We start from the raw sequence: 72089 nt of genomic DNA, 5'->3' as shown, positions 1-72089 counted from the left end.
TGATGACGAGTAAAGTATCATGGTGGTACGAAAAGTAATGTTTACGTGCAAAAGAAATAATAGCATGTCAGACCCAACATTAGTTATGAATAGGAGAGCATCATCTTACCTCACTAGAAAAATATATGTATAACAATCGGTTGGAAAGTAAAAACCTTCCTTCTGAGAGGAATAGAATCATACTGACAGGAAGCAGTCATGTGTGAACAAATTGTTGATGTGAAATCCAGGAAACAGCCTGGCTCTTTGTATCAAGGTGTTCATATCAACATTGGTGCCATTACCATTGATTGCGTCATTCACAATGTGTCATTCATTGCCTACAAACTGAGCTCATTGTTTGGAAATGTTTGTCTCTTTTTTTTCAGTTTTGATAAAATGAAAAATCATCATTTGTGTCTCAAATTCAGACTACACTAAATCTTTTGTGGGACCCGAGATTTAAAAAACCTGGATTTTTCTTAAAATATGAAGAGAAAAAAAACTTGATTTCAAACACTTGAGTATCAAATATTAATGTCCATTTTTAGGCATTTCTATCCAAGATTCTATAGAATCCATGTGTAAAGAAGGTTTTTTAGCACTGGACTTTGACTTGAGCTCCTTTGTGAATATCAGGTTTTCAGCAAATACTGTGTTTAGATACAAGTTGGAACACAAAGGAAACAAAGGTTAGATCAGGAAGTAGGAGGTTAAAATTCTTTAAATAACTCCCCATTTCTTTCACTGAAAGGAAGTTCTGGATACACCCTGAATGGGACACCAGCCAGAAAATTAAAGAGACAATAACACCAACATGTCTGTCTCAAACCTGTATGTTTGGAATTCAGGGAAGAAAAAAAATATAAAAGTCAGTGAGGATGCAGGTGCTGGCCCTCACTGCATTAGATTAGCATGAACCTAGCAATAACATTAGCCTAGCATTAACCGAACAATAACATTAAGGAAGCATTAACACTAACCTAACATTAGCATTAGCCTAGCATTAACACTAACCTAGCATTAGCTTAACAATAACATTAGCACTAACCTAACATTAGCATTAATCTCGCAATAACATTTGCCTAGCATTAACCGAACAATAACATTAAGGTAGCATTAACACTAACCTGACATTAGCATTAGCCTAGCATTAGCACTAACCTAGTATTAGCAATAACATGAGCCTAATATTAGTATTAACCTAGCATTAGCACTAGCCTAGCATTAGCATTAAGCTCGCAATAGAAATAACTTAGCATTAGCATTAACCTAGCATTAAAATTTACCTAGCAAAAGCATTAGCTGAGCATTAATTAATCTAGCAATAGCATTAACCTAGCATTAAAATTTGCCTCACAATATCATTAGCTTAGCAATAATTAATCTAGCATTAGCATTAACCAAGCATTATAATTAGCCAAGCAATAGCATTATCCTAGCAATAGAATTAGCTTAGCATTGGCACGAATCTAGCATTACCATTAACATAGCATTAGAATTAGCTTAGCATTAGCATTATCCTCCTGCATCCTCACTTTTGAAAAGAGATGCTTTAACACAGCAGGAATCAATTATAACTGATCATGGAAGACTTTATCAATCCAGCTTTTGAGCAGATGTTTTTTTCTTCTTCTTGACCTATCATCATCATCATCATCATCATCATCATCATCACACAGTGAAGAGCTTTTCATAGCTGTATATTGTTGAGAGGGCAGTGACACATTCTCACACAGGCAGTGTATACTAAATGGGGAGGAGGAACAATAACAAGAGCATGACCTATATATGCCAGGGACACCCGAACAATGCACAGCTTATCAAACCTCCCAACACACACTAACACATAGCATATAGCATACAGGAGCTGGAAGAAGTGTTTACATCCAACACAAGGTCATGAAGCATGAGATACTCAAAGTATCAATTTGTTTATATTGCATTACTCGTAACTTTGAATGGTTAAATATAATGTAAATGTTAAAGTCATGTGCATTAAAAACAAAATTTTAAATTCATTGTTGAAATCTCAGTTGAAGGAAAATAGCCTATTTTTCCTTTTCTATGTCAGAATAAACTGACATGATGTGTTTTAGTGACATTAGACATTGGTGAATCCTGCAGGAGATGAAGAGAACAGAAAGCAATGCTGTTGTTTAGGTTGACAGAGTTCACAGCGTAAGCTTATTATCTTTTTCATTTTTGCAGTGACTGAAGCAGCTCAAAGACTCACAGCTCTGTAATCAGCAGTTTGTTTTGCACCAGCCAACAACTCTGCTCCTGCTTTAAGTAGATAATTAGAGTGTTGGAGGAAACACCAACAAAGACCAGGAGGAGGAAGAGCAGCACAGAAGGTGGTGGTGGGAGGTTCAGAAATGCAAACAGACACTTTTAGACACTTTGTTAGACATCAGAGACTAGACAACAATGTCCTGTTTTTGACTTTTTTAACAGAGGAAAATTTATTTTTATGTTTTTTTTTTTCTTCCTTTTTTAATGCTGTGTGTTTGTTAAGGCTTGTTTGAAGTTCATCAAAAAGGAAAGTTCTGTCAGTTCAATCAATACAAATGTTTCTCGTTTTTAGCACCTTTCCTTTAAAGAGTTAAAAACCCTGAGGTTAATTGGCTGACGTGCATCTAGGCTGGAAATTCAAAAAATGCCTTGATTCTGGGCGGGGCTTCTGGAGCAGTTAAGACACACCCAGTCTTTACTATAAAATCCTCATATAACACTCTATGCCAGTGATTCTCAAACTTTTTTACCTCAAGTACTCAATTTCTCTCATATCTGAATAACCTCTTTGCCCGACTACAACATTTTCCTTACAATACTATGAAAAACCAACTATAGAGCATAAAGATGGAATGAATGAGTGGTAACACACATTTTAAAGAACCTCATTTTGTTAACTAGTGGAATGAAACAGTATTTGGTGCTGCCAGAATAGATTTATTTCTATAGTTTGTATCGTTTCTGGTCGTCTCCCGCCTGGTGTGGGACCAAGACTTTGTATTTTCAGTTCATGTTCCAATCAAAATCATTTTCATCATCATTATTATGATTATCATTTACCACTATAAAAATAAACATTATAAAACCCCACATTTGAAATTATTTCATTTGTTAATTTTCCACTCTCTCTCTCTCAAATACCCCCTGTAGTGCCATCACGTACCCCTATTTGGGAAATGCTGATCTATGCAATGCTAACTACTTGTCAGTACTCACTATACCTCTCTATTCACAGATTGCAGAGTCCACAGGTGCTAGTTTTCATAGGAGGGGCGGAGCCAACAGCGATGGTTCGGGAAGTAAGAAGCCACCAAAACGTCACAAACCACCATTCTCAGCCAATAGCAAAAATTCAATTGTAATAACCACGTTTCAACCCATAAATACCACTAAAATGTCAAGAGTTGGACAAGAATCAATCAACGTCTGGGTACTTCATACCAAATACATTTGTTTTCATCAGAAATAAGTGATTAGTTACTCTTAAAGAAGTCTCTGGAAAGTCTAATACACCTTTGACAAATAGCAGTTTTTGTGATTTTAGCCTAGAATGCATTAAAGAACTACCACAAAACCAAATAAGATCCTTATGAATTCAGTTAAATTATTTTATTTGTCACGTGTAAACCTATAGTATAATGTGAAAATTGGGACAATACAAGCACCAGGGCACGCAGTTTATCTAATAAGTGTGTTTAAAGCTAGGGTAGGCGATTTTCTCCAGATACACTTTTTAAGTTTTTGGTTGAAATTGTCTTTATGTCCTGACAGAAATTAAGATCTTATGTGCTCTGAAAAAGGAACAAAGAAAACCTGTCATCTGTAGCAGCTGTAAACCTGTAATAACTTCAACCAATGGAAACCAATCACGTCTCACAAAATCATGCTGGCTTTTGAAAATAGCCTACCCTACCTTAAAGGAGCTGCCAGCCTTCAAGACTACATCTGCTTTTTCACATGCTGAAGAATTTGATCCAAAATGTGTGGTTTTGGGAACACTATAGTACTTTTTGCTTTCCCTGGTTTATATTCTTGCTTTGATGTATAGCTTGTAATAAAATAAAAAAAAAAAGTGTTTGGTGACTTTCTTTGATTCTTCTTAAAAGCAGAGATCTATAAAGAACAGCCAGACGTTTTGGATAAAAAAAAAAGAAAAAAGGGAAAATCTGCATTGGGTTATTGAATTCATGAAGAGAATGGAAAGAAGAAGTATGAGAGGTTTGGTTTCAAACCTCTAAGATGTGTGTGTCAAGTTGAAATATTAGTTTTACACACATTAAAAATCATGGCCAGTTTGTAGATTTCCCCCCTAAGAAGAGCAGATAAATGAGATGTGACGTGCAGCACATAGCAGCAGCTGTGTGTCACTGAGAACTCTGACCTACAGAGCAAACAGTGAATACACTGCACAGGGATGTGATGTTCTTTAACTCATAGGCCTTCTGAGAACTGAACATCAGTGAAAATCTACAGGGGAAAAAAATAAACACAGACGTAAGATAAATACAGCCTGATCTGCAATGTTTACCCCAATCCTTACATGAACGTCTCCCCCAATACGAGTTAATAGCTAACCAAGTCAAACGTTGCTACACTGAACGTCACAAACATCAAAGAAAGAGTTGGAAATGCTTCCACATCTTTGCCCTAAATGTGAACTCTCGGAATTAATATTTCAAAGCGAAAATTCTTGAAACGTAGCTGCGTGAACAAAGACGTCGACTGCGGGAGAGAAAATCTGTTTGCTCTTCAATTGCTGAGGACACATCAGGCTAAGGGATGTTGTTGCCATGGTGACTGTTTTTGAGAGGGAAACCTCGCTCCGTTTACCCAGTGTTTCCCAATGATGTGCTGAAACAGGATGAAGGCGCGTTGGGACTTTGTCGATTCAAGACTGGAACACACTGGCACAGTGGTGCAGACGGTCAGGTGGCTTCTCAATAATGAATCTGTGACATCACAGCAAGAAGATCAGGGTTTGATTCCTGAGTCTTTTTTTAAATAAAGTTTTTACTTGATCAGCTTTGCTGAGCTACTTGCTCCTGTCGTTTTCTGTAATCTTTAATGTTAACTAATAAAATGATGCTAATGCTCTTTGAAGCTTATTTTTTGATATCCAACCATTGTAATATTTTAAGGCTGGGATTTCTCTTTCATTGGTATGCCTTGAATATTAAAGGCAGACTGTGAACTTCACACTTCTACTTTCTGATTGAATATTCGTCACATTTCAGCCTCTCACACAATGTGGAGTCATGAGACGTTCCATTGGATTCACATGATTAAGCTGAGCCTTCGCACACGGGTGAGGTGACCACATGAGAGAAAGGCTGTTTCTTTGCTCACACATGCTCAATATATAGCTACATAAAAATAATAATGATGATGATTCGGTACATTTTGCTTTTGTTTTGTGAAATGGTTAAATACGTAGTATTACAACAGCTTCATCCTCTAAACCTGTGGTTTCAGGTCCAACTAACACCAGTTATAAACAGGCTGTGACCCAATTGAAGCCAACTTTGAAGTTCTTAAATCAATTAAAATGAAAGATTTTTCAGCCTGAACCTCAGATAATAAAAAAAATATCACATTTGTGGCACATTAGAAAATGATAATTATTAGCTACAGAGCTCATTTAGCTGCATTTTATACAAAACTGTGTTTCACGAATTATGTTGATTTTATATTAAATGTCTTGAGGCCGATTTTATTACCAAACTTAAAATAAAATGACATAAAATGCGTTTTGCTTGAGATCACTTTAAGAGCAGGTAAATTTAAAAATATATATTTTGCTTTAAAAAATGTTTTGGGGTGTCCCAAAGTGTGAATAATCAAATTTAAGTTTCTTTCAAAACATAAATTCATCGGTAATTTATTTTCTGGCCAGTTTTGGGTCCCAACCCTATACTTGAGAACCTCTGCTACAAAACAGGGTAAAAGAACAACAGCTATTATCCTTGAATACATTGAAATTAACACTGAAGAATATATTTAAGGGTTGAACAGTAAACATAAATTACATGAGCTGTTACATTTGGTTCGTCCACTTCCCAGCAGCTGTTGACTGAACATTCTCCCACAAGCTCAGAAGAAGCTACACATCTGCTGCATCTGGAGAGGATAACTAAACAATGGGTGGTAACCTTTATTAAAAACAAAGCAGAATAACAAAGTGAGGAATCCTTCAGTGAGTGCAGGGTGGGATCCAGCTATAGCGGCTGTAAATACCAGTGCACTGCAATGCAGGTCCATAAATTTCACCACTGAGCTCTGCTCCAAACCCTGGGGCTGTGGAGCACTTTGTACCTCAGGCTACCGTGAACTTTCTACGGGATTATCCGTGACCTCCGACCTTTCTTTGACTCACACCTGTGTGCATGTGAAGAAATCTGTAAAGGTCAACAAAGCCGCCACAGCTCATTATCCTACTACGCCCTGCTTACTTGATTATTAGCCATTAACATGCGTTAAACAAAGCAAATCACCAAGATTCATGAATTTATATTTTTTTAATATTCAAAAATACTTCAGTTTGGTTTATTGGTACATAAATCACCTGGATCAGCACATTCTATTATTACAGTGTAGTTTTTCCGACTGTTAGCAAATGAAAAGTGCAAAGTGATGGACTGTTCTCTGTCCACCATGCAGAGTAAAGGCTACTTTAATGCTTCGATGACACCCCTATATTCACAATGGGTGTTTCAACATATAACAGTGTCCCAAAGGAAAACAGCAGGGGCGGCGGTGACCCACGTGCAAAAAAAAAAATCAACCTTGTGTTGCCACAAAGACGTCCTCGTCCATGTGGATGGATAATCAATAAAGCGGCAGATAACAGGCCAGCCCGTTTCTCCTCATCGCTACGAGTCACTCTAAACGTTTGTCCTCCTATAACTGATGGTTTTGGTTAAGCTCGTGTGGTGTTAATGCCCCTCAGCTACTCATCTTCAGTGTGCACAAACATCCATCAGCAGGGTCAGCTTTAATCCAAACAGAGGATTGTAAAATTAAAAATCACTGCAAAAATAAACCAGTCCTAATGTCTCTGAGTCAGCAGACGTTATCGCTTCTTCTTCTGTTTCAGGGATTTCCTCCTCTTCACTATCATCTCATACAACTTATCCATGCCCTCGTGGAGTCCTTCCCCAATGATGGCACAGGCAGGTTGGATGTGGTAGGTGGTGGAGGGGGTGAGCTCCTGCAGGGCCAGCTGCTTCTCTATATCAGCCACCGGCAGAGATCTGGGCAGGTCCTGTTTGTTGGCGATGACCAGTAGCGGCGTTCCCTGGTTCTCTGCAAACTTTGTGACTTTATGCAGTTCAGTCTTGGCCTCCTCCAGCCTGTCCACGTCCACACTGTCCACCACGTAGATGATCCCATCAGTGCACCGGCTGTACGACTTCCACAGGGGCCTCAGCTTCTCCTGGCCCCCAACGTCCCAGAAATGGCAGCTGATGCCCTTCGCCGTGCCGTTACTCAGCTTGATCTTCTCTGTGTTGAAGCCAATGGTTGGAACCGTGTTGACGAATTCATTAAATTTAAGTCTGTATAGGACTGTTGTTTTGCCAGCAGAATCCAAACCCAGCATGACAATGTGGAGAGACTGGAAGGCAGAGATGTTGGAGAAGCTGTTGCCCATGTTTGTGTTTCGTGGATCCTGGAGGAGCTTCTTTCTTGATTGTGGAACCGCAGCAGCAGCTTCGTAGGAGCTCAGATGAGACTCATTGATCCATGGATGGAGGAGCAGAATTCCTGAGGATGAGAGAGGAGCGCAGGCCCCTCAGCTGCAGCGTTCATTAGTATTCCCCTCACACGCTGCCACTGCCATCCATTCACTGCTCCACGGGGTTCAACACACTGCTACACACCGTGTGGACGGAGACTCCCTCGGGACGAAGCTGGAGCTCCTCAGGGTTCAAACAGAACCACAGCATCCACCACCACCACCATCACCACCGCTGCTGCTACTGCTGCTGGCCGGGAGTCCACTGCAGATCAAATGTTGTGAAGGCGAACAAACCGAGAGGACACGTCAGGCCCCGCCCCTGCTCACACGTGAACGCAACGTCAAAACATCTGCGCATGTTGCGTGTTTAACTCCAAAACCTCCTTATGTGTAGTTTATTAATGGGAGAACATGAGTGACATATTCACGAGGAAGGTCAACAGGAAAAAAGATAGGAAACGGTTGTTGTTGTTTTGTTTTTTGTTTTTTTGTTTTTTTTTAAAAAAAAAGAAGAAAAAAAGACTAAATTTTAAGCGTGAGACTCTGGAAACATTGCGGACAACTACGCCCCCTTGTGGTGGAGCATTAACACAACACCAAAAGGATGTTGAGGTCACAATTGGCAGAGGTGTAAAAGAGTAGTGATATATCTTATCCAACTCATGTAGAAGTACTGTACTGTTACTTGATTGAAACTGTACTCAAGTAAAAGTAAGTCATACATAAAATACTCAAGTACAAGTAAAAAGAGTACTCAGTAAAAGTCACTATAGTTACTTTCACCCCTCACGTTTGTTTTTGGTAATAAATTTTGATACGCTTCCCTTGCATACAGTAAACATCTCACTTAAAAAGGAAGAGACCAAATCTTGCACAATTGGAACTTATTTTATTTTCCACCAAGGCATCTGTATAAAATAAAAGGTTTGTCAAAAATGTAAAAACATTTTTTTTCAAATAAAATAACACCAATAAATAAATAATCAAATTTTTTGTAGTTTCACAATGTCCGTTGATTATTTGAAAAGGAAAATAATAATTTACTCAGTAACAGTTGGGTGTAGAAATGTAACAAATGACTTTAGTTATTTTAAAACGTACTTAAGTGCAAGTTAAATTACTGATTTAGAAATACTCATAGAAGTACAAGTACACATAGAAGCTACTCAATCACAGTAACGTGAGTACTTGTAATCCATTTCTTTCACCTCTGCTTTTTTGGATCGCGACCCCATTTTTATATCACACATTTCCAGTGACCCTCTTTTCTCGAATTAGTTTTTAATCGTGTTCATTATACTGTGTTAGTGCACAGTGATGAGATGTGCCAACAGATGTTTTCTATACTGTATTTTATTTATTTATTTATTTATTTTTAAATGTCTCATTCTTCTTTTCTTTAAACTCTGTTATTTAAAATTGATTTATATTTGAGAAAGTGAAAGTACAGAATACAATTATTTAAAATTGTGTGTTGTGTTTTCATTTGAAAAACAATTGTATCAATTACTAGACATTTCAGGTGACCCTATTTAAAGTCCAGGCAACCCCACATGTGGTAATGACCCCAAGGTTGAAAACACTGTATTAATCAATCTATTTTATTTGAAACGTCACAACATTTACCTTCGAAAACTGGCGAACAACACATTCATTTTATTTTCAAAACAGTAAAGAACAAATAATGTTTTTTTTAAATTGTGTATATGTACCTGTCATTTTTATATATTTTCGTTAATGTTCTGTATACAACTATGTGATACTCAATGGATTATTTGCTAATTTTGCAATGGCAAATGTTGCATCATGATTCCTCAGATTAATTATTATTCGAAAATTCACCTCAGGGCTTCCAAAGGGGATTTTACTTATTCACAAGCAGAGGTGGGTAGTAACCAGTTACATGTACTTCAGTAACTTGAAAATTTTTTTAAAAATGTACTCACGAGAGTAAATTTATTGAGGCATACTTCTAATTTTACTTGAGTAAATTTAATTTACGTGTTACGGTATTTTTACTTGAGTACCTTTTTTGGCTATTCTACCCACCGCTGTCCATGAGGAAAAACTGTTTCACAGTGCATTTATTCATCTAACACTGATGGAGTACTGGTTGTAACCACTAGATGCCACTGTTGTCCCTGATATCATCAGTCACACAAAATATTCTCCTAATCTTCAACTCATATTTCCATTTCACTCTGCTGTGATGTGCCTTGAATGTTAAGTAAATGGAAAATCCTCTTTAATACTCATTCATTGCCTCATATAACAGTCAGTGGAGGATTACTAAACAAACCCAAGGGTCCGAGAGATTAGGAGGCCCCTAAAAACAGTATAAATTTAGCTCGATTACACGCACGCTCACACTGAGAAAACATCATTCCAGCCTGTGTTTTACATGTACATGCAGGTAACAAACATCTGCCAAGTCTCCTTCATCAGAGGAATGTTTCCTTCCACACTGACACTCATCAGGTTTCATGTGAGGACCAATGCATTCATTTAGTGACATAACAGAATATCAGGCCTGCAGACCAATACAGGCACAACCCTTAGTATATCATGAAGAGCCACTTGGTGGAAGGTTTATAGGTATCATCAGTGAAACAGGGAGCTTGTTGTTTGACCCCCAACTTTAAATACATCTCAAGGGTACACTGACTCAAAAATGAAGGCCTCGAAGCTCTTTGCTATGATGTATTGAAACAGTTAACCTTTGTTCAAAAAAAATATGAACCTTTTAATATCGAGATGTAAAATACTTTGATACACTTCACTCGCTAAAGAGTTTGCATGTTCTCAAATTTCCTCCCACAGTAAAAGAAAACACATACTGGTGTATTAGGTCCTCAATAGACTGATCTGAACAGAATGGCTTGATACGTTGTTCAGCAGTGTTTTCATTGGTACCGAGCTGTTTGTGCAGTAGATAGCTCACGTTTCCTTGATGGATATAGTGCTGAACTAAATTTTCTTGCGTTGTCCTCGAAGCACTGAGATAATAAAGTTGGCTCCAGTCGTAATCCAATCTTAGTAGAAAGAACAGAACGTTAAACACAGAGCAGCAGCCTCTGGTTACTGTTTGCTCCCGCTGGGTCGCATCACGAAGGTCAACAATGTTTGTGTGCCCTCGTCACTAGAGTCCTGTTGGCTTTCAGGATGTGTCCTGTGCTATTGTTCCACGCTGTTCTTAATGTGTGAGCGCTCAGAGATGCTATTAATATATAACACCTACCTCCACATGAAGTGAGGTATAAGAAGTTACAATACAAATATAAATAAATAAAGGAGTACATAAATAAATCACTCAATAACTAAAGAAATGTGCCATAAATAAATACAAAAATCACTTAATACCTACATATATGCCATAACTGTAACCTCACAGCTTGATTGTTGTAAATATCTGCATCATATTAGTATATTTGTATAATTGCTGTTGTAAATATCTGTATCAAATTTGTATTATTATGATTAGTATTATTTATCGTACTTTATTTTTTACTACTGTAATGTGTGTGTATCTAATCCTTATTTTTAACAGTCTTTTACATAATTATACACTTATTTAATGTTTATTCTTTTATTTGTTATATTTTCTTAAGTCGCTGTAACAAAAGCAATGTCCCCCTGGGATTAATAAAGGAATTCTGATTTACCCCGCCACCCTGAAAACAGGAAGAAGTGGGTCAGAAAATGGATGGATGGATAAAAAGCATTTATGGCATATTTATTATTAATGTACTTATTTATGGCATATATTTACACCCGTAGTTACTGAGGTGGTTGGAAGGCTCCTCGAGAGCAGTGCTCCGGGGGTGGATGAGATTCGTTCTGAGTACCATAAGTCTCTGGATTTTGTAGGACTGTCTTGGTTGACACGGCTCTGCAACAATGCGTGGCAGTTGGGGACAGTGCCTCTGGATTGGCAGACGGGGGATCGGAGGGTGTGCTCCAACTACAGAGGGATCACACTCCTCAGCGTCCCCGGTAAGGTCTACTCCAGGGTGCTGGAGAGGAGGATCAGGCCGATAGTCGAAACTCGGATTCAGGAGGAACAATGCGGTTTTCGTCCCGGTCGCGACACACTGGACCAGCTCTATACCCTTCGTCGGGTGCTCGAGGGTTCGTGGGAGTTCGCCCAACCAGTCTACATGTGCTTTGTGGATCTGGAGAAGGCGTTTGACCATGTCCCCCGTGGTGCCCTGTGGGAGGTGCTCCGGGAGTATGGTGTCCGGGGCCCTTTGCTAAGGGCTGTCTGTTCCCTGTATGACCGCAACAGGAGCCTGGTTCGCATTGCCGGCAGTAAGTCAGACCTGTTTCCAGTGCATGTTGGCCTCCGCCAGGGCTGCCCTTTGTCCCCGGTTCTGTTCATTATTTTTATGAACAGAATTTCTAGGTGCAGCCAGGGACTGGAGGGAATCCGATTTGGGAACCTCAGGATCTCATCTCTGCTGTTTGCAGATGATGTTGTTCTGTTGGCTTCCTCAAATGAGGACCTTCAACATGCACTGAGGCGGTTTGCAGCCGAGTGTGAAGCGGCTGGGATGAGGATCAGCACCTCCAAATCTGAGGCCATGGTTCTCTACCGGAAAAAGGTGGTTTCCCCCCTCTGGGTCGGTGGAAAGTCCTTGCCTCAAGTGGAGGAGTTCAAGTATGTCGGGGTCTTGTTCACGAGTGAGGGTCGAATGGAGCGTGAGATGAATAGACGGATCGGTGCGGCGTCAGCAGTGATGCGATCGATGTATCAGACTGTTGTGGTGATGAGGGCGCTGAGTCAGGGGGCAAAGCTCTCAATTTACCGATCGATCTACGTTCCTATCCTCACCTATGGTCATGAGATTTGGGTAATGACCGAAAGGACAAGATCGTGGATACAGGCGGCCGAAATGAGTTTCCCTCGCAGGGTGGCTGGGCGCACCCTTCGAGATAGGGTGAGAAGCTCAGTCACCCGGGAGGAGCTCGGAGTAGAGTCATTGCTCCTTCACGTCGAAAGGAGCCAGCTGAGGTGGCTCGGGCATCTGTTTCGGATGCCTCCTGGCCGCCTCCTGGCCGCCTCCCTCGGGGGGTGTTTCAGGCCCAGGACACGCTGAGGGACTATGTCTCTGAGCTGGCCTGGTGTCGCCTCGGGATTCCCCCAGAACAGCTGGATGAGGTGTGCGTGGATCGGGAGGTCTGGGCGTCTATGCTGAGACTGCTGCCTCCGCAACCCAACCTCGGATAAAGCAGAAGAAAATGGATGAATGGATGGATTGATTTACACTGTAAACCCGTACGATCAAAGTAATTAAATAGATGAAGTAGTTTATACTCTAAGTTATGAAAGAAGTTCTGCTAACCTAACTATGTTAAGTTGGTGTAACATGTTCTTCCTTTTCTTTTTTTGAGTAACTTTAACTAATAATTTTTGAGTAAATGGAACTATATTTGTTTAGAAATAAGCATAACTTAAGTACAGCTTAATTCAATTAAGTAATTACATGCTAAGAATGATCAAGTCCTATTGTCCAAATAGGAATTATTAGAAAAAATAAACTAATTAATGTAGCACTTTAATGTAACTGTTAAAAAGTACAAGTAGCCAGTTATTCAACCTTTTAAGTTCTGGAAAATTTTGACTTTTAAGTGGATCAACTAAACTGAGGCAATCGATTGCCTTTTTTGAGTTCTGGTTACTTATTCAGGTTTACAGTGGAGGTATTGGGTGATTTTTATTTATTTTATGGCATCTATATTTAGGTATTAAGTGATTTATTTATTTATTGATGGCATATATCTGTAGGTATGTATTTATTTCTATTTGTGGTCGGTCGGTCCTCCGTATATACATAGACGAAGACAGACATGTTCAATTCTATTTCATTTTATTAAAAAAAACAATACTGTTTTGTATTTATCTTTGTTAAAAGGCTAACCCTAACCAACAGCAGTGGGCTCTTTAAATGATACAAGTAATTGATCAATAAATGTAACTTTTCTTTGTTAGATTTACAAATAGTTAAATTAGACCCCCGTTCAATACTGAATACATTAGCGATGTCCTTTCTCTCTCTCCTTTGTGATATTTTACAGATGTTGAGATTCGGTCGCAACCCCCGAATGTCGCATCATTAATTTCCAGCAACTTAATGGTCCTTACTTTAAGACCAGGTTCTGCTGGGGTTTCATTCCTTTAAACGTTTTATCATCATCACCTAATCTCAATCATGTGGAAAACAAGCCTTTTCTTTCTTTTTTTTTTTTTTTTTAGTGCCCGCAGCGACATTATTATTTCTGAGACTTCAAACTGTTTATTAAAAGAGGTAAATAAATCCCAACAAAAACTTTGTGTATATAAGCACCATTACTTTTTACACCAAGGGGAAATTTACAAGTAAAATTGTTGATAAATATTAATCTGAGTGGTATTTAAAAGTATTTCATATTTGGTAGTATTTCTTATTTAGAATCATGACACAATCATCACATGACAAGAAATGACAATAGGGGTGTCATTACTGGCTACAGTGATATGTGATTGTGTTAAAGGACAATGGAAGAAATGTTTTCCTCTTTCTCACATTGTCAGGGACAGAGACAGAGAAGAATGAGGCATGACGTTCACTATGAGACCACGTCACATGACACGTGTCCTCTAGTGGAGCAGTACTTCTTTAAGTTAAGTGGAATTCTATAGAATCTTGGATATAAATGCAAAAAAATTGACATTTATATTTGATACTCTAGTTTTTTTTCTTTGTATTCTAACATAAATTTGGTATTATTATCCTGGATTCTACAAAAAACTTAAAGTATCGTAGTCAGAGCCCTGTTTGAGACACAAACGATGGTTTTATACAATAATCACTCTCAAGTCAGTGTTTGATACTAGAGGTTACATTTTATAAAAAAAACATTTTTTGTTGAATTTCATAAAAGACAAACATTTCCAAACAATGAGCTCAGTTTGTTAACAATGAATGACACATTGTAAATGACACAATCAATGGGAATGACACCAATGTTGTGTGTCACACATTGGTTGGGATCGCTGACACAGCTCAGTGTTTACTGGTCGCTCCAAACATTGACTGGTTTTCTCTCCAAGTTGTACCTCGTACGTATCCAGGCATTAGTCGACTCTTATGGCCTCTACAAGACCAGTGGTTTGAAACTAATGGGTCGGGAAATACAAGTGGTTTACTGATGGATTCCCAGTGTACTGTGGGTAATATTCCCAGCAAAAGGAAAAAGTTATATATAATTATAATTTGGGCTCTCCCTTAGAGATAGCGTGAGAGGTTAAGTCATCCGAGAGGGGCTCGGAGTAGAGCTGCTGCTCCTCCGCATTGAGAAGAGCCAGATGAGGTTAGAATGCCTCCCTGTTGAGGTGTTCAGGGCTCGTCCCACTGGTAAACGACCCCTAGGAGGACCAGGACGTAATGGAAAGACTATGTCTCTAGGCTGGCCTGGGAACGCCTCGGGACCCCCCGGGAGGAGTTGGACCAAATGGCCAGAGAGAGAGAGAAGTCTGGGGCTCCCTGCTAAGGATGCTGCCTCTGCTACCTGAGCACGAATAAGCTGCGGAAAATGGATGGAAGGATAATCCGTGTATCATTCGTTCAGTCGTTTTTTTATTATGTAACAAAAACATGAAAAATGAAAAAAACACTCATTATTTGATATTTGTTTCCAAAACCAAAATGAAAAAACCAAAGAATCCTTGTTTTTCAAATTCAAGCTCTTTTGCTTCGGTACAGAAAATAAAAAACGAAAAACGAACACCTTTATTCGTTTTCTCATTACCAATTTGCCAAAGTACGTGACCCGAAAGTGAAGCGTTACACATTCCGCGATATCTTTAGCTCTGCAACACTTAGGAGTCTCTAAATCCTCCGAAATGTCCATGAGGAGGTTCTGTGCCCAACACCAGCTAAAGCGAAAAGGACACATTTCGGATGCACAGTTGGAAGCAGCGATCTTATCATGCCGAACTGCCGTTAGCGTTGCCGTTAGTGTCGGATGAGCGTACACTTCTGGGTCACGTACTTTGACAAATCGGTAATGGAGAAAACGAAAAAAGGTGTTCGTTTTCCTTTTCTTTTTTTTTACAAAGCAAAAGAGCTTGAATTTGAAAAACAAGGTGTTTTCTGTTTTTTCATTTTGGTTTTGGAAACAAATACCAAATAATGAGTGTTTTATTCATTTTTCATGTTTTTGTTACATAATGAAAAACGACTGAACGAATGATACACGGATTAAGGATGGTCAAATACTCTCTACAAGCTCGTTTTGGGGATATCTGGATGTTTGGTTGTTAAATGTCTATTTTTAGCCACTGTTTGTCTGAAGTAAACAGTGGAAGTTTAAAACACAGCGAGACTTCCATCTCTACCTGTGATCCTACCCCAAAAAAAATATTAAAAACTCTGTGCTACTGTTTAAACCACAAAGTGCAAAACACTGACTCCCTCTTTACTCTGTCATTTCTTGACCACAGCAGCATTGCTAACCAGGAATAATTATTTACCTCGATAAGAAAACAACAGCTTGACAATTACTGGTTTTTATTTTTTGACTTTCCAAGAGCAGCTTCTTTTGCCAGGCAGTAATCTGTTAGCTACTACACATGCAAATGAGAAACAGCAATTAAAAACAGCAGAGCTTCCCCGCATTATCAAGACAAGGCCTTATCAGTCCGGTGAGATATGGATTTCATGGTTTCACTCTGCAGTCTTATTTAGCTCCCTCTGAAGTCTAAAGTATGGGAACGGTTTGCAATGACTTGCTCTGGCCAATCACAATAACTGCTCAGGTGATGAGCCTTAGCATCAATACGATACAGAGGAGCGGAACATTTAGAGTCTACAGCAGAGATGGGCATCTGTCGGCCCCGGGGGCCACATGCAGCTCTCGGTCTAATTTGCTGTGGCTCCCAAAAATGACTGAAAAATACACAAACAAAAGCCAGAATACATTAAAGACAAAGAAATTACAGCATTACAGAAAAATGCAGAAAATATGCCAAACACACACAAAGCTAATACCAAATTACTCCAAATAACACAAAAAATACACAAAATGATTTTAAAAATATACAAAGTTACAGAAAATGACAAAAGTACTCAAAAATGACAAGACAAACACAAAAAATCACTCCTCAAACCCACAGTATTAACAAACACAATATGACTCCAAAAAACATACATTACAGGGAAAAAAAGACAAAAGGAGAACAGAAATGCAGAAAATGTAATCATAACAAGTAAGACAACAACAAACACAGAATGACAGAAACACAAAATAACTATAAAAACTCTTTATTCTTTCCTGCGTTAATGCTCAGATTGGTCATTATTGTAAATGCTGACATTAATGTTGATAATGTGGCCCTATTTTTGTGGCCCCTCATCAGTTTTTGTGGAACTCATCAGTTCTCATCTTCTGTTCGTCTCAGTCAGAGGTCAAAGTGTGAACACATGACGTCAACATAAGCAAAACACAATGTCGACGTGTGTTTTTACTCTTTTTGTCTCGCTGCCGTCTCTTTCTTTCCCCCCGTGTTGCACACATGCGCATACACATGCAAACACTCAAAGGTTGCCATGGCGATTTTAATGCTATCCTCTGGAGGTTGCCATGGCGCTGCTGTTTACGTGGATTGGAGTGGTTTTGCTGTGTCGCTTGGCCTCCTCCAGCAGCTGAGATGAGTTTGGTTTGTGTCTGTTAAATGCAGAGTGGAATGATTACATCAGTGAAACGAGTGAAGAAAACAATATGAGCTCGACAGCGCGTTCTGTTTGTTATGATGGTGACATTATCTGCTATAGATCATTAAGGAGAACTGGCAGACGAGCAGGAAACAAATGAGTGATCTAAAGCAAGAAAACCGTAAAAAAAAAGTGAAGCATTGGGGTCTTCACTATTGGCTGATAATGTTAACTGTGAATGAATAAATGTTGGACATTCAATTAAGCATTTCTAATTATGCAGATTTAAGACTTTAGTATTATGATGACACCTTCAAAATCCTAAAAATGTTGATGTTGTTCCAATCGTGTGAATTTGTCATCTCCTGCTTCCTGCTTTAGGCATCAGACAGTGACTCAGCTGTTAATAGTCCCATCACCTGTTTCCTGATCTGCACACCACAACCAAACCTGACCAGTTGACTTTATTTACTGATTCACCTTCTTGTCACAGATATGCTTTAAAAATGCATTTCCCTGATACTTTATATCAGGGGTTCTCAACTAGTCTCAACCTGGGACCCGCATTTTGCCACGGTCATTAAATCGTGTCCCACTTTTTTTTTTTTTTTAAGAATTGAACTAACCAAATTTAGTTTTTCAAAAATAGCTGATGGAAACACACATATAATCTTTTAGAACATAAATCTATATATTTTCCTGTGCAACATGCATTTCACATGCCTGTCAAAAGAAAAGTTTCTTTCAAAATAAAAGACAAGTCCAACAAGAGAGACATTTTGACCAGCTGTCCGTGACCCACCCAGTACAGGTCCGCGACCCACTTTGGGCCCCGACCCACCAGTTGAGAATCGCTGCTTTTTTATTTATATATATATACAGGTAAAAGCCAGTGAATTAGAATATTTAGAAAAACTTGATTTATTTCAGTAATTGCATTCAAAAGGTGTAACTTGTACATTATATTTATTCATTGCACACAGACTGATGCATTCAAATGTTTATTTCATTTAATTTTGATGATTTGAAGTGGCAACAAATGAAAATCCAAAATTCCGTGTGTCACAAAATTAGAATATTACTTAAGGCTGATACAAAAAAGGGATTTTTAGAAATGTTGGCCAACTGAAAAGTATGAAAATGAAAAATATGAGCATGTACAATACTCAATACTTGGTTGGAGCTCCTTTTGCCTCAATTACTGCGTTAATGCGGCGTGGCATGGAGTCCATGAGTTTCTGGCACTGCTCGGGTGTTATGAGAGCCCAGGTTGCCCTGATAGTGGCCTTCAACTCCTCTGCGTTTTTGGGTCTGGCATTCTGCATCTTCCTTTTCACAATACCCCACAGATTTTCTATGGGGCTAAGGTCAGGGGAGTTGGCTGGCCAATTTAGAACAGAAATACCATGGTCCGTAAACCAGGCACGGGTAGATTTTGCGCTGTGTGCAGGCGCCAAGTCCTGTTGGAACTTGAAATCTCCATCTCCATAGAGCAGGTCAGCAGCAGGAAGCATGAAGTGCTCTAAAACTTGCTGGTATACGGCTGCGTTGACCCTGGATCTCAGGAAACAGAGTGGGCCGACACCAGCAGATGACATGGCACCCCAAACCATCACTGATGGTGGAAACTTTACACTAGACTTCAGGCAACGTGGATCCTGTGCCTCTCCTGTCCTCCTCCAGACTCTGGGACCTCGATTTCCAAAGGAAATGCAAAATTTGCTTTCGTCAGAAAACATGACTTTGGACCACTCAGCAGCAGTCCAGCTCTTTTTTTCCTTAGCCCAGGTGAGACGCTTTTCGCGCTGTTTCTTGGTCAACAGTGGCTTGACACGAGGTATGCGGCAGTTGAAACCCATGTCTTTCAAGCGTCTCTTGGTGGTGGATCTTGAAGCACTGACTCCAGCAGCTGTCCACTCCTTGTGAATCTCCCCCACATTCTTGAATGGGTTTTTTTTCACAATCCTGACCAGGGCGCGGTGATCCCTATTGCTTGTACACTTTTTCTGACCACAGTTGTTCCTTCCCTGTGCCTCTCCATTAATGTGTTTGGACACAGAGCTCTGAGAACAGCCAGCCTCTTCAGTAATAACCTTTTGTGTCTTTCCCTCCTTGTGCAATGTGTCGATGGTCGCCTTTTGGACAGCTGAGTATTGTACATGCTCATATTTTTCATTTTCATACTTTTCAGTTGGCCAACATTTCTAAAAATCCCTTTTTTGTATCAGCCTTAAGTAATATTCTAATTTTGTGACACACGGAATTTTGGATTTTCATTTGTTGCCACTTCAAATCATCAAAATTAAATGAAATAAACATTTGAATGCATCAGTCTGTGTGCAATGAATAAATATAATGTACAAGTTACACCTTTTGAATGCAATTACTGAAATAAATCAAGTTTTTCTAAATATTCTAATTCACTGGCTTTTACCTGTATATATATATATATATATATATATATATATATATATATATATATATATATATGTATCTTGATACTAGAAAATGCATGAAATTATTTCTACTGTCATGCTTTTCAGATGTTAGACCAGGGGTCTGCAACCTGCAGCTCTGGAGCCTCATGTGGCTCTTTGACTCTTTTGCAATGGCTCCCTAAAACTTTCAAAAATATTGAAATCAATAATTATTTTCTTACAGAGGGTATTAATGATTAATGATTAATGATTTTGAAACCAAATAAAATCACGATATAACGATTTGTCAACCTGCAACAACTCACTTCACGTCCTGAAACATCTACAGACCATTAACTTTTTCCTGCACCTGTGGTTAACTTTAAGTTTCAAATCCCTGGCAAGATAACTAAATCTACTAAAAGTCTATCCTGGAAGTAAATATACATTTGAATTGTGTGGGGACAGATTCAACATGCTGGCTAAATATGCATGCTTGATATGTGGCAAGAAATTAGTAATCAGCATGTGTTGACTGACATGTGTTGTCAAATTCAAGTTATTTTTTGGAGCCCTTCAAATACATTATCTAAAAAAAAAATTGTTTTAAAACATTATTCGATATAATTTTAACTGTATAGAAATGTATACACTATGTTGTTTTCATTAGAAAGGTTCTTTTTTTTTTTTTTCAGCTCTGGAAGGACTTTTTTCCAGGTGAGATAAGACAAAATGGCTCTTTTGAGAGTAAAGGTTGCAGACCCCTGTGTTAAAATAAATAAAAAAATAAAATAAAATAAAGTAACCTCTGATTAAAAAGTAGCTGAGAAAACAGATTGTGCTGAGTTCTCTGTATTTGACACTTTCTGAGTCACTAATTAGACAAAAATACAAAGAAACTGAATGTATTTTTTAGGGATGTCCTGATAGAACTTTTTCACTTCCGATGTGATACTGATATTGCGGCCTCACGTATTGGCCAATACCAATATTGATCCGATACGATACCAACACAAATCATACATACTTTTATGACTTATTTTGTGGTGTGGAATGTTAGAAAAGGCTTGATCATGTGATGTTACTCAAACAGAGAACAATATTCAGCAACAGGAGCGGGAAATTTTATTGGAGAGCTTACATCGTTGATTTTAGATGCAGTCCGATAAAATCCGATATTCGTTTTCTTAATGTTGGACATTTCTGTTCGAATGCTATTTGTTTTTTATTTGTATTTTCTGGTAACTGTTGGGTTGGAGCTAGTTATTAAAGGCATGGGTTTGGAATTTTCTCCTCCCTCCACATTCTGTGTGTCAGCCTTCCTTATCTCCCTGAGAACCTCTATATCTGAGCGTGATTAGTGAGCCCGCACACACACAAATAAACACACACACACAGGCCTAAAGAATGCACAGAGGAGGTTTTGGATTATGGGTCTGATGGGTGCAGAGTAAACAGAAAGCCTCTCAGCCAGGTTTCGATCTTACTCACCTTTTGCATTAGAGAGCAGCTCAGAGAACAAACAGTCTCCTGTTCTGCTCACACAGCACACTGCAGTAACACACACACTAAAAACATCCCTCAAATAAGAAGAATCACAGGGAAAGAATGGATTCATGGAACTAAGGAGCACCAAAGCACAACACACCTCTACAGAGTTGTGGATATGAGGAATTATAAACAAATAGACCCTGAGGTGGAGACTACATCCTTATGGCAATAGGAGCACTTGGTTCAGTTTATCACATAAAGTGTCTTCTTCAGATGAAGGTAGAACATTGTGTATAGTAAATCTGAGTCAAGGATTACATTTCATACGACTTTTCAATAAAGTCCATATTTTACAACAGGACCCAGATAGTGAACAGTTGATAACGTATTGTGGTACTGTAACATCATTGGGCAATAATTAGGGATGTCACGACGATACAACTGTTTTACTTCCGATATGATACCGATATTGCAGCCCTGCGTATCGGCCAATCCCGATATCGATCTGATATGATATCAGCATGAATCATACCTACTTTTATTACTTATTTTGTAGTGTGGAATGTTAGAAAAGACTTGATCAAGAGCCTCGCCTGGACTCCATCATTCAACCAGAGCAATAAATCATGTCTCCAAATGAGGTCAACCGCAAATTTGCCGTGACAATACATTTTAACCTTCAACATAATATCTACAGTATTCTACAATTGAATAAAATAAATAAATAAAATAAATAATAAGACCAGCAGCAACGTTAAGGCGCATTACCGCCACATACATTGGAGTGTGAACCACAGTCACCTATGGATAGAAGTGCTGGAATGAAACATTTTATCGGAGTGCTTATATCGGTGATTTTAGATGCAGTTTGATAAAATTCCATATTCATTTTCTGGCTGATATCAGATGGATATTCGATATCAATATCTGATCTGATCTGTGAGCACTGTAAAAGTGCTTAAAATGTTTTGTTTTTTTTTTTTAACTTTTCATTTAAAAAAAAACAAAATAAAATTATCTTTAATAATTAGTCATTTTTATTGATTTACCTCTTGCTAACGGGTAGCTTATTTATGAAAAAAGAGGTTTGTTCATTCAGAACAGACATGGGCAACTGGTGGCACGGGGGCCAAATGTGGCCCTCAGTCAAACGATTTGCAGCCCACAAAGCAAATCCCCAAAAATTGTGATTCAAGAAGTTGGAAGGAATATGAAGCCCAACATAAAAAAAAAAAAAAAACATAAAATGACAACAAAGACAGACAAAACAACCACTTAAACAAAATAATGACAAAAACACATGAAACAACAACACGTTACAGAATAGCTCCAAAGACACACATACTGTGAACAAAATGATAGGAAAAAACAGAAAACAACAACAAAAATACAAAAAGTGACCCCAAAAATGCACAAAATTACAACAAGAATACAAAAAAACACACATAATGACCCCTGAAACACACAAAATGATTAAAATCTGAGAAAAGATCAAAATCACAGACAAAAAAACAACCCTTTTCCTTCCCTGTATTAATGCTCTGATTGGTGATTATTCTAAATGCTGACATTAATGTTGATAATGTGGCCCTCAGATCAGATGATGTCACATTTTTGTGGCTCCTGCTGTGATAGAGTTGCCCATCCCTCATTTAGAAGGTTACTTTTATTTCCATGTTGTAAACAATGACTTGTCTATAGGTTTGTTATGTGTGGGTTCCTCATTTACTTCCTATTTTCAGTCAGTACCGGTTTAGTTTAACAGGAGTCAGTTCGAGTTAATCTGAATCAGTGGATCAGCAGGAAGATGAAACCGCCCCAAAGAGCTTGTGGACTTGTTGTTATCCTAACTATGTTTTTTAGGACAACGATTTTTACACAGGACCAATTTGACAGCAAAATTGTTATATAGTAAATTTAGACGTTTTTGAAGCTTTTTGGACTTCACTAAAGTCAACATTTCGAACAGCTGTAATAGCTTTCCACAGTGCTACAAAAAAAAAAAAAACCACGTGGAATAATAAAAGTAGCTCAAGGCCTTTGGGAACTCTTGTTTTCAGCGCAGTCTGCTAACCCCAAAGGACCAAATTTAGAAGCAGTGTGTTGGACATAAGCCGTGTCATTTTTACAGCGTGCCACCTTATGTGTACATACATTTAAATACACTCAAGCTGTCTTATGTGGAATAACAGTCAGCATTATGGAGACATACACAAAGATAAATAGAAATCTTAAACCACAGAAAATAAACATTCTAGAAACAACAATAGAAGGTTAAACTCCTGAGACTCCATCTTTAGGGAAGAAAGGGTTAATCCTGGGTCTGTAAACACTCTCACCCTGCAGTCGTAATTAAAGGTTATTAGCATTAACTACTTCAACTTTAAGGTTTGGTTTGTTGTTCATACAACTCATCCTTTTTATACTCTGAGGCTTTGGTTCATACAACATGTGATGGAGTTCAACCTTTTAAAGGTTTAGAACAAGTGTCAAACTCAAGGCCCGGGGCCAAATTTGGCCCTTTGGACCATCCAATTGGGCCCGCTGGAGAAAGTAAAACACATGAATCATTGTGTAAATTAATCTCAACAATATTTGCAGGGACTCACAGTTTTCCTGACACACTACTGGTCAAAAGTTTCAGAACACCTTCATTTTTCCAGTTATTTATTGTAATTCAAGTCGTGCCGCCTTGAAAGCTGGTGCTAATTATTCCTACAGGTGTTCCAAGTTTTCTTGGTTACCCACAACCCCCTCTGTCTGCATAAAAGCAGTGTTGGAACACTCCACATTTGATGAGTCAAAATTTAAAAATACATTTTGGTCTATAAATAAACTTTTTCAACTCAAATTGCTTATTTGTTCCATGCTTTCATTTCAGATAAAAAATAAACTGAATAATTTTCAGTAGAAAACTGGAAGAAATGTGGTGTTCTAAAACCTTGAACCGGTAGTGTATATCGTAAAATTGCCTCCATTTTTTTTTACGTTAAAATGTTGGAAAAAAACCTCAAAATTCTTATGAAATCTTTCAATTTTCCTCAAATTATTACATATCATTTTTTTTTTATTAAATAGAATCTGGTCACAGATCTAAGAAATTTGTCACTTATTGTTTGGATATGGTTGATTTCTCACATATTTTGTATTTTGTGTATTTGTACAAGTGCAAACTAGGATATATAACGTTGAAATGACTGGTTTTCCAGCATAGAATCTCCTCATGAGATGAACTACTCTGTATTTGGCCCCTGAACTACACTGAGTTTGACACCACTGGTCGAGAAGGTTTTTTTTTAATAATTTAAATTAATAATTTAGTCTGTGGGTGGAGCTTTAAGGCCACCTATTAGTGATAGAAAAAACCCAAATGAGCAAAAATGAAGTGAGACGTACTATATGCTGCACTCTCTCATTGAGTGGATTTAAATACTTGTTTTGATTCAGAATATTATTTTAATTTAGTAACAAACCAAACATACTGTCAAATACTCAATATTACACGTTTTATCCTAATTTCATGTGCTTCTAATATATGTGGGTGGTAGAAAAATGTATTTATTTTATTTTCTCTGTCTTCTGGATGCAGTTAGAGCATTCCATGCACTTTCCTCTGCAAAACCGCTGACTTTTCAGGGTTTTCTTTTTTCCACAAATGCAGCACAGGTAACGCGTGAAGTGACAGCCTGTTTCTCCTGCCACAACCCCTGGCTCTGTTCATTGTGTTCGTGCAGACAGCAGGCAGACTCGCATGTAAAGTGTGCACAAATATTTACAATTTACTACAATTCTTTTTCACACAGTATACATACAGTACGCAGCACTGACACTATAAAGAAGCTTTAACAGACAGACAGACAGACAGTGTCATTACATCAGTGGTTAAAACGGTACAAACTGGTGCAGCTCTCTACAGATTTTTGGCAAAGTTTGGTATAAAAGTACATTTTTACAGGACTAGAAGAACACAGACTGAACACAGAATTAAGTTAACAAATATTAGCTACAACTTTGACTTTTGTTTGACATTTTTAAGAGGGAAAACAAGCCTCAAGCTGTATAGTGTTGGAAATCCATTTTAAAATGTTTGATTAAACAAGAAGATGCAAATTATGTCGCTCACAACTGACAAGTGAAAAGCAAAGGTTATGGAGGTCCATCAAATACCATTTCATCAAAAATCTCAATCAATAATATTCAAACATGAACAAAAATGTTAATCCGTCTTCATTTCTTTTCGCAGCATTTGCAACATGATCGATGGAGATGTTTGTTCTAAACAAGTCAAACTAGATGTGATTTGGGGAACTTAATGTCAGCAATGGATCTACAACAATGGGTCAGCTTGGAAATCAAAAAAGCACAAAAAGTAACTAAATAAAATCCAACAGCTGTATGTAAACATGGATGCAGCATGGAGTAGGGCTGGGCGACATAGAGACTTCTATTTTGGCGATATAGAAAATTACAAGATCGCCTATATCTATATCTATATTAATATAATAGCTTATTTTGTTTTAAAACACTTGTTTTTAGGAGTCGCTGCTTTCACTACTTCTCAGAACGGCGTGAAAAACAGAAGCATTACTGAGTGCGTTCTAACCCAGACCTTCCCATAAACAATCCACACTACAGACCTCACTCACATGTGCTGTCCTTTATAGGAGAAAAAGCCAAAAGTGGCACATATTGTGCAACTGTTTCTTAATAAATGTGCCTATTAAATTAAAATGATCGTATATATCGCCATTTTGAGAAAAAATATCGAGACATGAGTTATGATCCATATTGCCCAGCCCTAGCATAGAGGCAGCAAGCTGTGCAATGTGGTAGACAAAAAAATTCAGCGCAAAGACTTTATATAAGACTTGAGTCTTTTTGGTTTTTTTATTGCTTAAATATATATATATATATATATATATAAAATTTAAATCTGGTTTAAAGTAGAAGAATATTCAAATGAAACTTTCTTTTTGATAGCCAACTAGATAGACTACTATCTACTTCTACTTCTTTGACCAGGTTTTTTTTATTTTAAAACTGATAAATAGTAGAAAAAGATTATTAGATTTAACACTAATGTGAAGAACAAAAATCACATTGCAACACTACAGAATATTTTTTTCAGTCTGAGTCCTTAGCTAATGGACACTGCTGTGTCAATACTGTGTTACATGAAATGACAAGAACCACATTGAGATGACCTGCAAACAGGAGAAGAAAAGATGGCGTTTCTCTTTGATCTACAAAACAATGGCAATAATAAAACACTGGACATGAATTTGTCACATGATCTAAAAAACATCTTTCTAAAAAATGGTTTTCTTTTGGCCTTCGATCCACAGTTTTCAACCACTAGATTTAAATGTTGCTTTTAAAAACACTGTGCTATAACGTGTACAAAAATACAGCTTAAAGTGTGTCTGTAAATACTTGTTTAAGGTGGAAAAATGGGGGCAGTCTACCGATGGTCCCTTGGGCATGAAAGGCTGAAAGGCAACCCACGGGAATAACATCAATGTCTAGCTGCAGCAGAGGCATTGGAGAGGTGTATTTTACACGCTGTACAAAGCTTCAGAAGACCACATGAAGCTCAGATGGCGTAGTCGTCCTGAGCCGCAGGGCTGAAGGCGGAGCTACGCAGGGCGTCCAGGCAGTTGACCAGAATGAGCGTGCCGGTCAAGTGCTTCCAGCGTTTGGTTATGGGGTTCTTCATCTTGTCTAGGCCCATGTGTAGCTCCTGGATCACATCACGGTAGCTGTCGCCAATCTGAGCTGCCCACGTGACCAGGAAGTCGTACGCCGGCTTCCACATGGCCTGAAGAAAAACAAACAAACAAGCTCTGATCTGTTTCTGCTGGAAAACATTGTTAGAAGTTTATACCTGAAATTGCTACTCATTATAAAATGATAAACTCACTATCACCCCCTCATCTTTCTCACATTGTTAACTTTCTCTACTTTGCATAACTTTATTTAAAACAAGAGACAACATGGATCTACAGTCATTTTCAACTCCTTTTTGAAAAATACAACAATCTCCTATCATAACTGGTAGCATGTTTTGTTTATGTTAAACTTGAATGTATTGCATTGGATGCAGTAATAATGATTCTGCTGTAGGGAGAGAATCTGGTCCTCACAGTGACAGCTAGGATTTCAGTGTCTGTGGGATTTAAATTACAGCTTGAAATGACAATCATGAGTTTGGAAAATGCAATTAATCCAAAACGTAATTTCCGCTTCTCTTTTGCTGTGAATTCTCTTTCAACTGGTTCAACTTTTTTTTTTTTTTTACTTTTTGCACTCATTAAAAATAAAGTTTATGTGCAGGAAAGGCGGATGTTGCAAAAAGTAGGAAGCACATGGTGTGTACGGGCCTGACGTCTGCAGTGCAGCAACAATAAAAACACTAAAGGACTGAACAGCCGAGCAGCAGAAATGAGGTGAACCTTTATGGGGAAAAGTATTTACTGTGAGCAACTCTGGGTATTGAATGATTCGGTATTAATCTTCTGGCTTTGGGGTAAATATTAAGTCTGATTTCTGTTAGTTTAGCTGCACCCATGTGTTCTCTTTAATCATAACCTATATTTTAACATTGTTTTCAAGGCTTCTCCTTTTATTGCCTCTGTAGAGCTTTACTACTTATGTGAGTTGTGCACTTAAGCAAAGAGAACCATCTTAGTAAGCAGTGGTTGTAGGTAGCTGATGGTTGTTAATACCTCGTTGTCTACAACTCCATGCTTGTCACGGTGCGGAGCTTCATACGCATCCATCTGTTGGCGAGAAACTTTGGCGAGTCTTTCAGCCAGCTCTCTCCATCGTCCGGCAACTTCCACGGCGGTGGTCAAGAGTACAAAGTCCATGACAAGTCTGGCCACGAGACCCTGGCAGTCCATCTTTAAAAGGGCCTAGAGGTAGAAGATAAGTGTTATACTATACAAAATGCAAAATGTAAAGAGTGATTTTTTATTCTGCAAACTGCAACACAACCTGAACAGAATTGGTATAAAAAAAAGAAGTGGTATGAACCTAGAAAGTAACTCAATAAGTAACCAAAACCTGAGGTTTTGGCTCTATGTGCATTGAGGCTTGAACTTCAAATTTAAAAAAAAGGCTTTGATTGTGGGCGGGGCTCCTGGAGCAGTTAAGACATGCCCAGTCTATACTATAAAATCTCCAAAGAACAATCAATGCTATGCTAACTCAATGCTCACTATACCACTCTATTTACAATTCTCTCAGTCTAATCTACTCGCCATAGATTGCATAGTTGACAAGTGGTAGTTTTTAAAAATGGGCGTGGCTAACAATGTGGTTTGAGCCATAAGAGGCCATCAAAACACCAAAAAACAAACAATCTCAGCCAATAGCAAAATTTGATTGTAATAGCTGGGTTCTTAAATTATTACAACAAAATATGCAAAGTTGAAATACTTTTACTACAATGTCAAGAATTAAAGAAAAATCAAACACTGCTTCATACTAAAATACATTTGTTTTCAGCAGAAAAAAGGGTTTCTGGGTTTAGTTTCTCTGTAACTCTAACGTAACATCTACTTGGATTATTCCAATAACTTGCATCAGTATTGTTCCCTGCCTGCCTCCCAAAGCCCCTCAAAACCTCAGATTTGTGCATTTCTCACATGCTTTCACCTAAGAACAGAAAAGAGCCTTGTGTTCCTTTTTGGTCACATGTGAGAGAAGGAAGATGATTTAGTCACATCTACCACGAGCCTAAGAAGGAATGTCTGGGTCAGTAATTATCAACACTGGTAACACTTAATGTTGTTGTAGGACCATTTGACCAGCTACACATCACCATCCTTAGCTTCGCTGCTCTTTTTATGGGCTTAACTGTTTTATACAGGCAGGCGAGTTCTCATGAGCTACAGCGACTTCCCTGTCACCATCAATTTTACCCAGACGGCTGGGGATTGTGCTAATTGCAAGAACCGATTTAAAACATACAAAGATTAGCTGCGGTGCATCAGAGGTGATTTATTTATTTTTTTAAACTATCATCTGCAGTTATGTGACACCTCATTAATGCAGACAGACACATCTGTATGTTTTACTTAGGAAAACATTATAGAGGAGGCTTATGTTTGTTTTGTTAGATAAGTGTATTTTTGTTTAGGAAAAACAGAAGAACTTTTAACGCAAGCGACTCAGGTCTTCAAACAGTCTTTTCAGTTTTCCCAGTAATCAGGTTTCTACTGAAAAGCATGAAAACAGTCCACAAGTGTCCACAAAGTTTTTATGCAGAGCCCCGACACATTACAAATGCCAGGAATTTATATTTGTGACAAAGTACCTAACATTTCTATGTCACGTTAAATCCCAGTACTAAAAATGGCGGTAACATTTTACTTGAAGTTTTATACATAAAGGCTGACATTACGCTGTCATTATTATGACATGACACCTGCCATTAGCATGAATAAGGAGTCATGAAGGCTGTCATTAAGTGTTGTTCGTACCCTGATCCTTTGTCACCCTAACCCCACCTAACACTAACCCCTAACCTTAACCTTACCTAAGCCTAACCCCTAACCTTAACCCCACCTAACACTTACCCCTAACCCTACCTAAGCCTAACCCCCAACCTTAAAGGTATTGTAGACGATGTTTAGCTTCCGGGTGGATCATCAAGACGACTGGTCCTCCTAATTGTCAATCATGTTTACGGAAGGCCGTCGTACGTGCTTGTGCCCGGTGCGCACTGAGTCCTTTGAAAATGGATTTTCACTTACCGGTGGCGAGTCTGACATAGTGGGAAAAGTGCAAATCTTCTTTTGTAAGGTAAGCTTGTATGACCGATGTCCACGCCAACTTGTAAACAGAGCTGTGCACGAGGAAAACGGGGCTCGTGCACGTTCTCCCACACACGTAGGTGTGTTGTGCATGCGCGTTTTTTTTCAAAATGTGGAGAGGGTGTTTCTTTTTTAAACATCGTCCACAATACCTTTAACCTTAACCCCACCTAACACTAACCCCTAACCTTAACTAACCTTAACCCCTAACCTTAACTAACCTTAACCCCTAACCTTAACCTTACCTAAGCCTAACCCCTAACCTTAACCCTACCCAACACTAACCCCTAACCTTAACCCTACCTAACCTCTAACCCTACCTAATCCTTAGCCCTAACCCTGACTAACCCTAATCCTACTTAACCCCACTAGATCCCTCCACCTAACCCAAAAAATGTCAACATAGCTCCAAAGGTGTCATCATTTAGCAAAAGGTGTCATAATTTACCGAACAACACTTAATTACAGCCTTCATGAAACCTTGTTTATGATCATGAGAGATAATGTCAGCCTTGAGTCTGTGGCTAATTGTTGCGTTCTGTGATGAACGTGGGTGCGGATTGTTACGATATGGTGCGCGGTGTCACGAGTGTGGCGAATGTTGTCAAATGAGTATATACTGTATTTGGTTCCACACACAACGAAATTCATTCCATCGCCACATCTTGAACAGTTCACATCGCTCCACAGTGCTCCATATTCCGCCATCAGGTCATCAGGCTGCGGTTATGGGACTGTTCCCCCCCCCCCCCCCCCCCCAGTGTTTGCATGTAAATGGTCCAGCCCAACGTGTAAACAGGAAGTGTTAGGATGAGTTAAATACAGCACATGTAGCACACTTGTCTTTTATAAATGCACTAATATAAACAGTCACTCTCCATCTGAGGAGCATCAGGAGCTACAAGTGTAGAGGGCTATGATGTTTTCTTTAGCTGTGGCATTTTGAAATCGTGAGGAATGAAGTGACGAGTCGTCTGCAGCGTGGCGTATATAACATTCATGAACGCAGACGTGAGAGAAGCGACTCATAACGCAGCACAACAGAAGACCACAAAGCGAGTCGATCCGTGTAAATCCATAGTAGCCCATGCCAGTACTTGACAGCTTTCGTACTGAGCAACACCGCGCGAAGATGTCACCCTACGAATGAACACAAATACACACCAAATACTTTCACGCTTTGTTGCACGTCAAAACCAATCAGCACAAGGTGACATGAATATTCACATGCTGCTACAAACTCCACGAATAAGGTCAAATTCGTAGCATTTGCGGAAGATTTTTTTGACAGTGAACAACAAATGCTACGTGAGGTTACAAACCTTCTCCAGGAAGGTTGCAGTTTGTGACAACTGTGTCACAAATCACGTAGAATAGACATTCGTAACATGTCGGGGCTTTGTGTAAACCCAGCCGTAGTGACCTGCTGAAGTCAAGCTGTTTACACTTTTACTTTGGTGATGTAAAAATAAAGCTCATTCCTAATTATTCTAGATCATTTCTACCAGCATATCTTTTAACAAAAACTGGGGTCACTGCTGCTTCTTAGTGCAGAGATCATGGGTTCAAGTCCTGTTGGTGGCTACATAACTCAAACGGGTTTACACACATACACAGAGTTGAGATGTTTTCCATTTAATTGTCTCGTTATTTATATGTATTGGGTCGTCTGTGTCACTCAGTGTGTTTTTCAGTTTTTGACTAGGCTTCTAAGTTCTAAAAATAAATTGTTATTTTATCTTCAAAGCGCTAATTAGGGTTGTGATTCTGCTGCAGACTTACAACCTAGATCTCAAAGGGGGAAAAACCCAGACAGAACATAATCTACCACAATGCAAACACACAGATATTCACATTTACACACATCAACGCAAATGTTCTATCTCAGTTTGCTTTAACGATTCTCATAGCTGTCCAAATGTAATAAAGCCTGTGTTAGCAGCAGCACCAGTCGAGTCGCCACCTTAATTTGCCATCTTTTTGTTTTGTTTATTGTCCAATGACAAAAAAAATTGTCTTTATTTTCATTACTTCATTGTCATTAATAAATAGAAATAAGGCACAAAACAAACAAAAAGCCAGTAACCACCCAGCCTGGCTGGTTTCATGATACTAATACCAACACACAATAACATGGACTGATTCAAGCTAAGGATTGAGAAGCATATGGTCTCCTCAATCAATTCCTCTTGCAAACCCAGTTTCTAAAAATAATTTGAAAATAATAATCCTCCAAACCAACTCTCAGTACATCCAGATTGAAATAGTCCCAGTATTGGGCCAAGGTGTCTCTTACTTGCAGACCTAATAGGGTGAAGGTGACTTTAAAGCTCATAGTTGGGCCCCAGTTGCATGTGCAGGAATGTATGGAATGACAGGATATGAGAGAGGCGAGCAAGGATGCAGGAGGTTGGGGGAACGGGTCAGGAATGCGGATGCTATGCTCCAGCAGCGTCTCCAAACCCTGAGGATAAGATAGGAACGAGGCTGCTGACCAATCAAACAGTTCTGCAGCACCTCTGAAGTGCGCCCACTTACTTCTCTGTTGTGGTGAACACAGAAATCTTTAACTTGATCCTACCAAAAACAATGACAACTGAGAAATCCCCAAAATACAGGGTTTTTATTATTTATTTTTATGTTAAAAATGTTAAACAAAACATTTCTTCATGTATTGGTCAAAGGTGAGGCTAAAAGAAGGGAAATAAAACAATTAATTCATCTGTCCCTAACCTAATTTATATCTGCTTATCCTGTTCCATTTTTTAAACTTCTTCATTAATTTTATTGTACACTAAAGAAGTGTATCGTACATTCAATAGATGTGTTCAGACATCTAAGTTCTTTTAACTTTTTGTTGGAGGTTATGAAGTCAACTTTAGCATCACTGACTTCAAAAAGACTGCAAAGCTGTAAAGTCTGTCTTTGGTGTGTTTTAGCCACACTCCCGACGGTCGGAAATATTCAAGTTGCTGTAAATATTTGACGGTTGTGTTGTAAAGAATTTAATGTCACACGTGATCCCTTTGGAAGCTTTGAGTTTAACGTTAAACTAATAAATGTGTTGCAGCAGACACACTCGGCTGCACTGTCATTATTGCAATCTAAACAGCTAGTGTACTCCACAAAAACAATCAGATGAACTCCTCTGCTGTGCTCCACCAAAATGTCAGCTGGCCTGTGTGTTATGGGACCGTTGAGTGCATTTGAGTGTGCAAGCAAGTGTGTTAGCTAAATGCCATCGAGTTTGTTTCACCAGCTCAGCAATCAGCTCTCTGAAGCCCTGCAGCTTTCCTCATCTGCATAAATCAGCTGCTTGTCAAGACCAAGGAAGAAAATTCCTAAAGACACTTTTGTTATAACAAAAATTAAAACTTCTATCGAATCTAAATATACACAGGGGCAGGAACTTTAAGTGCTCTCTCACTCACATTAGTAGAAAAACGGAGAAATCGCAACAACTACTTCAAACCTTTGCCTTCACCCCAAATAAAGGTTATGACAGATTACTTGTTTTGTCTTGTCATCTTATTTCTGTTTTTCCTTCGGCTACAAACTGACACTCAATCTGTCCACTCCAATCTCCTTTTATTATCTTTCTATCCCCTCTTCATTTTCCATCTGACATATTTCACCTCTACCATTTTCAGCCTCAACACTTCATCTTGGCCACGCTAGGGCTTTCCCATTCCATTCCTTTCCCTCATTGCATTAAGTGACTCCTGGCCTGTGTAGTGTGAGCTGCACCCCCAACCTTAAAGATAAAAAGTAAGGAGATCTAAGATTGTGGATACTTGGTTCTGACCCTGAATGTGAACTTGCCTCGTTCCTTAAAAACATAAAAGGGGAATCTCCTGAGGGAAGGCAATCTCTTCTTGCTCAGTCAATTATTCTAAAAGCAGCAACCAACCACACCCTTCTGCCAAAAGAAGCAAAAAAAGAGGTCAAGGAAGTAAAAAGAGGAAAGAGTGTACGTAAATAATAAGGCAAACATCACTGTACAAAAATGGCAAAGCTGAGAGCTGATCCCATCTCCCTTGCAAAAATAGCATTATTATTCCCACCCTCTATCTCTACCAGACTGATCTGACAGAAAATAATTCAGGGGGTCAGACACTTTGCTGCAGAGCGGAGGGAGAGCTTTGAAATGAAAATCCCCTTTTAAGCACTGCGAGAGACAACAAAGGTTCTCGCTATGTGGTCTCCTGCCTTTCAAGGCTTCATGGACTATGCAGCAGTCGCTACACCTGCAGCCGCTTAAAAGCAGATGAGGAAGAAAAGGACAAAAGGAGAAAGAAAAGGACAAAAAGAGAAAGAAAAGGATGATGAAGGCTGCAGTAAAGAAGCTCTTGATTTTTTAGCGCAGTTACAAAACCAAGCAGAAACCAAAAAAACATAAGAATATTTCCCCGAGTGAAAGAGTATGGGTTGATTTTGAGGTTAGAGTGCAGTGGGAAGATTTTATAAACCGTCACAGCTGAGCGTCACGTGAGAGAAACTTCACAGCAAATCAGGAGCGAGAAAGAAAGATAGAGTGAATTATATTTACATTATAATCTAAACCCCCATAGGAACTCGTAGCTGCTCACATATAAGAATGAGATTGCTGATAACGACTTCGCCAAAATTCCCATATTCACAAACAGTCAGAGCAGGGAATGGATCAAATTTCTGGCTCACAGCAAGAAGGACCTGCATGACTTTAACTCCTGGGAAGCCTTCTTTTTGAGACTGTATGTTTCTGTGGGTGTTCTACGGACATCTCTCAGTCCAAAAATTTCAAAAGCGTGGATGTTAGATTAATTGGAGTCATTGAATTGGCTGTAGGTATAAATGTGATTGTCCCTGTGCATTAACCTGATGTGCTCTGCTTTGATGTTAGCTGAAATACTAGGCAATGGTATATTCTCTCAAATCTGTACAAAGTAAAGCAAGCACACAAGAGGAATTAAGGGAAATAGATCTAAATTAACTTGTTCTAAAATGTATTGCTTCAGCTGATGAACACCAAACATTCATAAAATTACAACTCATTGTTATGAATAAATGGTTCATTTCAAACTTAAACATGAAAAAACTAACTTTTGTCTTGCTTGAGTAATTACAAATCACAAAAGTGCAGAAAATAGATTCTACAACACCTTTCACAGAAAAAGAGAGCGTCTGTGATTGGTTCTCTGGGAAGGACAATGAGACGGTATGGATTGCAGGCGCCTGCAGGTCCAAAACTGAAGCTTCTGTTTAGTTTCTGAACAATGCAGCAGGAAACATCTGCTGTCCCAAAACCCAAACACACACAACCTGGATTTTCCCATCATTATTTGACAACAACAACAGAGTCTCCTTAGAAACTAGCTCAAGGAGGTGCGCTACAGGCACATGCAGTTAAATATACATAGAACTGTAATGTTTTACTTAGCAAGAAACATCCTACTGCTGTCCTCTGAGCTACTGAAATACAGAAACTTTAGAGCAGTTTCAGAACAAGCATTCTTTAGACTCAGAATCAGAAATGTTTTATTTGTCAAGTACAGTTTTTAAGACAGCACAAGGAATTTGACTTGGTAGTTAAAATGATCTAGTAAGATTTTGGCCATTGGTGACAGCGTCTGCCTTAATACAGATATGATCGTTTACTGTTGGAACATAAACTGCTTCAGAAAGCAAAAAGCACTTTGCAACAGTTGACAGCTCTGTCACTGGATCTGGTGTTGGTTGTTTCAAAACAAAGACAAACAAAATATTTTCAGTTTGAGTGCAACTGGTTTAAGTAAAACAACCCTGCAGGTTTACTAAAATGACACCACATTTGTACATAGTAAGAATAAACAACTAATTCCCCAATCTTTGATCAATTATTTAACAATCCTAAATTAGTGTGTAGCTCAATCAGCCACAATATAATGATCCCCAATAGAAGAAGAAAACAAAAAAACTTCTTTGATAAGGGTACGATTTGTTCAGAAAGTTGGTTCTTAAAATATATGAAAAACTCTATTATCCAGAAGTAAACATGATGTTATAGCTGATAGAAATGTATATCTAAAATTCAAATTTCAGCTTAATTCATCATGCTTTGGTTATTCTAACATGTTTTTCACCAAGGCACAAAAAGCTCATGACTAAGACCCAAGAGCAGCACACAAAGTTAGACAGTACCTATCCTGACTGCACGTCAGTGCCTAACCAAGGGTGAATTGATATTTTTCAATTTCCGATAGCCTACAGTACCTGTAAGTTTGAAAGTGATTCATTTGGGCTATGAAAAGCACAAAATGCTGACATCACCGCTATTTCCTGGTATGGCACAAGTCTCACTCCGCTGTAAGGCAGGAGGAGGCCACACCCACTCCCGAAGGCACATTGCTGCTCTGCCTCTGGCCCTCTTAGCCTGTGTTTGCACATTTGCAGTAAGTTCCCCAATATGAAAACCATTTATGTAAAACGGCAGATCGCTACACTGCCTTTGGACGTAACCGTGCTATGCTAAATGCAATACGTACATTCACAGTGCATCAGTATATTGATACAGCGTGGTCGCTGTCACTTTTTCTAGCTGGTGGGCGGGATAACACTACAGGCAAGATGACAGTGAGACAATAAACAAAATATCTTTAGAGGAAAAACGACAGCTTTTAAAAGATGGGAGACCAACACCTGAGCTACCAGACCTTCAGCAAAGGAAAGGTTCATACTTTCCACAGTGAATGGTACAAAAGGAAGGATTGGCTTTGTGGATGCTCCTCACTGAGGCTGTTCTGACTGTGGTTGTTGTCATGAGATATATCTTGTTGGGAAAGTATGGAGGCTGCTATTGAATAAGTGTTTTTAGTTTCTTTAATTGTGTTTTACAATCTTAATTTTTTTGTTCGATTAACACTTGCCAGCCGAAACATATGAAGTTGTCATTGATGTCGACATTGGTGCTTTCGATTTGCAACGCCCTGCCTACCCAACCCTAATGCTCATGGCACGTCACTGGTCTTAGATTGATGAACTCAATAAACTCAAGGCTCAAGGACCACATGCCTGATCTTTGGGTTAGGCGCATAAACACAAGGTGATTTACAGCTTATTACATAGGTGGTAGTGACATCAGGGATGCTAGATGCTAGATTTAACGTTAAGATGGACATAATATTGTAAATTATATTGCGGAAGAACTATTTAGTATCATTTTCCCAAAATGGGAAAAGTAAATAGTATAATGCAGATTCAACCAAAAAACCAAAATTTGCTGCTTGTTGTGTTTGTTACGCTATAAATAGTAGTTTCACTATTGTCCAGAAGGAAACAACATAACAAGTCAGCCAGCGTACTGCATAATTTCAGCTAATTTCAGCTTTTCAGCTTCATCTTTTCTATACCACAGTTTTTCTGGGATTTAACTAGTATTTACACTCTTGTCTAAATTACAGGGTTTCTTTCTCTTCATGTTATTTCAGCTGTAGGACAATGGTGACCTCTGAGAGGAACACTGTGATGATAGTAATACAGTAACAACAATGATAATAGTTAAAGTCAAAAGATGCCACTTTAGGTTGTAAAATTGGATCTGTACTAAACAGAACTCAACAGAAAAATGTTGGCAATTGATAGTGATTTTGACTACTTGGTGGCACAACATTTTTGTTGGTAGTAGATTCTAAGGTGTAGAGTGACAATGTAAATGCCAGTGACATCGGCTTTGCATATTTGCACAGTGAGTACAAATCAGCATTTTGGCTCCTTTGAAGAGAAGCTAAATCTACTGAGGCATGAACAGGGCTGCTCGTCTGCAGCAGATAGATCTACTCACTCAAAAGTAAATCTAAGGTAATGTTTAATTTATCTGTTAGTGATGTCACCAAGAATCCTGCTTCAACCAGAGATTCAGAGGGAAAAGAGACAAGCTTTGGTGGGGTTAGAATCTAATAATCATTAACTTATTTAATTCTTCCTTGATGGACTTCAAAATTATTTAAGTCTTGTTTGTTTTCTTTTCCTTCATTTTCAAAGAAAAACAAGTTTAGAAACTAGTAAAGCTGTGAAATCAATCAAGTGGATATACAAGATCAACACATTTTAATTAAACTGCAAACTTTGGGGACAAATGCCAAAAGCTTAAACCCGAAAAAATAACAACTAGGATTCCTACTTAGATTATTAGACCCAAATGCCTGCTTTGCAGCTATCGACTTTGCTGAGCAGACTTAGTAGACAGGAACACACTGTCCTCTTGGATGCAGGGAGCAAACAGACAAGATTTTCTAATTGGCTGAATATGTAAAACAATAAACAAAAAAACAAAACTAAAAAATGGTGTGATATTTAACTTTTATAAATCAATGACTTGGAGAAACGCTGAATCACTACATCACACTGTAATGCCAAGGTCATAACTTACTGTGAGGAGCTCTTTCTGGAAGGATTTCCTCTCTTTGCTGTCTGCATTGTTGCAGTCCTCCTTCAGTTTTTCCAGCACTGACGCAACCCTCTCGGGCTCGCTGTCCAGGTCTGCACGGCAGAAGTGTGTCAAAGGGAGGTTGTTGTATCCAAGGGCATCAGCAAATGCTCGCCAGCTGCCGATATTTTCCATCAGTACAGTCCTCACAGAGGCGTAGATGTACGTTAGGAACTTGCAGGGCTTCAGTATCTGCTCCAGTAAAGATGATGTTGTAAGCTCAGGCCCGCTAAAGTAAATAGGCTTCACTTTCCCAACCACAAGTACATTTTTAGCATGAACAAGACCCATTTTGCCTTGATAATATCCAATGTACCATTCTTTTGTCCACAACTGCCCCTTCAACTTGATCTTCTCCTCACTTAAGAGAGCTATGAAATCTCCCTTTTTGTACTCCAAAAGGTACTGATTTTTTGTTTGTCGAATAACAGTTTTTATTAATTTACCAAATTTCAGATTGTTTATTTTCCTGTCCTGGAAATCAGGGTACTTTGTAGCAATGGCGAGCGGAGACAAGACGATCTTTCCAACTTCCTTTTTCTTTAGGAACCGTCGTTGCACCGATGTCTTTGGGCCTGCTTTGGGTGGTGGAGTTGGAGTCTGAACACAAAACTGAGCCAGGATACAGTCTTGATCATCTTTAACCTGGACTCTTAACGTGAAATCAGAAACATCCTCTGTGTTGCGTGTGGAAATGATGAAAACAAGTCTGCTAACTTTTCCAAGTTTGACCTGAAAGCCTCGCACCATTCTGGCCTGTTCACTTGCCTTTACTTCATAGTTTGCCATATTGGAGAAAACTCCAACTCTAAGGTCTTGAGGTCTGGACAAAACAAACTGGTGTTTGCCCCAAAGCTGCAGGGCAACTGGGGGTGCTGCCTGTGCCTGCTTGCCAACCTCACTTACCAACAATGATTTTGGGGCACAATCATGACCAAACATTGCCACAACTGTCTTGAAGCACGGATGAATGTGTTTGGGACCATACACTCCTAAGGTAATCTTTTTAACCACTTGCTCCCAAACTGTGGAATTAGGACTAATAGACCTGGCTTGTGCTACAACACACACATACATACAAGGTTCAAGATTATCTAGGCACACCTGGATTGTATCTCCGTACATGTATGCCTGGGGAACAGGAGTGTAAGGACCTTCTTTACAATCACTCCTAACACACAAGACTTCAGTCATCTGCCGGCTATCCATTTTCACAACAACAGACACTTTCATCTCCAGGGTAAGGGTACTTTTTGTTTCCATGTTGCTGAGTTTGATCTCTACAACAGGGCTGACGGTGGTACAGCGATCGTTGTTGAGTTCCAGTGGTGGATCAAGTAGAGCTTTAATTGAAATCTGCTGGGTGTCATCGGCCACATGACCCTCAGGTACATGAATGCTGATGTTGGTGTCTGGAAGCTGCACTGCGCCTCCTGAGCTGTCCAACCGACAGACAATATTAGTTTCCACAGGCTGAGTCTGTCCCCAACCTGGGTTCTGACCCAGTGAATCCAAATCGTGGCAAGACCTGGCCAACTTGCGATGGGTGAGCCATGCAGTCCGGAAATCCTCCCGACTTTGAAACTGCTCTGGGGCTGGAGCTTTAAGGCTTCCAAAGAAACCAGTGGAGGTCTGAGGGGTGTCGGACTGTGCCTGAAGGATGGAAAGCTCAGACAAGCTATAAGAACGTTTACTCCTAAAGAATGGGTTGTCCCTGCGCAACATTTGTCCAACCCCAGGAGTTGGAGTTAGAGAATTCAGGTTAAAAATGTTACTGCCAAAATCATTGACATCAGCGATGGTGCTCGTGGAACGGTTAACTGAAGGGGCGAGCATATCAAACAGAAGCAGATCAACAGATTTGTCATTACTGCTCTGATCGAGTGAGTTCTGAAGACCCCCGTTTAGAAATGGATTTGTAGAGGTATTATGTGTTGCAAATGGATTTCCATTTTGGAAGGTGGTTGGCTTCAGGATCACTCCTGCCCACTCCCCAAGAAGGTCCATTTCTTTGGCTGCCTCCTCGTTACAATCTCCTATGGTGTCAATCCTTCCACTGTCACTGAAGGAGGAGTCTCTGATGTTTATTGGCTGTACATAAGCTGCAGGGATGTAACCCATCTCTGTGTTGTTGTGGGCATACCACCACTCTCCTCCCGATGAGTCCAGAACATAGAGGCGGTCCCCTTTTGAGAACTTCAGAGTGGTAAAGCTGGATGGGCAGTAGTCCTTGATTGCTATGACTTCTCTGGCAGTGCCAAATGAGACCGTTGCATCCAGTCTTAAGGCACTGGGGGAGGGAACTAACAAAGAAAAAAAATGTATCAAGCACAGACATGAAAAACAAGTATTTGATGGCAAAATGTAAGTACACAATACACATTGTTATTATACTTAAGCCTTATCATTTATACCATAAGAGAAAACAAGTGTGAATCTCCCCCAAAGCTTCCCTCAATTGTTTAGTTCTTAAAAAAAAAAAGACTGGAGATAATTTTTCAGTGTAGCAAATCCCTAATTGAGTTGAAAGACATTAAAGTAACATGGAAGGCAAAACAAACCTTTAACTTTTAATCAATTGAAGTCTTGGTTTGTCTATGAAAGTGGTTCATAATGATGTAAGGAATCACAAAAATAGAGTTTTTAAAAACTCTTGAAATAGTAAGTTTTTTGTTTAGGCAGCTCACCTTTCACATCACTGAGACTGGCTTCTGAAACCCCTTCGCCGAGGTCTATAAGCGTCCCCTCAGACTTGCAGCGAGGTAGAGAAGCGTTGTTGTTGGTTGTGGCTCGGATTCTTTGAGCAGCCATGTTCAGGCTTGTCAATGCAAACCGCTGGGTGGGTTTGGGCGCCTGTACAGCTCCTTGCAAAGAAGAATGTCAACAGCCTCCCATAGTTTCTGAAAAAGAGAACTCACTTTTAATTCTCAATGCTAGTTGGATGATCATATTTAGTACAATGCTACAGATTACTCCTAAAAAGTTAAAGAACTTGTGAATATAAAGAAAATGTGAATAATTCTGTAGAAAAATAAAGTCTTTGAAATTAATTTCCAACAGAGCTGACAGAAAATCCAAAATATGAACAGATACAGACATGTAATTATATACCAAACATTGGACAGTTAATTAACAGGATTTATAATGAAATAAAATGTGCTTTATTAAGAGGACTCCACAGTAACATCCTCGTGTCCTAGTTTGGCAGCTGACAGGACAATATAGACCTCCAGCAAGACCAGTGATGCTCCTCTCCTGTAATCACTAACATCTATAAACAGCACTGCATTTGAAGAGCTGTTCATCAGCGACTCATTTATCCCAAGGCCTGTTCTGCCTCCAGCCATCAGGGAGAAAGTTAACAAGCATCTTCTTTCAGGTTCAGTAGGAAAAAGCTTTTACGCCCAGACTCTCCAACTCGTCAACAAACTTATCCCCTTTCTACTGATGATCCTTAGCACGTACCTCTCTGCACCACATACCTGGTCTGTTTAATGCACAATGGTCACTTTTAAACAGTAACTAAAGCAATCAGAATGTTTAAAATATTGGTGTGTGATTGTGTTGATTTAATAGGAGAGAGTGTGAGAAAGGAGTACATGAGAGAGAGGACTCCACCCTTTGAATTCTGTTAAATGTGTCTGTCTATTTAAACTCTTTGGAATTCATATTTCTTATCTTTAATCTGAGCAATGAGTTGTGAGTGAGAAACGGCTTTTTGTTTTCTGAATACAAATACTGAAGAAATCCACACACACACACAATGTGTGAACATCGTGTGGCTGCTACAAAAATGCAATGTATCCTGAAGTGACTGCCAATCCTCCCATCCTCCATAAACACAATCTGACCTGACATTTGGGCTTTTCTTTTGTATCCTGAACACTTTGATGACACAACATGACATGTTTGACCCAAACAATCATGGTGTATGCCACTAAGGTAAGAATAAAAATATATACATAACCCAAAACAAACAATGAAAAGAAGATGGCAAACTGCAAAAGGCAAATGTGGGTCAGAGGAACACGCCTTTTACTTTGATCTATAATTCATAACAATGTCAGCGCATGGAATGCACAATACAGGAGGGAGAGGCTTCGGATATTGTAGCTTCCCAATGACACACTTTGACAGCAACATTTTCACAAGTGAATCTGTTACAATAAAGACTCCCACAGCTCTCCATGACAAACATTTTATTTCAAGGTCATCATCTTTTTCTATTTCTGTTCTTTACAGTTTACTTTAAATGATAGAGAATAAGGACCTATTTTTGGTAACGCATGGTGGTTAAGTTACACCCCAGAAGGGTCACCAGTCTAAAGCAGTGTTAAGAATCATGTTTAATCAAAGAAAAAGTCTTACTGTGATGTATTTTTTATATCGGGTAAATTATTTATAAAATTATAAAAACTACATTTAAAATTATGAAAATAAAACATGTCAGTACAAAACATTTTTCATTAGTTAAATTTTTTTAAGCATCAGTCTTAGACCTTTAAAAATTTGATAAAGCTATTTTACTGCAGTGAACGACGATAAGCAGAAAACAATATTTGTTCACATCTTTTCTGAGCCTATTTGTTCAAATCAAAACAATGTCACTGTACAGTGAGTAAAGTGGTTAAAAGGACAACTTTTGTGCTTTAAGTTCCACTTTTGTCTTTTTTCCGCTCGAAAACAAGTTGTCGCGTTCCTACTTCCATATGTTTAGGGTTTGAGAGGAATTAGTGTGCAGTATCATACTTTTAAAACACCAAATGGCTGGTTTTCACACAGTCACAAACAGAATGTTGGTAGCAAAAGCAGCAAAGAAACCGATACAAATTGCATCGCTATCAGTAATAAACTTACAACCAAATTGAATTGCTCTAATTTAATTAACCAAGTATTCTGTGCCACATGAGTAATAATAAATGAATAATATTCTTGTCTGCATTTGTATTTAACTACAATATTCTTTAAAAAGTATTTTTTATGGTTTGTGTGTATACCGGATTACTTAACTGGAAACAAATGTGAATAAAGACAACAGTAGATTACGTTTTAAATATTCTTTATCACTTTCAACCCAAAGAGAATGGCACTGGTGTATTACTTATTTATCATTCCAGGAGAGCACATTTTTAAAGCAGCAGGCTGCCTGCATTGTCGCTGGTTTCAAAGAATTTATAGTAAACATTTACAAAACACGATACATTTGTACATGAGCAATGCAGCAGGGCCTTTTTGGGTCCTGTGCACAAGCCTCTTTATTTTTCCAAAGCACAGAGCAAACTCTCCGATAGTACATAATTTAGCTTTATGCTTTAAGATGTTAAACCTTCTGATAAAGGTCTGACGGCAGTAAAGAAAAACAGCTTTTAACCCACTTGTTTGCCGTTATTTGGTGAGTGCCGTCACTTAATTTCCTTTTCTTTTTTCAATTTACATTTAATGTTTCTGATACAAATGTGTGTTTGCGCGTTTAACATCTAACAATAAGACATTTAGGCTTTTGAGAAATAATGTTCCATAAATATAGAAAAAAATTGCAAACTGTTTTTTTTTTTTTAAAGCACATTTATTCCACTATGTTTGTGTGTCCAAAATGACACATTTTTGCAACAAAATCTATGTTACTTCAATGGTGTGCGTGATCTTAGTTAACATGCGGTGAACAACAGCACGACGTCTGGAACTCATCTCTCTGAAACAAGACGAGATGAGGGGTGTGTGGGTGTAAGCTGAGGTCAGATGTAATCTCTGGGTAGTCGTCAGAAAAAGCAACAACCAAAACTTAGCCTTGCATTTTTAAACTCAACATCGAAAAACAAGAGTAGGTGGAGGCCTTCTGGCATACAAAGTTGAGAAAGCACAAATAAAGGCTTCATCATGTAAATCCCCACGTTGTCTGGTAATAGTACATTCTGAGAGGCCATAATGGTCCATAACAAGCTTGCGATATGTCAATAACTCCCTGTGGAGGAGAAACATGTCAGCTTCTATAAATGTCTATGGCAAAGATGGCTTGATTATCAGATTGTGTCAAGAAAGAATGTCTAGCTAAAAAAAAAAAAAAACTCCAGAGTTACTGTTTTTAATAACTGTAAAATTTCCCATGACATTCAATGAATATTTCCTGATGAGAGTTTTTTTGTCCTCCAAACTGTAATTTGATTAATATGGAAACTTTTGGAAAACTGCAGAAAAAAGTACAATGAATATTGTGTTAACATGGGTTATTATGCTCTACGAAAAAGCTAGAAGCTTTTCATGCTCATGATTCTATTGTATAAAGTACAAAGAGCTCAGCAAACATTACAATATAAGACAACTTCTTTCCTTTACAATTGAGGGTGCGATTTATACAGCGATAAATTGGTTCTAAAGCTGCGGTTGTCAATATCAGGCCTGCACGGCAGCAAAGTTTTAGAGGTTTCCCTACCAATGATTTGCTATTGATCAGCTCTGCAGCAGGCCTGATAAATAAACACTCACTGCAGTAAGGTTAATGAGCAGGGAGCAACAAGGGAACAGAAACGTGCTAGACAGCAGCAACCCAGGAAGTCTAGGGTTGTCGTCCACAGGTTATTTATCAATCAAACCAAACATACCGTACATGTTTTTGGACAGAAACAATCTGAAGTACCTCGATAAAACCCACACAAGCACAGGAAGAGCAAGTATGCTACACACAAAAAGGTCTTAGGTCTTCACCCCAGAATCCAACCCATAACCCAGGGTCTACGCTGTAGGGCAGAAGGTGCAACACCTTGACACCTCAAGTTGTGTACGTGGCCTGCCGTCTACCTCTGTCCGCTGTGTTTGTGATTTTAATGTTTTTGACGCTTCTTATTAATGACATCGACTCCCTATTGGTGTATGACTGTCAGATAGTTTCGAATTTAGGCCAAAAAAGCAACAAAAAAAAAAAAAAAAAAAAGTGCTCCTTTCAACTCTTGCTGATGTGCCACCTTACCTGCTCCGTGCCACATTCTCACCTGCCCGGACGCCGAAGCAAACGAGACGGCCGGCTGGTAAAACTCAAGGCTTCCCTCGCGCTCTCATCGGATCTCGGATTGATCAACCGCATATCCTAATGACTTTGTGATCCTGCGATCTCCTGCTTGGTTGCCATGGTAGGTTTAAAGCTCGAGCTCCAGCCATGCTCTCCAGTGTGGTTAACTCCTCCACCGCAACATTTACTTCTGCCTTCACGGAGAGCTCTGGTGACTCCGAGATATCTGTGAGCTTAGATACAGAGCAGCTGCTCTCACACTTCCAAGTTGAATATCTAAAGACCCTGGACTTTGCAGCACCACTAAACCTCAGCTTTGGTATAATGATGTTACCCACACCGTCAGACGTCAGTTCAGGTGAGCAGAGCAAAAGTGGTAGAAGGACAATCTGAAGGTGTCACTCGAGATATTTTTCCCAGATTATAACAATCGTCACAAACCCCAAACACTTTCTAAAACAATTAATCCTCTCATTGATGGACCTCACCCAATCAGCTTGGATGCCTCCACTGAGCTCTGCAACACATTATTCACCTCCTGATCATGACCCTTCAATCTTTGTCCCCTGCTCAGCAGCCTTTAATCAGTTTGAGCTGACATCCTTACAGGAATGAAAGGAAATCATATGAAACCTTCAGGCTCCCCCACTGATGATATTCCACCACGCCTTTTTAAAGAAATCTTTCCCACGATCAGACCATCAGTTCTTGCTATCATAAATAGCAGCCTGACTTCTAGTGTTGTCACTATTGCTTTTAAACATGCCGTAGTAAACCCACTTATTAAGAAACTTGGCCTTGATCCCTCAGTCTACTCTAACTTTAGACCCATCTCTAAGCTCCCATTCTTGTCTAAAGTTTTATTGAAAATTTTTTTTATCAAATAAATGATTTCCTCTCTGAAAATCCTCAAACGTTATTTGCAATCAGGTTCAACTTCACAGTACAGAAACTGTACTGTTGAAGGTTTTTAATGATATCTTTCTGGAAATGGATTCAGGGAACATAGTGATCTTTTTGCTTTTAGATCTCACTGCTGCTTTGGTGGACCATCGCATTCTCCTCTCCCGACTAGAGCATTGGGTTGGGATTAATGGGGCAGTTCTTAACTGGTTTTGTTCATGTTTGCGTGACAGAACTTTTAATGTGAAAATTGACTGTTTTACATCTCCTTCTGTGCATCTGTCTTGCGGTGCTCCTCAAGGGTCTATTGTTGGTCCCCTTATTTTTGCACTGTACCCACTAACTCTGGGGTCTATAATGAGGAAATATGGCATCTCGTTTCAATGTTATGCTGATCATTGTCAGATTTACATGCTCCTGAAACCCAATTATTCCTGCTCTGTCCTGTGCCACTGGCTCCCTGTTCTCCAAAGGGTTGATTTAAAAAATATTTTATTGACTTTCAAATGTCTAAATGGCCTCAGTCCATCCTACCTGCCTGAACTTCTTCAGCTGTAAACTTCATCTAGGGCCCTACACTCAGCCGACCAGCTGCTCTTGGCTGTGCCAAGGACAAAAAGGAGGTTCAGAGGGGATTGGGCCTTTTCTGTGGCAGCTCCAAGACTATGAAATGAGCAACCTTTAAAAAAAAAAAAAATATATATATATATATATATACAGTATATTCTTCTGTTACCATTTTTAAATCTCTTAAAAACATTTGTTTGCTGTGGCTTTTAACACGAGTGTCATTTTTAACAAATATGGTCTTTTAATGTTCAATGTTGTATTTCTTGTATATATTTTATGTTTTATTGTATAGCACTTTGGTCTTACCATTATTTACGGGCTATGAAGTGCACCGCTGTATTGGCCTCATTCCTAAAGTTTAGCAATTTTCCAAGAAAAATCCATGCATCGGCTGTGACCTTCAGACGGCCAATCAGAACAGGCAGGTAAGCGGGCTCCTGTACTCCCGTTTGCTTTAACGGAGATTTTCCATGTTTCAACTGATAAGTGTCCTTCTCCACATGAAGTCACTCCTCACTGTCCCACATCTGCATATCAGTCCATTTACCGCTTTTTATGGTAACTTTTTACTGGAACCAGACTGATAGACTGCTTTGTCTGTTCATGTTACCGTGAACTATCATGAAGCAGTCGAGCCGAGTCCGGACTCTGAGTCATAATTCGGACGTGATCGCTTCCAAACAAACTAAATGTAGGCATTAAACAATTTTATGCTGTTTAATGCCTGGTTCTTTCTATTACCAAGTGGCTGATTTTTACTGTAACCAGGCTGTTCTGATCTCCGCTTTGTCTACCCTAACCCTACGTTTGTTCTCCTTACATAAGATTCTCCATCAGCCCCAGATTCCAGAGCACTGAACACTCCTGAACAAACCACGCAATGAACTTTGCGCTGTTTATTGTTGCCTTTTATTACAAACTGGACAATTTTACTTCATCCAGGCTGCTGCAACGCTGTCTCTCTCTCTTTCTCTGTGTGACAACTTCAAAGCTGCATCGTATGCATTTCTCTGTGCCTTTGCATTGATGAGGGTGTGTACATGACAAAATGACTGATCAGAATAATTCAGTGGGAGCGCGCTCAATTTACTGTAAACAGTTTCATTGGTCCACCTGGTCTAATGTGACGGAGCTAAATCTTTTGGCGGCATGACATTTTAACACCGGGAAAACATCCACATTGTTTAAGCCGCAGCATTCAAAGCGTGGGAAAAAAGTAGTGGCTTACAGTGGTAAATAAGATATTTAATGTGTGAAGTCAAAATCATCCAATAAAATAAATAAGGCAAAATTCATTCTGTGACTTCTAAGGACCTAACGGTTCCCTCAAACTAATAGGATCCCCTATGCAAAACGAAGCAATGAATATAGAAGTGTAATCATGTCTGTCACTTTCCAGCCTCGGCTCTCATTTCTTGTCAAGTGAGTAAAGTGGTCATTGGCAACAGGAGCCATGGTATTTTGACCCCGCTGAGGCACTGTAAGTACATTTCCACACTTGACTTCACTGAAGCAGCCGTGGGAGAACATCGCCAGCCCTTTTTTATCCAAAAGAATAATCAAGTCACCCTGCCTTTCCTGCTCCCACAGAGGAAGTTTTGTACAAAGCTGTCATCCATGCCACTCCCATTATTCAGCGTTTCACTTCCTGCAGGGTCAATGTCTCCGAGGAGAGAGAGCTAGTGCCAAAAGTTTTTTTTTTTTTTATTATAGATTCAGGAAGAAAAGGCAGAGTTACTCTGAACAGCTGAGCGCCCACAGCAGGTGCCCCCGTTCCCCTAAAGAAGTCCAACGTGATTTCTAGTCTTTGGTTCAATAATGTTCACTCATCCATTTTATAAGCCGTGTCCTAACAGGGAGGTCAAAGATTTTTCATTTGTTTCGAATACACTTATATATGTGACAAACCTGAAAACTATAACTAAAATAAATCTTAAAAGAAAGAAAATAACCAACACATTGCTTTAAATTACAGCTGTAATAAACCATTAAAAAAGGGTGTATATGGGTTTTATATGATTAAAGATAACAGTTAAAACTGTCAGCCTTTCTTAAAGGAGCATAGGGCAGGATTTGAGAAAAAAAATAAACATTTATTTTAAGATTTTTTAATGCTAATGGGTGATGAAGCGCTCTAAACCAAAAAACAACGAGTCCACACATTCTACCTATTGCCTTGAAAAGATTGTGTGATACATTTTGTACTGCTGTTACGGGTACGAACAGCAGTACAGTTTCGCTGATGGTGATGTCAAATATTGCTGGTGCACGTTCTCCATGGCTTGGAGAGACGTCCCAATAACCTGGAAATAAAAAAGAATGAGAAGAAGACAAAGTGGACTAAACTACTGTTTGGTTCCACAGATGCATGCAGAGGCATGTGCACAGGTCTTGCAGTAAACAGTCACATGAGTACAACAAGTAAATAACTAACCGTGCCACAGTTAGAGTGTGGATAGGGCCACATTTTCTCGTCCGAGTCTGACCAGACAGTGAAAACCTCATTTTTTTTTAAATAAAAGAAATGACATGTATGTTTGTTTTAGTAGTGAGCACCGATTTTATTAACAAACAACTGTTAATGTCATCAGATCAGCGCACGGGTAACAAGCAAAAGCAAAACACAAACAAGAGACGTGCAAGAGATCCATCGGATCCATTTACATAATCCATGTATCAACAATGAAGATAATCCATGTTATTGTGCAGTAAAAGGAATGTTTCAACGGTGAATTCTTTTAAAATTGTCCTCTTCTCCACTCTCCTTGTCCCGCAGATCCGACCACCAGTTCTAAATATCTGTCCAAACCCGACCCATCGGGTCCTGTCCGGTGCCAATCTGGTGTCCATCCTCTATCCAAAGTATCTCATCAGATGTGCTCCGGTGATGAACAAACATTTGACAAGTGTTCTCGCAGTGGCTTGGCTGATGCTGCAGTTACACTAACCACCGTAGTGTCACTGTGAAGTCTGATTTCTAGATCCTGCCCTATGCTTCTTTAAAATGTTCTGGGATGTGACACTGTGACTAAACACAAGTAATTAAAGTTTAAATACCTTTAACAGATAAACACTGGTAAAAATAACTTAAATGTAATGTAAATGGCTTTGGAATATTTAGCATTGGGTGGTCTGACAGTATTTGTTTCATGTGCCAAGCATTCTCTAGTATTCACACTTGTGGCTACAGATTGTTGCATATTTTATTTGTGTCGTTTGTGTTAACAAGGCTACAGCCTGTAGTCCTACAAAGTTGTAAACAAACGCCATGCATGTAGCAGCTGTTCTTTCATTGGTCAGAACGACGGGTAAAACATCAACCGTGGAGCACAACAGCGTGTGTGGTTTGTTTTTGTGTTTTTCTATGCTTACAAAATAGAAAAGAATAGAAAATATCCAGTTCTACCAGGAATCCAGACTGCAGATATGAAAATAATATTTTACTCCATCTAATGAGAAGACAACCCGCTACAAGTAATCTCTGATGAAGATTGGCTTTTTGCACATCACATACTCACAAGGCCCCACAAGACGGTGCATCAGTTAAGGTCATCTGTAAACTTCTAATCTGCCCAGATTTTGATGAGGCATCTGACCTTCTGCTTCGTTTGACGGTTGGTAGCCGGGTGTATCATTGTGCCTCTTTATTGGCGGATGAACCACAGTTATGACTCGGTTGATGTATTGATTATGTTCTCACTGCAAACAAACCGCTACAGCTGTTGAATGGAAGCAAGTCCAGACAACTTCTCAAAGTGCGCTCACACCAAATGTGACTTCAGTGACTCTGATTTTGAATGTAATCTAGTCGCCAATGTAAATGATGCGACGTCAAGCAATGTGACTCATGCGCTCAAACTTTTTTCGAGTGACTCTGCAGACACATAGCATTCCCCAGTTGTCACATCGCTGGAGCGATGAAGCGAGAAAGTGACGAAGCAAGCAAAAAGCGTGACTTTGTTCAGGCGACTCATCACGGGTGATTTGAGCAACTATAGTCGCCAAAGTCGTGTTCGGTGTGAACGCACCTTTAGGCGATCACGGGCCACTTGTTACTCCGCTACTGAGAACAACTGCTGTGTTCACATATGTCCAAACAAATGAATCTTTGGAGAAAACACTCTCGGTGTTGGAACAAGCAGGGAAGAGTGAAAACGCCCCATCACTTGTCAAGCAATTGCATCTAAACTAAAGCTTCTTTTGTCAATATTTTTCTTTCAATGTTTGCCACAGTCAGTTATCTTCTTCAAATAATTAAAATGAAATAAGTGGCTCTTCTAACTGATGTGACAAGAAAACATAGGAAGCTATCATACAATATAAAGTAAAGCAGGCAAACAGCAGTGATACTTTAGGTGATACTAATCTTATTTTATGAGATGACGACCTAATGTCTGTGACCTAGTTGAGTTCACACTACATCTGACATTGGAATTTTAGACTCCATACTTGATTCGGAGTCGAGCTATGGTGACTTGACTAGAACACTGGTATCAGTCTAGCCACTGGTAAATATACATTAAAGACCATGTAAAGTAAATTCAGCCATTTTCTTCTAAACACAATAAATAGGTCATAAATGTATTCCTTAAAACATGTAAAAAGCCATTCAACCATTTAGAATTTATTTGTGGAGCAAGGCTTCACAAACTGTGTTTGAAATTTCTGTGTTCAGGATTTATTGGGTGGGTCAGAAATCATGGCCGTGGTATGGAACAGAGCCATCATTAGCCTAAACCTGACACTGCTGCTGAAGCACACCTAACTTCCGCGGCCTCCAGCGGGTACAATTCGGCGCAATTCCGCTGATGCCACATTTCCCATGAAATAAGCACTTTTTTGCACCGTGATTGTGGGTTTCAACTCGAGCAGGCCCAGTTCTGCCTCTACCCGGGAGATATACACATATTCGGACTTAAACAAAGGAGGCGGTGCCCTTTCCCAAACGTGGGCCTGGTACCAGCACCTCGAACTGACACGCCCGCAGCGTTTCCGAGCAGAGAAGTACTTGTTTTTTCATGATTTTGAGAATTAATTTTATATACTTAACGATTTTTTTTTTCAAATTTGCCTCAGTGGTCAATGACATGTTTCTGTGGTGTGACAAACTCATAACACAAATTTACAGTGTTTACAGTACAAGGTCAAAGACAACGGTCCTCCCAGCTGACATGAATACATCTGGAATGTCTACAGCACTGGCTCCAAATAAGCCCAGAGTGTAGGCCGACCTTCTGTTCTGATTTTAGGTGTTTCTTAGCAGGAAGTTGTGGAGGCGGAAATGCCTTTGTGATGAGAGGCAGATCTCTGCTAACTTCCCCTGAATGCTTCTCAGTAAAGTACGGATAAGTTCCTCTCTTTTGCTCACCCACAGCAAAGATCAAAGATTTGAAGTTTTAGCATGCAATAAAAGTTGAAAGATGTTTGTATACTACTACAATGAAGTTATTGCGAAAAATGTATTTTCCTAGTCGGAAAAAACTCAGACATTGTCTGTCTGTTGTGGATGGGAAAAGCTAAACAGATTCTGGTGCTGCACCACAAACATGCAGAGCCATCTGGATTCATTTCCAGTGAGTGGACTCTGCGGCTCAAAAAGTGCCGGCTGCTGAACAAGCATGCAAACCTTGAATTATCTCGTGAACATGTGAGATAATAAGAGATACCCAGGTGTTATGTTCTCAAGCTGTCGCACAGTCAGACGTTAAGAGCAGAGTCTCAATTTAATATATTAGTCCCAGCCTACATAATCCCACTATCTGATTCTTGAATCCACTATCTACAGCTGAATTGGAAACTTTCATGTTTTAACAACAGGTGGTATAATAACCTTATCTATTTATAATATAAACATATTGTAGGCTGCTTTTCCTCTGACTGAACAAAAAGTTCATTTGGGTAAGTACAAAAAAATACAAAGGTACACTTAGTTACTTGCTCCTGTATTTTTGCTACAGATTAATAAGTTATAGAACTGTGTAAAAGCATCCAATGGAAGGCATCATGGTCCAATCATAATGAAGCTAAAAACAGTTAATTCATAGGGGACTCAAAGACTACAACTTAGCTCGATGTCTGAGGTTTAATATTACCAGGTGATTTTTGTACATATATAGGCCACATTAAGTCATAAACACTCCTCGTTTTTAACATATATGGTCACAAACCCACATTCATTCATCTGTGCTGTTGTGTTCTTAACCTCTTTGCACAGATTTTTGATTTTAAGTGTGGAATACACGCTCATCTGTCACTGAGCCACTCCTCCGTCAGTCATAAGTTGATTTGCTGATTCCCACTGTGTAAGTTTAATAGCTCTGTGAAGATTTCTGAATGTGCATCCAGTCCAGTACACTCTTCCTGTCCCTGGTGCTGCAGAGTCCAAAGCCATTATTCAGCCCTCTGCTTCACAATATAAACACACCAAGGTTGGAAATGGGCTACAGGGAATAAGTGCAGAGGAATGTGAGGAATGCCAAGCTGCAAATGAAATCATGCATTATTCAAGTGAAGGGATAAAAGAAAACGTGTCATTCCTTAAACAACAAAAGACAGGTTAGAGTTCGTACTAAAAAGACATTCAGGCTCTTTATTTGAACAGTCATTGGACTAATTTCTATAGTACTAATCTTGTCACAAAGCTGGAAACGATGGTAACACACATCTACGGACCAACGCTCACACCCCAAACTCCCCTCCCCACCCCATTCAATACACACTTCACTTTCTATTGCATTTATGACAGGAGTACTCCACAATCTGAGGCCAAGCTAGCGTTGAAGAATGACCCTCAAATCTTCATTACACAACAGAAACCAGATGAGGCTCTGCACATATTTCACACAGACTAAAAAAGCCTAAGGTTAGTCCATACGGCAGCACATAAGCCGGATTCCCATTAGTAAGCAGAATTATAAGCACAATCACTATGCAGCAAAAGATGAATGTATTCTCCCTACACCTTTGAATAATACAGTGTACTGTGCACTGTGTATGTGTATGTGACAAAAGCTCAGACACAATGTCTTCAAAGCACGATATGACATACACAGAACAGGTCTGCATTCTTCTCAGTGCCAGCAATACGAATTAAAACAAAGATTTATAAATGTTGAGCTCAAAAACAGAGCATTGGATTCAATATCATTAAAAATCATTGTTTTAAAAGGTTTAGAAAAAGGGTGGATTCTTTTGCCTCATGTGGGATTTAAAAAAAGGCAACATAACTTCATTCTCAAGGACGAAAAATTGTACAAACATTGTAGAAACGCCAGATTACAAAGTGTCATATTAGAAAACCTGCAACAGCCATAAAATCTAAGTCTGTAAGTAAGAAATATTTCACTTGTGTGGAATGTTCTGTATAAAGTGGTTGTAAAAAAGTCTTTAACTTTTTTTTTATTTTATTTTTTAAAGGCAGTTTGGACTTCTTGAAGGCAGGGTATGGTTGCCCTCTGGGTGCATTACCACTTTACCAGGGAACAATAATAAAAAAACTTTAAAGATCGTAAGACAGTTTTCCCTGTCATCATAGAAAGAAAAAAAACATTACAACCAGGCAGTAGGGCCTTCACAAGGCTAAAGAAAATAGTTTGGAATGAAAATGACTAGTTAAAAAACAAAACCAAAGGGGAAAAACAGAGATCATAAGAGTTTTATGTTGTATAAAGAATTTCTGTAACGTTTTAAAAAATGTCCCGTAATGTTTTTTCACAATTTCTGTTTGTATTTTTCAAAAATCACAGAAGCTCCTCCCCTAAGATGACTTATCTCATTGATTATAGTATGATAGAAGTCTCAGTTAAGAATGTGTGATAAGTTATCATTTACCATATACTGCATATATCGTCAAAAACATTCCCACAATAAAAACGATAAATTCCCAATGACGACGTATGTAAGTGTGCGACACTCAAATTACGTAGGTAAGTGCACTGCACGGCACGAGTCAAATGTGTGGAATATTAACAATAGACGAAGCTCCAACTCCATTATCTGGAACTGATTTGGTTTTAAAAAGTCTGACGCAGAGCAGCAATTTACAATATGCAAGGTTTGCAAACAAATAGTGCCTACAAGAGGACAGTAACACCACTAATTTGTTCAACTCCCTCAAACCAGAATATGAAGACAGTCTGAAAATGCTCAAACTGTCACTAACTACATTTTATCAGTATTATCAGTTCATACTGATTAACTTCTTAACCCAACAGACTTTTTGCGTACCTTATGTTGTTTTTATGATGATTGTGTCTGATTAGCTTGAATCTTTGAAGTGTAGCAAAATATTATTGGGAGGGGCATGTGCAATTTTGTTGTGCAATGACAATAAAAGGATTATATTCTATCAGTACAGGTGTACTACTTGTACTTTAATGTAGTTTAGTAGCCTTTGTCATTATTGTGGTAATTATAGGTAAAAAGATTAGGCTGAATTGATGTTTATGTATCATAATTAGATCGCACATCCCTCGTCTCAGTATTACCAAATCCAAGCAATATTATAAAAAGTTCATTAAAGGTCCTTAGATGCTTTGTTTTGATGATGCTAGGTTTGTTCAGTTCTACATTCCAGCCAAGTCAAGTTTATGTGTCTATAACTCACTGTCAGGACAAAAAACTGCATAGTCTTGTTTACATTGTTCAGGCAGCTTTTACACATCAAAATTTAAATCACACAATTGAGTTCTCAGATCGCACTTTAGTTGACAAACTAAATGTGAGGGTTAAAAAGCTTGGCAAAGACAAAGTAAAGAAAAGATTTATCCTGGATAAATTGCTGATGCTGAGAAGCGTGGCTCCAGGCTGAGTTGCCCTGTCTGGTGCCAACTACAGCCACAACCCTTGCTGTCATAACTCATGGTGTAATCAGCTGGAACTGAGGTCCAGCTATACGCACAGGCAGGCACGTTCACCCCTGGAGGGGGAGTGACTCTTATCTGGAATCACATGCTTTCATTCAAACAAAGAAGTCCGTTCAAGTCCAGCTGAAACACAAGACAAGCCCTGCAATGATGAAGAGGTAAGAGAAGTAGTACGGGCTAAATAGAGCCTGATACAACCTGCACAGACTGCATAGAAACAGTTAGAGTTCAGCTTTGTCACAAGGTTAGCTCTGGTTCGTCAAGTCTGCCAACACATTGCAATCATCCATGAATCTTACATTGGAGAGTCTGGGATTTAGGAAAGAAAAAAAAGGACACGAAGTGGAAAAAGTTCAGGAGGGAGACACGTCTATGAAAATGATTAACTGGAAACAGGCAGAATACATCATGTTATCATTAGTTTTCTGTTTACTCCTCCCTCCCCATGATTAAAAATAGGAAATAAAGTGCATTATTGATGTATATGGTTTTTGCAACTTTGCATCTGATGTGGAAAAGCTGAAAAAGAGGAAGGTTCCAACACGTTCTCTTCTTAATCCATGACATTAAGCATCAAAACTAATCTGACCTTAGAGAACATTCATGATGGCATTTACTGAAAATGTAGGTGTAACTTTTTATTGGAATCATAGCTCCCAAGTCATTTGACGGTTCCGTAATGTCACCATCTTAAAACGTCACTGTCGTTACATCCCACACAACGGAAATCAGTAAACGAAAAAAATAACCAAAAGCAATCTTCTAAAATGTATTTTTCAATCTACATAGTACATTTAGGCTACACACAAACTAATATTTAGTAGGCAGGTAAATATTTCTGGTGCCCTGAAATAGTCGACTGCCAATTAATTTACCGACATGCATTAAACATTTAGAAGCTCTTCAGAACTGCTGTTTATTAGCCTCATTCATTTGAGTGTCCCATAATGAGTAATTTTGAAAAATCTTGAATAGAGATGGGGCAAAAAAATAGAAAACATCTTGGTCCACTGCCTGGAATCAAATTGAGTTTGTCTGCATTGACAAGCCATATCTGTGAGAATTGTGTTGATTTTTTAACTAAGGTGAGTGGGGTTTAGGCAGTAACATTAAAGAAATAGATACAAGGTCATAAAGTTATTGTTTAAGGCTCTTTCACAAGTTTTGAGCTCCTGTAGACTTCTCTTGAGTAAACATACTTTGACTGTTCCTTATTTTGTGATTACATTTCAAAATGTTTATTTTATTTTTCTGAGCAGCCGCACTCACACTGATATACTAACAAAGCTCTCAAGTTTCATGCGTTGGGTGTGAGACACACGCATTTCAACCTGATGTGAGTTACTGAGTGCCTACATGTGCGTGTGTGTGTGTGTGTGTGTGTGAGCCCATGAAGGAGTAGCGAGTCACACACTCACACCATGTTTTCTCTGGAAGTGTGAGCCACACACATGATTTATAGATTAAGTTATTCTCAGTCTGCTCGCTAACTTACATCTGTTCGTATATTCATTACTAACCTTGGATGATAAGCACCACTGGATGATAAGCACCCCTGCACTAAGAAATGTTAAATGCTAAGTAGTTTTATTTGTATAAATGTATGTCTTTTATCAGATTCTACCTAAACCGCAGCATTGGCGCAAATTATCAATTTATAACGCATATGTCCCATAGAATTAAACCAGGGAAATCGAACACGCTATTTTACTTTACACCCGCACATATACCCCTTTATAACGCTACAGAGTATAGAATATGTACATCCAACCTTCAAACACATACTCATTTGGCCATAATTGATATATGAAACCATACTTCCGACAGGCTCTGTACTGGCACATTTAAATACAAACAACCCCACACCAACTCTAGGTGCTGACCCTCTGTGGTGAAAGCCTGACTGAAGTTGCTCTACCTGCTTATGAAGTCTCTTAACCGCTGATTGCACCAGCTGAGTATACTGCCACAGGTGATACTAATTGTCCTGTTAAGGCAGGACACACAATCCCTCTGAGCCTCTCTCAACACAACACAATGGATAGCATAAGCAAGGACTGACATTAGCAACAGAGTAAATGTTGAAAGATACAAATTCAGTGAGCAAACGGCACTGGTTGTTCACATGGACCTTGAAACACCTGGTTTAGTAAATATTGAGACACACACAGTGTCGCTATAGAAGCAGCAGAACTATCGCAGTTTACCAGAGAAGAGATGTAAACATCTGTGTACTCCAATAAATTACACGTAAAACACATAAACATACAAGAAGTAAACAGACAAAGGTTGGTATTTGAACATGAAGGCTGTCTATTGCATGCCTGGATACAAATAAGTAAATTCCAATGATATTTTATATAAATGTTTTTAAGGTTGGATATCAACGAATGCACAAGTTCTGAAGCAGAGATGTGTTCATTGGATCTTTACATGTAATTCAAGATAAATCGTTGCCTTACAATGACAGCAAAAATAAAAATTGAAAAGGAAGAACTGATTAACCAAGATAAATATTTACTGGTCAATCTTTCTTCCAATAACCCTTATCCTTTAGAAGTTGTTATGCAAAGTTTCAATAGAAAGACGGCAGCAACCAGGGCTGGAATCCACAATATTATTGTATAGCATCATCAAGCAGAGAATCTAATTCTAAATTCAGGGCCTTCTATTTAATATTCTTAAATAAATTGTCCTGTCTTCTATATTATGCCCTGTACAGCCCTCTCTTTTTACAACTTTTCCCTAATAAAGTTTAGCTCACCCTTCCTAATCGAGGGCTGGTGACTTTCACTCACAATTATGCAATATAAATAATATGTATTTAATTTGTTTTCAAGAAAAACATGCATAATTCAATTCAATTCAACTCTATTTATATAGAGCAAATTACTTTAATTGTCCCGTAAAGATTACACTCTGTGTCGTGTCAACCTAAGACAACAAATTCAGAAAAGGGGGAGAAATTTATAAATAAGTTATTTTAAAACGAATAATATTTAGCAGCACCAGCCTATTGTGTAAAGAGGACAATTATCATCATATAATTTGTTTTCTGTCACAGTCTTATTGAAGCTGCTGTTCGAAGTTTCTGAGAAACATCTCGATGTACCGCCCTAAACAGCTCCACTTCCTCCCTCTGCCTCTGCGATCTACCAGAAGCCACGCCTCTACTTTTCTGCACGCGCATCATAACAAGGTCGCATTGGGTCACATTGATATAGGTCTACGGGTCAGGTAAGAGCCAAAATCATATTTACCTGTTTGCTGTTGTGACGCGCGGCCTTGTTTGCGTGCACAGTTCTGCATTCACTTTGACTGACAGTCCCAAAAACAGGAAGTCTGGGCGCACTCGGCGATCATTTCCATTTGTATAGAGGTTTATATAACGAAGGAGAGACTTATATACATTAATGTATATGAATGACCACCGGCAGTAGACCATAGCAAAAGACTAGTGCAGATTTCAAAAGAATCATACTTAAACATAGATTTCTCAGAAACTTCGGATATCAGCTTTAAGTAACCATTATCTTGTTGCTAATCTTCATAATAGTAATGCTAACTTGAAAAAAAAAACACTATCTAAATATCCCAGTTGCAATTCACTGAGTCTGTCATTAGTCACACTGATGTAAAGCGGTTGTATTGAGCGGCTCCTTGAATGTGAAAATAAAAACCTAATGAGCAATTATCTCAGTCTATCCCATCGTCTTCAACGTGCACATACCTGCAAACATCTAACATATGGCATTCATGTATTATTCAAGAGGAAAATACAAAATAGACAAGACAAGTCAGATGAAGACTGCTGTTCACTATTATCATGCATTAGAACTGCTCAGTGTGTCCAAAAACCTTTAAGTTACAGATATATTTATTCTAGAATCAGCCCAAAGCAGAGATATTTTAAACTTTATACAAATTTTAAACTTGTGGTATAAAACTAATCTGAATTATTAGATTATGTGTATAAAGATGAGTTAATTTAAACCAATTGCATTAAAACGAATTAGGAAACAGAGCCACTCTGAGGAAAAGAAGTTATTAATTAAACTATACAACTCAGTACTCTGTTTTCATCTCACATTACAAAATCTAGTTAAGTTAATTGGAGTCTAAAAATAACAAGAATGTGATGCATTTCTGTGTTTGTTATCCCTGCAATGGAGAATTCTAGCTAACCCAATTTATTCAAATAAGAGTGTATAAAAAATGGCTGAATGATGGGAATAGAAATAGTAACATCTCATCAGTAAATCAACTTTACTACTAAAATATTCTATATATCACATAAGGACATTTCCGAATTGACCAAAGGGATGGGCAGGGGTGTAAAAAAAAAAAAAAGAAAGAAACACCACCAAGAAAGTCTAACTTCCCAGTTTAGCAACGGCCATTCTCGGTGAATCTATGAGACTGGTCTCTTTAGTTTAACGTAAGTACACCCTAAAACCACTTTTTTCTGCTGAATACATACAGTATATGATTAGGTATGAAGTCATGTAGTTTATTAATCCAAGTCCCACTCTTCACATTTTAGTCTAAGTTTTTTCTTTTAGAGGGGGGCATGTCAGTGACTGCCCCCCATTGGTTAAACGCCAGCTATTGCAATTTAATTTTGCCATTGGTCGAGATTAGATCAGCGACGTCACAAACCATCACTGTTGGCCCCGCCCCTTCTATAAAAGATGGGAGGAGGGACTACTTTCCTCCTATCGCAGCCCTCAGTCAGCATTGATAGACAGCTCCATGTGTAGCTGTGAAGCGCTGTGGGGCGAGGCTGCTGTGACTGGGCGTGTCTTAACTACTCTAGGAGCAACGCCCATAATCAAGGCATTTTTTGAATTTCTCCCTAGTGGCAGATCAGCAAAAACCTGGGGGATTAGTTACACTTTAATTATCAGACTAATAATAATCTATTACAATTGTTTATGGGTGGGTCCACCATTTGAGTTTAGGTCACTTATAACAAACGTTCTGAAATTGTATGTTTTGACAAAAACACTAACTTTGTCAATTAAAAAAGATCTAATAATTCAATTTGATAGAAAATTACTTTCAAAGCAGGGATGGTTCTAGTTTTTAATGATTTGATTGTACTTTGTAGTGGATTATAATGTAGATGTGAGAGCGCTTCTGTTTTTGACTCTACACCTGAGTCTTGTTATTATTATTATTTTATTATTTATTTATTTTTTCCCCAGCACAGTTTTTTTGGACAATTTTGCGTTCCGATGTGAGCCAGCCCCCTCTTTGTTTACATGTGTTTACCCTTTGAGTAGGCTATACATGTACCACAGGCATGTTTCATTTTTTATTCACACTATGCTGAGATGCTATGGGAAGAGTTTATTATTTTTTAATGTTATATGTTATAAAATATGTAGTTATCTGATTTCTTAATCAGAAAATTGAAGCTACTGTGAAGTTTCTGTTGCACTTTTGCTTAAACCTGGGTTAAAGTTTGAAATTGTTGAATGACAGAGCCTAATTTACTTTTTATTTTAGGATTGTTCTATGCATTTTAACTCGTGAGGACAATCACAGCAATAAAGTTGCACTTTTGACAATATATCTGATGTCTGCAGTCATTTTTAAGTGCATTAAAAAAATCAAATCGAAACTCGAATTTTTTTTTTAAAAATCAGAGATTTTTTTTTTAGGCAAAATCACCCAGCCCTATTTCATCATTTGAATAAAAACCAAATTAACACAAAACAAAAAGCTTTCTGTCATCTTACAAACCCACCCCCACAAAAGGTTTTACCCAAAATAACATTAGCCATAAACAGAGATCCCTAACTTGGCCTACATTGATAAGGCATGTCCTTACTGTATTGATCCAAGCTGATCAAATCAGCTAAAATTGAGTACAAAATCTGGCCTGACACATAAAACAAACACTTTACAAAAATGTACAAAATGATAGTGTTATTTCTCCTGATTTGGGATTAAGATTAGGGTTTTAACAAGTTTAAAATAGAGATCTGTTTCTTTTTATGCTCTGCTCAGGAAACACGGAAATGGTTGAACGATAAGAAAGATAACGCATCATGTCAGTGAGTGCAGCCATAATCAGCTATAATAATGATGACTGGAAGCATCATGCTTCATTCCAGGACCAGATCAGGAGTCCACAATGTGTGGAAAAAATTAAAAAAAAAAATACTCAGTGATCACCATGTATCACTCCAGTCAGTGTTTTGGAAAATTAGGTAGAATGTGACAAACCCACAGCCAAAAAGAGGGTTAACAGGCAATATGCCAAAGCACGTAAAAAAACAAATCAAATCCCACAGTCCAATTTAACTCACATAATCTTATTTTACTCCAGGGAGCCCACACACGGTCACGGAGAATTTATAAACACCACACGGAAAGACTGAATCTTTGAACTCAGATGGTTTGTTCACTATAATATGTCTCAACACGTCTTTCTATTATTAATAAATGCTGTGTGATTAATGTTTATCTTATTAATTATTTGCTATAATCACACTGTAGGAAAAAGCCTGTGTGAATGACTGTGTTAATGGTATATTTCATCACGTAGTAAAAAAGACTTAATGGTTTCATAAATGGATAAATCATAGTCAAACTAAACTGAATAATACTACACAACGTACACTACACGAGTACTTACTTATTAACAGAAGCAAATATGCTATTTTCAAAGTATTTTCATTATATGACTAAACTATAACTATAGAAGCATTCAAAACTATGGTAAACAACGCCAGCTATCATATCATTGTATCAATGTAGTTATTCATTTTTATGGCTAAATATCAAGTGGCATATTCTGTAGACACAATAGAGATCCACCTAGTTTTTTTAAATGGTTTAGCCACAGCAAACATTGTCACACAAGTCTTATATTGCATCTCCGTTACTACTGATACTGTCATTGGTTCAGGTGTGTTTACTGTTTGTTTCTGTGTCTTTACTTAATCTGAAGGATGACTGACTGTTTTCCCTGAGGCCAGGCCTCCTACCCTCACCTGTCTCAATCCTTCATTCTCACCATTTAGGCGTGTTCCATGTGTGCCTGGCTGTCAGTCTGTTAGAGCATCACTCAGGTGTCAACACATAGTCAATACCATAGACTAGACTTTACACTGATCTGATCAGTGTCTTGCCCAAGGACACTTCGACACAGAGTCAGGTACTGGGATCGAACCCCCAACCTCTCGATCAGAAGACAACCCTCTACCACCTGAGCCACGGTCGCCCTTTTCTGTGCCTTTTCTGAGTCGAATAGTTCATCAAAACACATTAAAGAACATTCTCTGCATTAATTTTTAATCATGAATCATGATAACATGGTGACTAATCTAGTCTAGGGCTGCTCAATTAATCAAAATTCGATTACGATTTTCATAATTACACATTACACCCAACGATTACATATGTTTTGTTCACTAAATAAAACAAACCCACTATTTCGGACATCTACAAATAATAAAGCTTGGCACACACGTTATTAGTACTAGCTTTGACTTGTTTAATTTATGCACATGCAAGCTCCTCCCCTCCACCCCGCCCCTTTATAAGCCAAAGCTAGCCTGCAGGGCAACACGAGGAAAGTTGTTGCTAGTGGTCTTGAAACATGACAGGAGAAACGCAGCAAAAACACTTGGTAAACAAGTAGCAAATTCTCTTCTGTAGGAACACTTTGGGTTTGATGATGAAGACCTAGAGCAAAGACACATCACGTGCAAGAAGTGTTTTATTTTGTGCAAAAGTGAACATACTTAATTTTAGTGTTTGAATGATTTTATTTATGTTTAAAGAATATATTTTATGATGTTTCGTGATTTCAATTATGACTAAAATAATCGAGCAGCCCTACTCTAGTCTATACGTTGTAAATGCATGACATTGTCCCAAAACATGTATGTGAGGCATTTCCGTATCATGTTTGGGCCCAATTTGAAATAAAGAGAGAGAGAAGAAAAAGAAACAGGTCAGATTGATTTTTCCATTTCAGAACATGAATTCTGTTTTTTTTTTCCGTTCCTTTTCTACATTTACAGAAAATCGGAGGCCCTAATAAATCTGACTAATCCCCCAGAGCATCCCTCCAACATGGACTGTCGCGCTGCAACAACCCTTTAAAAATTACCTGGTTTCCCTCTCTCCTGAATAAATTGTCACTTGTAGTTGTGTGTGGTTTTATTGTGGAGTGGGAGGTTTTTCTCTTAACAGAGACAGAGTCTATTGTAGGTGCAATTTATACTACCAGAGACTAAGAGTCCTTTTTATTTTTAGTGTTTATTTGTTATTGGTTTGTTTTACTAATTAAGGATATTTCAAAAGTTCTTGACATTCCAATTACAAAGGTAGCATATACTCATCATTTGAAAGGAAGTAATTGCACTACTATGACATTCTCATTACATTAGTGGTTAATTTGGTTACTTTATTGGCAATAACATGTGGGACAACATTTTGTTATGGTCACAGGTCTATTACCACTAAAAACAATGTGAGTCTGTTCCTTTCTCGCAGTCGGACACAAAATACCTGACAATAATAATTCAGGTATCATTTGTTGTAACTGACTGTGCCATCACAGTGTAAATAAACAGTGATATTTTTAAACATGTGTATTCACCAGTTTGTATATATCAAGTGTTCATGCATGTTATATTGTATGCTAAACTCTTAATTAGGGATGTCCCGATACAACTTTTTCATTTCCGATATGATAACGATAATGCAACCTTGCGTATCGGCCGATATTGATATTGATCCGATAATAGCATGAATCATACATACTTTTATTACCTTTTTTTTTCCTTTTCTTTAATAAAAATATATATATAATTACTTATTTTGTAGTGTGGAAAGTTCTACAGTTGAATAAAATAAATAAAAAATGTAAGTGCAAAAAAATATATATGTATATCAGAAATTTGAATCCGACATCCGATATTCGTTTTCGGGCTGATATCGGACCAATATCCGATATCGATATAGCATCAGGACACCCCTACTCTTAATATATAGATGTTTATTGGAATAAAACAGATGCATATCACTATATTAAACAAGTGATTTGTTTTGTGCAAAATATTCTCCAAATAATGGTGTCAAAACATCTCAAATGTAGAATTTCTATGCTAAACAATCATCTTCAGACTCATATAACCAGTATATAATATTGAAACTAAGTAATTAACTATATACAAGTGTGCATTCCATGCATATATCTGTGAATATATGATCATAAATATTAAAACAATAATCACTAAATCTGACTCTAGTTTTTGGTGAAGAAAATGTATATTCTGCTGCTGCTGTGATACATTTGACACTTGCTTGTATATATGTGTGCTTTCCAATTATATTCATATATTCATAAAAAGGGCTTACAGAGGGACGTAATTTAATTCTATACATATTCACATGAGCATGAATCCTTGAATGGTGACCACTATTCTATTTTATTTATAAATGTTTCCATCTGTTACACTGCATGTGTTTTAAAGTTACACCTTTTCACATTAGCTCTCCAACATTACATATTTATATATTTATTTAGTTCATTTTTAACATATAGGTGGGGGTGAATCAAACATGCTGCCTGATCACAGACAAGTTTGATGTAAAAGCCTCACAATGCTTTGATTTTGCTTTTTTAGTGTTGAAACTGGTGTAGAAAAATAACTATAATTGCGTCATTGATCATTAATTGCAGTAATTATTATAATTAAAAATATATGCTGCTTTGCTAATTGTCATTCAATTGTAATTGAGTTAGGGTAATTGACTTTTTAATTGCAATTACCATGAAAATCCTATAAAGATTTGTCAATTATAATTTAACGCAAACCTGCGGAACCATGTTACAGTTCTATGTACAGTCCTAGACATTAGTAGTTAACAATTATTAAAAAATATATATTATTAATAAGCTTTCACACATTTTACCATTTAAAAAAAAAATTAAATCAAGGGGTATACTGTCACAAAAAATATTAAAACCTATATTTTCATTGATTAGGTAGCCTGATAAGGAAACCAATAAATAGGAAAGAAATTAGATGATACATATTTGTTTTTAGTGTATTTTACAGCTGATTTAGGACCTTTTTTTTTTTTTTTTTTACTTTTATGTGGTTATTTATTTCAGGCTCAGTAATTCGGATTAATTGTAAATGAACTTTAGTCATTCAGAACATGATTGTAATTCACTTTCTGAGGATAAAAATAACTGTAATTTAAATGTAGTCGGGGGAAAATGCTGGTCACTGTAGTCGTAATCGAATTGTAATTGAACATAGGTAATTGAAAACGTAATTGTAAATGAAAAATGTAATTGAGCTCAACCCTGGTGTGTTATTTATCTTTACTTTCAATAGGTTGCATTTTTTTTTAACCACCAACAATCACTTTCCTTCACATTCTTGCTGGGAGATAAAGTGGGTGATGGTGAAGATCAATGACGTCAAACACTTAAAATCAGTGTCGTGTTTAATTTGGTGCCATGGCAACTGTTGTCCATTAACAAACTGTGAGACCACCAAGGTTTGAAACACCGTCAGCAGCAGCAGCAGCAGCAGCTTTTTATACGACTTCAAACACTGTTGCAGTGGCGTTGTTTTCCTCCCGGGTTGTATTACTGTAACAACTATGTAAATATTATCCATGTGTCGGCAGAAAAGAGACTTTAGTGAGCGGAGCAGAGCAGTGGAAAGCACCGTCACTGTAGTTTGTACAGCATGGTTCAGTTACACCCACAGAGAAGCTCCTCCAGCAGCCGACATTAAAAACACTTGGTGACACTACACATGCTGCTGGCTCTTACAACGGACTGGCTAAGGATTATTCGTCGTTTTTTTATATATATATATACATATATATACCAAAAGCTTCTGAAAACGAAGCACTTATTCCAACCAATTCCAGTGAAAAGTTGCAGCTTGTGAAAGTGTCGCTCCTATAGTAGGTGGACTGGGGTAAATATAAAGTAAAACACAATAAAACAATGAAAGTAACAGCTGCTTACCTGCTGTATAATAACATGTGTTTGATTCCATGGAGGACAAGGGTAAAAAAAAAAAAAAGCAGCGGAGCAGCAGCCGCTCCGTCGAGCTCACCAGCGGGACTCGGAGCAGAATGAGCGGCGTGTGGATCCGCCGATGCACCGAGAGGCTCCTGGAGGAAAGCAGCCGAGCTCCGGCTGATGTCAGCCGGACAGGGAGGGGCCTCTCCGGGACACATCTCCGTTAGGACGTGATGTCACCACACTGGTTCAAACGATGCTTTTACCATCGCCAGACCCCAACATCAGTTAAAAAAAAAAAAAAAAAAAAAAAAAAAATAGAAAAAAACCTGGACATTTGATGTTAAAAGCTATCAGAATTAAAAAAAAATAATAATAATAATTTACCACAAATAATAAATAAAATTGAAAATATGTATTATCTAAATATTTTACCTTAATTTCAATAGAGGAACACAATGTAAAAACAAATTATGTAATTTTATTTAATTTTATTTAATTTTATTTAATGTTTCATTTAACATAGGGAGGTCCCAATACAACTTTTTAATTTCCGATACGATGCCGATATTGCAGCCTTGCGTGTTGACCGATACCGTTATTGATACGATGCGATATCAACACGAATCATACATACTTTTATTACTTACATTGTGAAATAAAGAAAGCATGCATTAAGCGGAGGATTGGGGTTTCTGTGTATAGTAAACAATGAAATCTGAGTCAAGGATTACATTTCATATGACTTTTCAATAAAGTCCATATTTTACAACAGGACCCAGATAATGAACAGTTGATAACGTATTGTGGTACTGTAACATCGTTGGGCAATAATTAGGGATGTCACGACAATACAACTTTTTTACTTCCGATATGATACCGATATTGCAGCCTTGCGTGTTGACCTATACCAATATCGATACAATGCGATATCAACACGAATCATACATACTTTTATTACTTATTTTGTATTGTGGAATGTTAGAAAAGACTTGATCAAGTGATGTTACTCAAACAGAGAACAATAGTCAGCAACAGTAGAGATGAGAAAAACTGATCCATTTATTATTAACCAATTGGTTACATACATTTTAACCTTCAACATAATATCTACAGTAATCGACAATTGAATAAATATAATATAATATATATCAGAGATTTTAAATTCAGTCTGATAGGGACAACAGATGGAAATAAGCCTATGGCTATAATCTGACATATTTACATTTTTTTAATGTTCATTTTTCTACTTGAAAAAAAAAAAGAAGAAATAAAATAAATGAAAATAAAACCCAATATTTGTTTTCTGGCTGATATCGGACCGATATCCGATATCAATATCGGATATCGGTCCAATGCCACATGCGGCCCTCGGTCTAATTTTTTTGCGGCCCCCAAAACAAAATTGTAATTCATGAAGTTGAAAGTTATATGAAGCCCACACAACACACAAAACCCCAGAATCACAGAAAACAACAGCAAAATGCACAAAATGTCAACAAACGCACACAAAATAATAACAAAGACATACTAAACAAACACAAAATGACTACAAAAAAACAACGTAGAGAAAAAGGACTTCAAAGACACACAATATGCCAACAAAATTGCACAAAATGACAACAATTACACAAAAATATAACAAAAATACAACGACTCGATAAACACACAAAAAAGGAACAAAAATTTGCCGTATTGACAAGAAAATAGACAAAATGAGTTCAAAAACACAAAATGTCTAAAAGTTCAAAAACAACAAGTAAAACCACACAAAAGGACTACAAAGACAAAACTCTTTGGTCTTTCCTGTGTTAATGCTCATATTGGTCTTTATTCTAACATGAATGTTGATAATGTGGCCCTCGGATCAGACAATCACATTTTTGTGGCCCCCCGCTCCAATACAAGTTGTCAAAATCACAATCAGATTCAGAAGTACTTTATTTATCCCAGGGGTAAAATACTTTTGTTACAGAGGCTCAATAAATATTACAATAAAAGAATAAACATTAAATCAAGAAAGAAAGGGCAAGAAAATCATACATAATTAAGTAAAATACTGTAAATTAAGTAAGGATTAAATAATCTCTGGCATAGACAAACGGAACAAGGGGAACATATTTAGTTAATATTGCACAATCAAAATAATTCATGACAGGAAAAACCTTATTTTGAAGTTCTTGGTATTTTGTATTAAATGTGTAACACTGAAGTTGTTTGGAAATATGATTTTCAAAAGCTTTGAAAACTATAAGTAGCCTAGAAGAGTAAGATTTTTGAAATCAAACCCACGTGGGAATATATAGAGCCATATATTTGGCCCCTGTCTAAGTGTTTGACAGCCTTGACCTTTGTGACCTGGATCTATTTGTTGACCCACACGTGATCCATCCTGAGGAACATTACATTTAGCCCAAGTGTTGCAGCACCACATGCGACATCAAATACAAACTCCTACTATTGACCGATTCAAAAACTCATTAAAGCCATTGTTAGCTGATAGCTTTACCATTAGCGTCTAATGAGAAGTTAGCTTATAGTCTACTATATTGGGACTCGTATTACCTGCAGACTACCACTGACAGACAAGTCCTGCATGCAGGGAGAACATGCAAACTCATTCAAAAAGTCAGGACAGAACCAACAATCTCCTAACTCGTGGCAGTATTATTTTCAACCACTTGCCTTGAAAATGAAATTGAAAATGAAAAAAAAACATTTTGATTTGTTTTATTATTATTAGATAAAGTATATTATTATGATTCTTTTAAATTCATCCACCTTAATTCAATAGGAACAACTGTTAAAATGACAATAAATTAAACTTTTGCTGCGATCATTAGAAAGTGTCTGTGGATGCCAGAATATTGTAAACTCTTCTAATGTTTCTAAATGTTTTATTTGTTTAACAAATTTGAAAAAGAGATTAAATATTATCCATTGATGGATAGGGGTGCACCGAACTCATACAATGGATCCTTTAGTGCAAGGAATCTCTTTGAAATATGCATATTAGCATTATTGAAGTACTGGAATAAGAAGTTCTAATGAACTACTGCCGGGCCCACGAGCACGTATCACCTTTCCGAGAATTCAGTGAAACGACTCGGTTCCACCGAGTAAAACAAATGAATTTGTGCAACGTAAAATCGTAATTTACGTTGAATTGCCTTTGAAACAATATATCACACGACTATGTTTCGATAAATTTAGAAATTACCGGAAAAGGGGGTGGGCCCCCGTCCCCCCCTTTCAAAAAGGTCTCCGAGAGGCTCTTGACATCCGCTCATAGAATATCCATGTCAAATTACAGCCCGATTCAACGAGCATTAACGGAGGAGTAGTCATTTGAAGAATAGGGCACCCAGAGGCCCCCTGGCGCCCTCATGACACATATGGAGTAATGGGCCCCATTCATATATTGGTATGTGTCAATGATTCTGTACCACCAACTGACACAATATTTGACTCACAAATAAATGAGAAAATGACTTTAATGGAAAATGCCTAAAAAAAGCCCCTCGGGCCCCGAATCAAATTGTGCGAGGCATAGTCATCATCTACGTTGAATTATCTTTCAAACGATGTATCACACAACTATGTTCCCATAAATTTGGAAATTACTGGAAATGGGAGGTGGACCCCGGGCCGAACGTCTCATCATATTCATTAATAGAGTATTCATACCAAACTGCATTCAGATCTGACGAGAACGACGAAGGAGTAGTCATTTGAAAAACGGGGCCCCCCTGGCCCTGACATGTACGGGGTAATGGACCCCATTAATATACTGGTATGTGCCAATAATTCAGTACCACCACCAACCGTCCTAATATTTGACTTGCAAATAAATGAGAAATTTACTTTTGTTTTTTGTTTTTTTCTTTTGGGGCCCCAAATCAAAAATCGGTCTATGAGTGCCGATGCGTTCACATCCATAGATTATTAATTATTCAATCAAAGTAGACTGAATAAAACAATACATAATAAAGGTAAAGTAAAAGTACCATAAGGATAATAAAAGTCCTGTACACTCAATGTAGACAAAATAATCTGGTCCAAAAAAAAAGAAAAAGAAAAGAAAAACACCTCGTAAAATAATAATCTACAGTATTGAAAGTGGATTACGCTCAAACAGCACGTGTGATACACCAAGTTATGTTGGTCAAACTGTGTATTTTCATTGGAAAACTGAAGCAAAATGTTAAACAATGGACGACTGCAGTGTTATCGTATCAAATGAAACTTTGCTGACTGGAAAATATGCAAAGCTGGGATGTACGTTCTGTGAAGAAGGCAAAAGTACAAACACCGTGTTCCTGTGTGCAAAGACGTGTGTGTGCGTGTGTGTGTGTGTGTGTGTGTGGTTTGAGCTGCTAAAGCACGATAAAGCACGACTCAGCTCCCAGTCTGCAGGAGACCTCAGTTCCAGCTGTTCCTCTCAAAGAAAAGCTGGAAGTCGTTAAACAAAGGAAGGAAAGCTGACCTCTCAGCTCCAGTTGACATGAAACAAACACTTTGTCTGCATTTCCTTGGTTAAAGCCAGATTATATATATATATATGTATATATATTTAAATGAACAGGAAGTTGGCAAAGAGTGTCAAAATATCCTTTTCTATGTTTGCTCTTCCATATTTTATGTTAAACCAAAGAAACCACAAACATGGAACACATAGAACACTACAAATAAGTGCCATCAGAAATAAGGTGAATCCATTCTAGAGACGAGCAACCCTTATCACAGGGCGGGCCACAAAATGTAACTTTCTAATCCAAGGGTGGCATTATCAACATTTGTGTCAGCATTTTGAATAATGACTGATCTGATCATTGATATGCAGGAAAGAACAAAGGGTTTGTGTGTTTTTGGAGTCATTTTTTGTGTATGTGTTGTCATTTTGTAATGTTCTCTATTATTTTGGGGTAGTTCTAGTCATCTTGTGCAACTTTTGATCAATATTATGTATTTTTGTTGTCATTTTATAAATCCTTGGGTTATTTTCTGTATTTTTGTTGTCATTTTGTAAATTTCTCTGTTATTTATGTTTATTTTTAAAGATCTTATGCAGCTTTTTATAATTTTTTTTATTCATTTTGTAGTCTTTTCTGTTATTTTGGGGTAGTTCTAGTCATCTTGTCAGA

At 38.2% G+C, this 72089-nt stretch overlaps 2 protein-coding genes across 2 annotated transcripts; both read right to left on the bottom strand.

Moving 5' to 3' along the window:
- Nucleotides 1-6494: 6494 nt before the first annotated feature.
- arl4cb (ADP-ribosylation factor-like 4Cb) lies at nucleotides 6495-8026 on the bottom strand. The gene has a single exon (XM_028435873.1). The coding sequence runs from the start codon at nucleotides 7640-7642 to the stop codon at nucleotides 7064-7066; it is 579 nt and encodes a 192-aa protein (XP_028291674.1). The 5' UTR covers nucleotides 7643-8026; the 3' UTR covers nucleotides 6495-7063.
- Nucleotides 8027-26243: 18217 nt separating this feature from the next.
- Nucleotides 26244-67081, bottom strand: sh3bp4a (SH3-domain binding protein 4a). The gene is made up of 5 exons (XM_028436439.1): nucleotides 66949-67081; nucleotides 41279-41491; nucleotides 38535-40894; nucleotides 28055-28243; nucleotides 26244-27147 (listed from the first exon to the last, which is right to left on the bottom strand). Exons 2-5 carry the CDS (start codon nucleotides 41400-41402, stop codon nucleotides 26923-26925), a joined length of 2898 nt encoding a protein of 965 aa, XP_028292240.1. The 5' UTR covers nucleotides 41403-41491; nucleotides 66949-67081; the 3' UTR covers nucleotides 26244-26922.
- Nucleotides 67082-72089: the final 5008 nt, after the last annotated feature.

The sequence above is a fragment of the Gouania willdenowi genome, chromosome 21 (genome assembly GCF_900634775.1).
Source record: "Gouania willdenowi chromosome 21, fGouWil2.1, whole genome shotgun sequence".
NCBI lineage: Eukaryota > Metazoa > Chordata > Actinopteri > Blenniiformes > Gobiesocidae > Gouania > Gouania willdenowi.
Note: the sequence above shows the minus strand (reverse complement) of the source record. Positions and strands in the feature narration are given on the sequence as shown.

Excerpts from the sequence above, each read along its gene's own strand:
- arl4cb (XM_028435873.1), bottom strand. The coding sequence starts at position 7,642 with ATGGGCAACAGCTTCTCCAACATCTCTGCCTTCCAGTCTCTCCACATT.
- sh3bp4a (XM_028436439.1), bottom strand. The coding sequence starts at position 41,402 with ATGGCTGCTCAAAGAATCCGAGCCACAACCAACAACAACGCTTCTCTA. Across the intron at positions 28,244-38,534 it reads TCCAGAAAGAGCTCCTCACA|GCCCTTTTAAAGATGGACTG; the intron begins GTAAGTTATGAC and ends TTCTACCTCTAG. Across the intron at positions 27,148-28,054 it reads ATGGAGTTGTAGACAACGAG|GCCATGTGGAAGCCGGCGTA; the intron begins GTATTAACAACC and ends GTTTTTCTTCAG.